Source organism: Phragmites australis, chromosome 4 (assembly GCF_958298935.1).
Source record: "Phragmites australis chromosome 4, lpPhrAust1.1, whole genome shotgun sequence".
NCBI classification, from domain to species: Eukaryota; Viridiplantae; Streptophyta; class Magnoliopsida; order Poales; family Poaceae; genus Phragmites; species Phragmites australis.
In genome coordinates, this window is record NC_084924.1 from 14,877,015 (window position 1) to 14,949,103 (window position 72,089).

General features: G+C 42.4%; 4 protein-coding genes and 1 pseudogene across 4 annotated transcripts; 2 read left to right on the top strand and 3 right to left on the bottom strand.

Moving 5' to 3' along the window:
• The first annotated feature begins 1,581 nt into the window (after positions 1-1,581).
• On the top strand, positions 1,582-12,630 carry LOC133915800 (serine/threonine-protein phosphatase BSL2 homolog). The gene is made up of 21 exons (XM_062359120.1): positions 1,582-2,444; positions 3,348-3,408; positions 3,571-3,649; positions 3,986-4,065; positions 4,148-4,242; positions 4,348-4,447; positions 4,817-4,886; positions 5,559-5,660; positions 5,736-5,817; positions 6,294-6,473; positions 9,079-9,352; positions 9,463-9,703; positions 9,818-9,988; positions 10,259-10,497; positions 10,724-10,808; positions 10,903-11,001; positions 11,087-11,286; positions 11,364-11,439; positions 11,529-11,664; positions 11,744-11,880; positions 11,990-12,630. Exons 1-21 carry the CDS (start codon positions 2,042-2,044, stop codon positions 12,074-12,076), a joined length of 2,997 nt encoding a protein of 998 aa, XP_062215104.1. The 5' UTR covers positions 1,582-2,041; the 3' UTR covers positions 12,077-12,630.
• A 17,734-nt stretch (positions 12,631-30,364) lies between these two features.
• On the bottom strand, positions 30,365-38,925 carry LOC133915801 (DNA-directed RNA polymerase II subunit RPB2-like). The gene is given in 25 exon segments (XM_062359121.1): positions 30,365-31,147; positions 31,259-31,681; positions 31,803-32,102; positions 32,185-32,328; positions 32,409-32,462; positions 32,540-32,609; positions 32,696-32,811; positions 32,920-33,015; positions 33,093-33,170; positions 33,249-33,374; positions 33,556-33,657; positions 33,757-33,912; positions 34,233-34,349; positions 34,477-34,584; positions 34,675-34,751; positions 34,833-34,905; positions 35,009-35,146; positions 35,236-35,280; positions 35,370-35,490; positions 35,585-35,671; positions 35,753-35,817; positions 36,064-36,261; positions 36,404-36,694; positions 36,767-36,988; positions 38,428-38,925. Coding segments are annotated over 25 exon segments (3,687 nt in total). The 5' UTR covers positions 38,794-38,925; the 3' UTR covers positions 30,365-31,033.
• Positions 38,926-63,412: 24,487 nt separating this feature from the next.
• Positions 63,413-63,979, bottom strand: LOC133914627 (secreted RxLR effector protein 161-like). Its single transcript, XM_062357693.1, has one exon. The coding sequence runs from the start codon at positions 63,977-63,979 to the stop codon at positions 63,413-63,415; it is 567 nt and encodes a 188-aa protein (XP_062213677.1).
• A 2,304-nt stretch (positions 63,980-66,283) lies between these two features.
• LOC133914629 (uncharacterized) lies at positions 66,284-67,342 on the bottom strand. The gene is made up of 2 exons (XM_062357694.1): positions 66,932-67,342; positions 66,284-66,736 (listed from the first exon to the last, which is right to left on the bottom strand). The coding sequence occupies exons 1-2, from the start codon at positions 67,340-67,342 to the stop codon at positions 66,284-66,286; spliced, it is 864 nt and encodes a 287-aa protein (XP_062213678.1).
• A 939-nt stretch (positions 67,343-68,281) lies between these two features.
• On the top strand, positions 68,282-69,476 carry LOC133914630 (protein WHAT'S THIS FACTOR 9, mitochondrial-like; annotated as a pseudogene).
• The last annotated feature ends 2,613 nt before the right edge of the window (positions 69,477-72,089 follow it).

Sequence of the window (72,089 nt, forward strand, 5' to 3'; positions counted from 1 at the left end):
ACCTTGGCGTATCCCCGCGGTATTAGAAGATCGTTGAAGAGAGCTCCTTCCACGCATTGGTCGCCTGCCCCATAGCCACTGTGGTGGTAATATTCAAGGTGGGCACGACAAGTTTGCACACTTTATGTTGATTAATGAATAGAGAAAATTCATTGGATTATTATTTAAATTCAAGACTTTAAAAATATACGCAAACCACATACTAGAAAATTGGAGTTAGATTTTAGGAGCATTTGCAAATACCTCTCTGATATTTTTTATTCTTTACAAGGATGCCACTCAAATGACAATTCTAGTGGTATTTTTGCAATTTTTTAATAGCAATAACGGTTCAAGTAGTGGCAAATTTGCAATTGTCCATAGATTTTAATGTACGCACCCATATATATTTACACGTGACTATAAATCCACTCCTTAAATCATCTACAATGATAAAATATCGATCTTTCTCTAATTTATATCATATTGAAACTCTTACTCATTCCAAAATCAACACCAAGGAATAACCACATAAATTCAAATCTAGAGAAATATAGTAACTAAATCCAACTAAAAATTAAATGTAGACCATCTCTATACATCTAACATTGATAAAGTTACAAACTTTTCCTAAATTAGATCTCAATTGTATCTCTAAATTCAGAACCATAGAATAAGCACAAACCATCAACCCTAGAGCAATCTACTGAGTAAATCTATGTAAAAAGAAATATAGATCATCTTATTAACCTTAGAGCACTTGACTCCTCCAACTCTTGAATCATCCAACCATAGAGATGGTAGATATGACAAAAATAACGATTGACACTGTTTTGGTGGGCTTACAGCATCTTGGTCGCGCTTGGGGGAGAAAGTGAGCTTTATATTTGTATGACCCATCAATGCCGGTTGGTATATGAAACCGGTACTAATCGATACTATCAGTGCTGGTTCGTGGTTGAAACTGGTATTAATAGATACTATCAGTACCGGTTCTTAATTCCTCAGTGGTTGGTCGTGCGCGGGAGTTTAAGAATCAGCACTGATACGTCAACAACATCGTTACTGTTGAACTCACACTGATGGATCGGTACATATGTGTATTTTGCAGTAGCGAGATACTTAGGATGCACAAAACTATTTTTTGAAAACAAGAACTCAAATTCGTGTCTAACATGATTTAAATTTAAATGATCTAGATATACAACAACACATTCAACCAATTAAGCTAGACTCATAAGTGATTAGATATGGTGTTTATATAAAAAATCGATTTATTTTGCCACGTCAAATGAGTCGGTGCTTATAGTGAGAGAAAATTCCTTAAGTTTGCTAACAAGGTGGTTGGAGTGAACAAGCTCGGCTAAAGGCTAAACACCTTTACATCGATTGGATGCAACACCGAATCCGCGCAAGAAAAGCAAGCAAGCTCGGCTTCCATGACCACGTACCCACGTTGTCACCGCGTTATCGGCCACGACGGGATCCATTTCAGAAAATGAGCGAAGCGCGAGGGTGGAGCGGTAAAACCGCACCGAGCAAAACTAAAAAAGACGTTGCTAAATTCCCTTTCCCCCTTGCAGTCTTCTCTCTCTTCCACCTCTCGTCCCGTCGTCCGTCCTCCCGTCCACTTCCTCCCGTCGCGGGCCGTCTCCTCCACTCCAACCAAACCAAACCAAGCCAACGCCTGGCCGTCCCCAGATTTGCACGTCGCCCCCCGCGGTTCCCCTGAATTCCCCACTCCTCCCTCCCCTGCGCTACGCCGCGCGCTGCCCGTGGCCTCCGGAGCAGAGCGAGCGCCCCTCTCGCCACCGCAATTCCCGAGCCTCGCCTCCCGGGGGAGGGGAGGGGACGGCAGGCTTTGGCGCTCTCGCCTAGCTCCCTCGCGATCGCGCCGCGCCGAGGCGGAACGCGGACGAATCGCGCTGCCCGGGGGCAATCTAGGGTTCCGGCGATGGAGGCCCCGGCGTAAGGCAGGGTCCCTGCCTGCGTCGCCGGCGCGTGGGAGATCTCGGGGCCTCCGAACCCTAGCGGGGGCGGGGGAGGCTCTAGCTGGTGAGGCATGGACGTGGATTCGCGCATGACGACGGACTCCGACTCCGACTCCGACGCCGTGGCCGCGGCCGCGCACGGGGGCAGTGCCGGAGGCTCGGGGTCGGGGAGCGAGACCTCGTCATCGTCGGGGCCGTCAGCGCCCGGGACGCCCGCGGCGGCTCCGAATCCGGCGGCGGTCGGGGCGGCGGGGCCGAGGCCAGCGCCCGGGTACACAGTGGTGAGCGCGGTGATCGAGAAGAAGGAGGACGGGCCAGGGTGCCGGTGTGGCCACACGCTCACGGCGGTGCCGGCCGTAGGGGACGAGGGCACGCCGGTATACATCGGCCCGCGACTGATCCTGTTCGGCGGTGCTACTGCACTCGAGGGGAACTCTGCCACGCCGCCCTCTTCGGCCGGGAGCGCGGGGATCCGTATGCCTCCTATCTTATGGCTCGTGGTTTCTGATTTTGGAATGTTAATAGGCCTTCTCTCCCCGCTAAGGTTGTTCTGGGTTTGTTTGGGATTCAATTAGGGGCAGGTCTGGGTGGAATTTTGGGTATAATGTTAATTTGGAGCAATTTTGGTTCCGTGATCTATGAAGTTAGAAAATTCATTTTTGAGAAAAAGTTACGGGCTTAAGGTGATTTACTGAGTATTATTGTTGTTTTGTGGGTGCAATCATTCTGAATGCTAATTTCTAGTGGCATTTGGAAGTAGGGAGATGTCTGATTCTCACCCAAGACAGAAATATAAAGGCATCACGTCATTTTAGATCCTAATTCGATTCAACTAGGTGTGAATGAATAAAAGCCTTTATGTGGAATTGAATTGAATTTCATTGGTGAAAATAGTGAATTTAGGTGCTGTTGGGTGGTTTGCGATGCCAAAGATGGTTTGGTGAGCTAGAATGCTCAATGCTGTTTCACATAGAGATTAAATTGATTAGTGCTTCACCTGATAGTTTGCTTATATGACGCTGCTAGCTATAGTTGTTAGATGTTTATAGGTTATTGTAACCGGTTCTCGTGAAGGAACATTTAATTTTCTCGGAGTTGAATTGGTTATTATCCAGGGTACAGTTTATAATTTTATGCCTGTTCTAGCACTTTAGGAGGAGGAATATTTTTTGGGCAAGTTAGGAGGTGAATGGAACTGTTTAAAGACTGACATTTATCTGAAATTTAAAAGTTTTATTCTTTGGGTTGTCAATTAGAAACTTTCTGCAACGTACAGGAGGAATTTAGTTGCTTGGATGTAAACCATACTTTAAAATGAATAAGTAAAGGGGATCTGCTGCAGGTGTGGAATTTAGTTGCTGATGTCTTCCCTTGCAGGTCTTGCTGGTGCGACAGCAGATGTCCATTGTTATGATGTGTTATCAAACAAGTGGAGCAGGTAGAGTATTCCATAAATGGTTTTGACCTTTTTCAGCATTTAGTACTTGGTGCACTACTTCAGTTAACTTTTCAGACTTGTGTCTGTTAGGTTAGCATGACAATTACATCGACAATTTGAAAAAATCTTCAAGTATATCTAACTACAACACTACATTTTTAGGCTCACCCCACTTGGCGAACCTCCTTCACCAAGAGCTGCACATGTGGCAACTGCGGTTGGAACCATGGTGGTCATTCAGGTATTTCTTTCCTTTTTACTACTGGTTGAATTGTTTTGCTGACTAGAATGGTGTTGAATTTGTTTTTTTGGTCACAAACCAGTTCTAAATATTTATCACCTTTTTTTATGGTACAAATATTTCCCATCTTTTTTAAACTCATCGCCACCTTGATACCACACCTATCATATCTCCAAGCAAATTCAATGAAAGTAGCTAGTAGCTGATACACCTAGTAAAATGCAGGTACTAGATTGTCGGAGGCCCTCTTTGTTTTTTATAGTTCACTGAATGTTCACAAGGGTGGAATGGTGGATGCTAAAATCTCATCTCAGTTTTATTCTTCTTACAATCCAGGGTGGAATTGGCCCTGCCGGTTTATCTGCAGAGGACCTTCATGTTCTAGACCTTACACAGCAACGACCACGATGGCACAGGTGATTATTATTATTCTTGACTGACTTGAGTTTAGAATTGCATTTCTTTCTTGTCATTGCTAAGGGTGCTACACATATGTAGAGTGGTGGTTCAAGGACCTGGTCCAGGTCCACGATATGGTCATGTGATGGCCTTGGTTGGGCAGAGATTTTTGTTGACTATTGGTGGAAATGATGGTAATCCATAGCTCCCTTAGACATTTGTAAAGTTTCAAATAATACTTTCCTTCACTCAGACCCACGCTAAATGGTGTCAATACTGGAACCTTTTCCTACATTTAGGGAAGCGGCCCCTGGCAGATGTATGGGCCCTTGATACTGCAGCTAAGCCATATGAATGGCGGAAACTTGAACCAGAAGGTGAAGGACCACCACCATGCATGTAAGTATGCCAACAGGAATAGGAACAGATTTTGTGTTGTAAAGTATATTAAATTAATGAGCTACAAGTAATTTACTAGAGTCACTGACTTGAAACTTTAAAATATTTACATGACAAGACATTATATTGCATTGACAATCTCATCCATGTCATGTTATAAATTTCTGTCAGACTATCTGCAATTCGATCTGCTATTTATTTTGTATGGCACAGAGTAGCATGCTGTGGCAGTGTTAACCCACCATGTTGCCCAATCACTTTCTTGTGATCCGACCTCTTCATTTAGGTCACACTCTTTTAGTGCTTTTACTAGAAATAGTTTGCTTTGATATTCTTAAAATAATTGTCCTGTGCGGTGCTGTTGTTCAGGTATGCCACTGCAAGCGCACGCTCTGATGGTCTTCTCTTACTTTGCGGTGGGAGGGATGCAAATAGTGTGGTAAGTAGTTGCTATTTAATGAACCTTTCTGGAGAAAAAAATGTAAAAGACTAATTAACTCGTATCAAGTAATTAGAGTTCAACAATTGTAAGCTTCTAAAAGTAATACCTCCCAAGTTTTCGTTGTCTTAGCATTTCGAAGTCACACCGTCTCAACAAGGTTTCATACAACCTTTTGTGGGAAAAGGCGGAGTAGTTCTCACAAGAATTGCATTCTGAAGTATAATACATCTAGAATCTGAAATTGAATTTTTTGATGAAGCAGAAGTTACAGAACTAGCAGATACATGAAATGGAAAACGAGAAAGTTATACTTTGGTGACAAATGCATCTCCACCTGAATCAAGAGGAAATGAACACAATTATATGTGGCACTTAGTCCGCGTGCAAATAATCCATTTGACAAATAGCAACCTTTTCAGTCAGTGGAGCATAGTTTTATGTTGTGGGGATGTCTATTTGTGCTTGAATTAAAGAAAAAAGTAGTTCAATAGTTCAATTGCATTTATGCAATAGCGATTTATGTTTATGTTCTCTACTCTAAGCATTACTTCCAGTTCTATAACCTATATATAGCACCCTATTTGGCAAATATCAGTATTAGCACTTGTCATCGATTTCAGATTAAATACTAGTTTTGTTCTTATATGTGTACTTTTGCAAAACTATCAGCCCCTATCAAGTGCGTATGGTCTTGCAAAACATAGAGATGGGCGTTGGGAATGGGCAATTGCCCCTGGTGTATCTCCATCACCCAGATACCAGCATGCAGCTGTAAGTTATTGCCTAATCTCCCAAAAATGTCCCCAGTTGGTCCTTGTGTAATGCTTGCTATTTACCGTTTTTTAGGTTTTTGTGAATGCACGTCTTCATGTGTCAGGAGGTGCTCTCGGAGGTGGGCGGATGGTAGAAGACTCCTCGAGTGTTGCAGGTTGTGGTTTTAAGACCTTGAAGTAACTCACATATTTTATGTATCAAGTTGTGAAGTGCCTTCTGAAAAATATCCTGTACGGACATCGATTCATAAAAACAATCATTGAATGATTTAGTTCTTGCTGGTGCAGGGTGCCTAGTTGAATTGTGTCAGGGAAATTAAACACATCTAAAAAAGTGTTTATCTCCTGTTGTGAATTTAATATATCTATTTCTTTCGAAATAACTGCAGTGTAGATGTACTTGAATACTCTAGTTACTATCATAAGTGATACCAATATGATGTCTTGTGTTCTTTTGTTACCTATGATGGTGAGCTGATACCACCCAGTTCTTACTTTTGCTAGCATTTGAATTATCTTGGCTTGTTTGGTATTTGTATCCACATTGCAGTTAGAGCAGGTTAACTTGTGGCTACCTATTGATGACAAGTAATCTTTCTTTCTTATGAGATGCTCTATTAAACTGTTTCAGTACTTGACACTGCTGCTGGCGTCTGGTGTGACACAAAGTCAGTTGTCACAACTCCCAGGACAGGAAGATATAGTGCGGATGCAGCAGGAGGTGATGCTGCTGTTGAGCTTACACGGCGATGCAGGCATGCAGCTGCTGCTGTTAACGATCTAATATTCATTTATGGAGGTTTACGGGGAGGTAAGATAACTGGGTTAGTGTCCATGTCTAATATCTGACATCGAGTGTCATTGGTGTCACACATGCATATTTTTCACTGCCCAATACGTCCAATTTCCCCACTTTTTGCTAGGTGACCAGTGTTGCTGTCTCTTGTCACTTATATAGTTAACACAAATTAGACTGTTGTGAATTGACCACCACTTATTCACTTAGCATTATACTGTGTAATACAACTCCATGAGGATGTTGACTTTACAAGGGTCATCAACTCATCGTTTTAGACATTGAGAGCCTAGTTGTTTGTGCTTTCATTTATGATTCAATACATGCCATCCTTGTATTTACACTCTGTTCCATGAGATGCCATTTATCACTTCCAATTCACAAGATAATAAATAAATAAAAAAATGTGTGATCTTGACATAAATGATTGTCTAAATGTCCACGGTAACATTTACTTTGTTTTTTGAGCTTAACATATATGAAATAGAATTGGATGCTTTTTATGATTTTGGGTGTCTGCGTGCTATTATATATTTGACCTCGTGTAGATTTCTGCTTCTAAGGGTGCATAGATCAATTTTGCAGAATTGTAAATTTCAATGATAATTTTTTTGAGAGGCAACTGGTAATAAATGTATAATCAGCTCAAATATTACTCCATTATGGACACACACTGAACTTTTATATGTAGTCTGCACCATGTTTGATCGTGTTTACACGATCTATGTGTGATGTTTTAGCCTACCTTCTGTGGCATCTCCCAATGTCTTGAACTGCTAATGAGATATACATTAGTAGTCCTCCAATCATTTGTTGAGAGTATACTGTGTATTAAGTGGCTACTACACCTTCTGCATTTTGGCTAACAAAAATAATTATCTATTTTTCTTGCTGTGTGGGCTGATTCCTTTCGAGTTTGATTTTGCACTCATAATCCTATATTTGAAGCATTTCAACAATTATGGCATAATTTCTATGCTTTGCACCTGATGGCTGATGTACAATTGGATAAAACTATTGTTCAATTCCTCCTGTTGAGTAGTAATGATCAGAACAACAACAACAAAGCCTTTGTCCAAGCAAGTTGAGGTAGGCTAGAGATGAAACCCATAAGATCCAACTAAAAGACGATGATAAAACAATAATAATAAATGTACTAGTAATAATAAAAAATAGCAAAAGTAACAAATGGTACAGGTGTCTGATGTATAAGTTATGGTTTTGGCACGTGGATTGCTAACTTTCACGTGTTTCTATTCATGGACAGTTCTTTGGGGATATACCATTCCTTCAATTCTTTCTTTACAAACTCCTCTTATATTAGGTTTGGTCGATCTTTGACTCTCTTCACATTATTAGTGTGTCTTAGTATCCCGCTATATATAGGTGACTCTGGAGGCCTCTGTTGGATATGTCCAAACCATCTCAACCGATGTTGGACAAGCTTTTCTTCAATTGGCGCTATCCCCACCCTATCACGTATATCATCATTTTGGATCCGATACTTTCTTGTATGGCCAGAAATACATCGCAACATACACATCTCTACTACACTTAACTGATGAACATGTCGCCTTTTTAGTTGGCCAACATTTGGCACCATACAAAATCATGGGTTGAATCGGTGTCCTATAGAACTTACATTTCAGCTTTGATGACACCCTCGTCACAGAGGATGCCAAAAGCTTAGCGTCATTTAATCCATCCGACTTTGATTTTATGACTAACATCTTCATCGATATCACCACCCCTCTGTAGCATCGACCATATCGAAAGGTATCCTTCTTAAGAACCACCTCTCCAACGAGACTAACTTCTTCTCCCCATGCTTAGTAGCACTGAAATCACACCTTATATACTCGGTTTTGGTCCTACTAAGGCTGTGTTTGGTTGGGTTGAGGTTTTTGGCTTTTGAGCTGAAAAGCTGGTTTCTGGCTGATGGCTTTTTGTTATTGGCTTTTGCAATAAATTTTTAACTTCTCAGCACGCCAAAAGCCAGAAAAGCTCATTTCAACCAGCTTCTCAGCTTTTAGTTCATTTCCTCAGAAGTCGGTTTTTCAGCTTTTCAAAAGCTAGCTTCTTGGCAGCTTGTTTGGTTGGGCTTTTGGCTTCTGCAGAAGTCAGGAAAAGCCCAACCAAACAGGGTCTAAGTCTAAAACCTTTTGATTCTAAAGTATATCTCTACAACTCTAATTTCCTATTAACCATTATCCTACTCTCAACTAGCACCATGTCGTCAGCAAATAGCAGGGTCTAAGTCTAAAACCTTTTGATTCTAAAGTATATCTCTACAACTCTAATTTCCTATTAACCATTATCCTACTCTCGTCAACTACCACCATGTCGTCAGCAAATAGCATACACCAAGGGATATCTCCTTGTATGTCCTTTGTGGCCTTATCCATCACCAAAGCAAATAAATAAGGGCTCAAAGCTGACCCTTGATGTAGTCCTATTTTATATGAAAAGTCATCTGTGTCACCGTAACACTTGTCAAATGTTATTGTACATACCATTGATGAGTAGTAATTATCACGTGTACAATATTTCTAGCATTGCATGATATAGTTTAATGCACTATTGCTTATTTGTTGCTAACTTCATAGAGTTATTATTGTAGGGGTACTTCTGGATGATCTTCTTGTAGCTGAAGATCTTGCTGCTGCTGAAACAACAACTGCTGCTAATCATGCAGCAGCAAGTGCAGCAGCCACTAACTTGCAAGCTGGAAGAGCACTTGGAAAGTATGCCTACAATGATGAACGGTCAAGACAAACAGCTACAGAATCTGGTCCTGATGGAGCTGTAGTTCTTGGGACTCCAGTTGCACCTCCTGTAAATGGAGACATGTATACTGATATTAGTCCCGAGAATGCCGTGCTGCAGGGACAGAGGTACATAGCATAACTTTTTATGAATGTGTTCTTTTTTTATGCTTTCTCACCAAGTTAATATTATTTTTGTACTAGCTATTTCATTTTGATGTGTTTAAAATCTTTCATAGGAGATTAAGCAAAGGTGTGGATTACTTAGTTGAAGCATCAGCAGCAGAGGCAGAGGCAATCAGTGCTACATTAGCTGCTGTGAAGGCCAGGCAGGTTAATGGTGAGATGGAGCAGTCGCCTGACAAGGAGCAGTCTCCAGACTCTACATCAAGCAACAAACATTCAAGTCTCATCAAACCAGACAGTGCTCTTTCTAACAACACGACAGCTCAACCTGGGGTTCGGTTGCACCATAGAGCTGTGAGTACAATTCATGTTGCATTACATTTTTCTCTTTATAGTTATATTTCGTTGGCAATTTAATTTTGTGGAAGTCAATGTACTTGCTATTATACACCTTTTTTTTCCTTGCAGGTTGTGGTGGCTGCCGAAACTGGAGGTGTCTTAGGTGGCATGGTCAGACAACTATCAATTGACCAGTTTGAAAATGAAGGAAGAAGGGTCAGCTATGGTACCCCTGAGAATGCAACTGCAGCAAGGAAGTTACTAGATAGACAAATGTCTATTAATAGTGTTCCTAAAAAGGTACTGTCACTTTGTCATTAGGATAATATGTTCACAATTAAAATAAACTTCTAGTGCTCTTTCAGGTAAACAAGAAATGTTTTTGGCTTTCTGCATGATAAATGATTAGAAACTCAGCAGGGCAACTGCTCTGATACTCCTCATAGAAGCATTTAATGATGTAGAAATTCCAATGCTCATTAGGTGTTGAGTTAGATGAAATGCCTACCTTCTTCTCAACTACTTAATTATTTGTCACATTTTGATGTGTCTGCTGCCATATTTATCTAGGTAATTGCATCTCTGTTGAAGCCTCGTGGTTGGAAGCCCCCAGTCCGAAGGCAGTTCTTCTTGGACTGCAATGAGATTGCAGATCTGTGTGACAGTGCTGAGAGAATATTTTCCAGCGAACCAAGTGTTTTACAACTTAAAGCTCCTGTTAAGATATTTGGTGATTTACATGGACAATTTGGAGACCTCATGAGGTTGTTTGATGAATACGGTGCTCCTTCGACAGCAGGAGACATTGCGTGAGTGTTTCTTTCTTTCGAGAGAATGAAAATGATGAACTTATGCATCTTTGATAATTAATTCTTGTGTTTTTTATATGCCACAATGATTTTTTATCATTCAGCGTGCCAAAAACGACTAAATTCTTGATCCACTTTATCCCTGGTCTTGATAATCTTGACTCTAGATGGATGTATTTCTTTGTTAATGGTCTTCAGCTCATGTTTTATTTTTCTTCACCTGCAGTTACATTGATTATCTCTTCTTGGGAGATTATGTAGATCGTGGCCAGCATAGTTTGGAAACTATCACTCTTCTTCTTGCATTAAAGGTATCATGTTGTGCACTTACCTTCAAGCTATGAAGACTTGTTATGATGCAGTAATCTATTTAAAGTATAATATTCAAACTACTGTATATTACAGGTTGAATATCCTCAAAATGTACATTTGATACGTGGAAATCATGAAGCTGCGGATATCAATGCTTTGTTTGGTTTCCGCATAGAGTGTATAGAGCGAATGGTAACTAACTTTTTTGTAAACTGCACTTCTTTACAAAACCGCCTAGAATCTTTTGCTTAGGTTGTTATTGTTTGCTCAAAAATAGGGTGAGAGAGATGGTATCTGGACATGGCATCGTATGAATAGGTTATTCAATTGGCTTCCTTTGGCTGCACTTATAGAAAAGAAAATCATTTGTATGCATGGTGGCATTGGTCGGTCAATCAACCATGTTGAACAAATCGAGAATCTTCAGAGACCAATTACGATGGAAGCTGGCTCAGTTGTCCTTATGGATCTTCTATGGTTAGCATTTTCAGCCACTCCAGCTCACGCTTACATGACTGCTATTTATTTAATTTCATCTGTTCTGATTCTCACAGGTCCGATCCGACAGAGAATGACAGTGTTGAAGGACTGAGGCCCAATGCCCGTGGACCTGGTCTTGTTACATTTGGGGTTGGTACTTTTTAATCCAGATGTTGTTTTAGCTCTTTTGTCCTTTCTGCCCCTTTGATTTTCCTAAGTTGACATTTTTTTTACCACAGCCTGATCGTGTTATGGAGTTTTGCAACAACAATGACCTTCAGTTAATTGTACGCGCACATGAGTGTGTGATGGATGGCTTTGAGCGCTTTGCTCAAGGTCACCTGATCACTCTTTTCTCGGCAACAAATTATTGCGGTAAGAATGTGTTTTGTGATGATCTGCTTTCAATTTTTAGTCTTGATTATATGATTTCTTGACATAGTTGCACACACAGGTACTGCAAATAATGCCGGTGCAATCTTGGTTTTGGGTAGAGATCTTGTGGTTGTGCCAAAACTAATTCATCCTTTGCCCCCTGCAATTACATCACCCGAGGCATCACCGGATCATAGTGAGGACACATGGATGCAGGTAACACTAATATTATTTCAAATGTAGCTCTGTTCTTGTATCTCTGTTCTTGAACTCTTTGGTGCTTCTGTCCACCTCTTAACACCATGACCTGTTAAATGAAATTCAGGAGCTGAATGCTAACAGACCAGCGACACCCACCAGGGGCCGTCCCCAAGCAGTAGCTAATGATCGAGGCTCTCTTGCCTGGATATAGTAGATTCACCACTCATTTGGTTGGTATGATCCATCTGAAGCCTTACTCAGCAGGATCTTGCTATTTTCATTTGTGTTCGACAGAGAGGCTAGTCCATAGCCATACCAAACGAAAATGTACAGGGAGCAAAGTGGACTAAAGCTGGAAGGGAGCTTCATTCAGGACAGTGCTCTCCATTCCATTTCTCCAAACACAAATAGCAGATCAAATCAATTCACAGGGTTTATCTGAAGATCCATGGAGGCTTCGCTTGTGTATATACTTAGCTGCCGGTGGATAAGGCGAGTTTATGATGTCTTTTTGCATCTTATTGGAATAGCAAAGGAAATAGCGTTATTGTACTAGGTATTCTTTCCCTTCTTTTTTGCGGGGCCTAGAATTTTCCTCATGTTGCTAAGTGTTTCTGAGTTGCCACAGGGATGTCTGGTCGAGTCGTGGTCTAGTCGTGTATAATAGCCCTCCCAACCTGCCTACTTTGTTGCAGCATCCCCCCTTGTAATTTCAATCTGATGCTGATGTGTACAATTTTGTGTTTAAGGGCCTATTTGGAAGCCTGGTTTTAGGTCCAAAACTTCTATAAATTGTGGGCCCTAAAATTTTTCTAGGTTGGTCTGGAAATTGGTGTTTGGAAGCTTAGGCAGTACATTTCTTTTACCACTGGTTTTGGCACAACCCATCGGATGAAAGAATCGCGTGGCAAGGTTTGAAAAAAAAACACGACAACTATTGGACTCGCTCAACCTAGTCCTGTGCTCGGTGCCCATGACGGCGATCCAATCTTTGTGGTGATGGCGGCTAACCTCATCAGAAGCGGCGGTAAGCCCTCCTCTACAGTAACCTCTCTCATTCTCTACCACATGACAACTTCCTCCCGCTCTCTCACGATAACCTCTCCCTTCTCTCTCCGTCTATCTAGAGGATTTGGTGGATGCTGGTGTCGATATGCTAATTGTGATTTGGTTTTGTTGGTTAATCCCTTTGACTTCAATGTTGCAGTCTAGCGATCACATCGCTAGGTGAGCACATTGGAGGCTACCACATCGACACGACAACAAGCACACGACGAGATCTCCATTGATTTACACACCCGCAAGCCGCAACTGCCTTGCCTCCCACAACTCTACTCTGCTCTATGGCGGTGGCGATCCCATCGGTGTCTCCTGATGAGCATGAAGCGGATCAGGGTTTGGGGCGAGTACATCAACAGGTGGGAGCGCATCGATCTGCGCATTCCTCTTCACTAGCCTCCATCTGCGTGGGTGCCTTTGATGGTCAGTTTCTATCCTTGCTCCGCCTTCGTTCCTCTCCCAGTTCTAGATATATCGCTCGTGCTCAAATCCGTGCGTAATTATTGTTATTGCTCAAGCTAGGTGGTTCTTGATCCATCTTTATACGTAGATTCCTGTTGGTGCTCGATTTCTATGGTTCTTGATCCACTTCATGCCATTTCAGATGTGATTAGCAGAGTGGCTAACTTAGGAGCTATGTGATTAGCACAATGATGTTATCGCTCAAGAGTTGATAGAGATTTGATGGGATGCTCACCACTCGTACCCAATTGTTTAGTGCAAGCATCATTAGCAGCTCAGAGTTGTTCTACTCTCCCGATGAGCCTCATGTGACTAGAATCATAGAGTTGGAGCTGAAATGAATCTTTGGTGACACCTAATCATGTTAGGGAATTAGATAGATACGACTCGTATTTTATTTCCACTTGTGTAGTTTTAGCAATGCTTCATTTTAAACTTGATCTTCTTGACTGCTGGTAGATACATTAATAAAATGGTTGAGGAAGATCTTACAATTGCTGAATCTGATTCTGAGGGAGAAGATGACGAAATGATGATGCTTGTCTTTCCAACATTTTACTTAGCTTCTACCAAAAACCAAAACTCCTTGTCATACATCAAAGCTTAGTGGTGTAAAATATACCCGTGAACTTCTAGAGGGCCATAGGAGCCGATATTTTACCAATCTTCGAATGGAGACACGTATTTTCCAAGGAATTTCATATTATCTTTGTTCAAAGAATCTTTTGCGAAGTACAAGAGGTGTTATCGTTGCAAAACAGCTTGCAATGTTCATATACATGCTTGCACGAAAAGCTAGTTTTTCAGCTCTATGCGATATGTTTCAGCATAACCGAGAAAACATACACATGCATATTGGTGCAAGCTATGATGCAATCATCTCAATGACATTTGATTTTGTGAAACCTCCATCAGCCGAGACTCACTGCAAAATATTATCCAATCCATATTTCAGACCATATTTTCAGGTAGAAGCCATATAACTTTGTCCTAGTGTAATTCTTGCCATATGCTTGCTGCTTGGAGCTGTCTGTTAAGATTAGTGCATCCTTTCCATATTTCTTCCATAATGACTAAAATTAACTCAATGTAATATTGTATTGCAGGTTAGCAGCTGCTAGCTGTCTGTTAAGATTTTGCATAATTCACTCATTTCTTCACGGGGAGCACTAAAATGGTTGACTTTGCAAACATGCGAATGCATTCTTTAGCTTAGACAATATGGTTCAGTTTAAAATCAACGATGTATTGGCAACAAACTTTACCATGCCTTGTTCTTGCTTTATATTCAATATATTTGCATGCATATGTTCCAAAATGGTACTTTGAATTGGATGCCTTGATCTGAATATTTTGGCTCAAACTTGAGTGCTGTTATGAAATTTGTTCACATTTGAGCTCCAATTCGTTACTCTGTTATGGAATCTTAATGATTATACAATGGAAGTGCTCACTGCGATGCAGTGGTCAAGATAATACCCTCTGTATTCCGGGTGTTTTCTTGTGCACAAAAATTTACAGGTGTAATGTAATTACAAGTGAAAATATTTACAATTCTTCCAAACAGACCCTAAAGTTTTGGGTGGCGAACGGAGTTTGTGGTTTGATCTATTAGGGGTAAAGAGCTGTTACTTACCATCTTTGATACACTATGTTCCTTTACTGAGTCGGTCGTTGGTGCTGCATTCAAATGTGTTCATTTTGTGCTCCGATGGGAACGTTTAACTCGGGTTACTGCAGTCTGGGTGTCTATCGTATCTCCTTTTTCTCTAGATTCTATCATGTTTTTATTTGGTAACATAAGGTAGATATCACACCGTATAAAAAAGTTGGAGTTGACGCCTCAATGTTATTATGTGACGGGATAGGGCTGAACGGAAAGGATGATTAGTAATTGTATTTCATCTCAAAGTTAGAGTCGGCAAGACTGACGAGTGGGCCTAGCCCATTGGATGTGTCGGCTGCACTGACTAATGGGTGCACAACTGCTAAAGAATGAGCCACGGGCCGCCTCAGTCGATTAGTTGCTGAAACCTGCTAAACTTTCACAGTAATCCCTACTAATCGCCAGCACGACAATGTCAACAGAGCTAATAGCGTTTGTTTGCAGCAAGTGATTTGGCTTAGGGCCTATTTGAAGCCTGGTTTTGGATCAAAACAGGTGTAAAACTTATGCCCTATTTCTTTTTCGAAGTGGACTGGAAATTTTATTTGGATGGCTGGTAGCACACTAAATTTACGGCCCGTTTTGGCCCATTTTATCGGATTGGAAAACATAGGTTGGGACATCTGGAGAATAAAACGATATCTATCAGGTCCCTCCTCTTGCTGACTCGACTCGAGCTCAGTCGTGACGTCCTCGTTCTTCCCCGACTCTCAGTCAATCACTCTCCCATCCCTCACTGCTCTCTCCCCTCGAAGCTCCACTGCTGCAGCTGGCCCGAGCACTGCCGCCCCCTCGAAACGGATCCCACTCCTTCCCCTTCACGTCGCAACGCTTGTGAGGCGCTGTAGGGAAAATGACCCTATTAAGCCATATTTGTAATTTTAGTGATTAATGACAATATAGCTAATAGAACTAACAAGTTTGTCAAGACTGATTTGATCAAATGGGATGGATTTCTATATAACCTTGTAGAGCTCCTCACAAGCTTTCTATAGAGCTCAAGATCATCAAAATCGTAGTTCAGAGTGAAAAGTTATCATTAAAATACATAACGCTGTTCTGCTGAAATTAGTCCAGTGCTACATAGGATAATCCGGTGAGAACAACGAAAAATAGTTCGATATTCACAGGAAGTTTGAAGTGAAATCTTTTATCTCACCGGATGATCCAGTATTCACAAAATGATCACACCAGACTATTATTTCAGAGAGCTCCAAAATGAACATATGCATATAGGATAACTAGGTGCAATTGTTTGATGTTCAGTGAGTTATCACAGGATAATCTGGTGTTCACAGATGAGTCTGAGTGGGTTCCAACGGCTAATTTCTTCTGCTATACTCACTAGATGATCCGGTGTTCATAAAATAAACACACCAGACTATTATTTCTAGAGAGCTCTAAAATAAACATATGCACATAGAATAATCCGGTGCATTTGTTCGGTGTTTAGTGAGTCATCACAGGATAATCTAGTGTTCACAGAGGCTTGAGAGGGGGTTTCAACGGCTAGTTTATGAGAGTGTATTCAACGGATGATCCGGTGTTAACAAGTTTTCTGAGCCATTGGATCAACGCCTAGTGCGTGGATTTGAGGCTATAAATACCCCTCCACTCAGTCATTTGAGGTAGCTGGAGTCCAGAGAAGTTCATATATACCTGAGAAGACATCCAAGCCACCAAAGTGCTTAAAGTGATCATCCAAAGTAAATTAAACACAAGATTAAAGAGTGATTAGTGTTTATAGGCCTAAAGAGTGTGTTGCTAGGTGATTGCTGCCAAAAGAGTGGATCAAGGAATGATCCAACCTTGTACCTCTTGGTACGCTGGTGCCTTAGAGTCTTGGTGATTCACCGGCAACTTGAGTCAGAGTTGCTCAAGCTTGTTGACCCTCCGACTTGGTGTGGAGTGGCGACGAGAAGCGTGTACGGGGACGCAAAGACCCTTGCCTTGGTGGCTTAAGCTACGAAGTGATCACGGCGACAAGGAACCGGAAGAGAGGTTAGTGGTGAGGCCTTACCTTGGTGACTTGGTGGATTATCCGGATGGAGGCCTTGTCTTTGTGACTCGGTGGCTCAAGAGCCGTGATCGGGTGCCGACCGGGAGCATATCCTTTATGGAGCTCCAACGTGGACTAGGGGTGAAATTCATGCCATCGATACCACAGATAAAAATTCTTCTGCCGAGTTTGCTCTCTTTAGCTTATTTACGTTTCCGCATTTACTTACTTGCAATTTACCTTTTAGATAGGTTGCAAGTGCTTTGATCAGTAGAGTAGACACACTAAATAAACCTAGAGTAATTTAGATAGAAATTGATATATGTTTATCTTGTGTTGTTTTTAGAGCCAAAATAGTTCTGAATGTCCTAATTCACTCCCCTCTTAGGACGTCACCTATCCCTATAAATGGTATCAGAGCCTCATGCTCTTGATAAGCTTAAAATCTTAGAGTTGTGATGTCCGGGGTTAGGATGGATTCCCATATTGCTCCACTTTTCGATGATACAAATTTCCCGTATTGAAAAATTCTAATGTCTTGTTATTTGCAAGTAAGAGGCTTAGATGTTTGAAGAGTCACTCATGAATAGATGATGCAATGTATCACCAACAAGGAGAGACAATTAGATGTATTGGTAAAGAGTATCCTTTTATCATCTATATGTGTTGATGCATCTAATCGTGTTTATTCTCTCACCAATGTACATGATATTTGGCATAGTCTCATTGAAATACATGAAGATACAAATGATGTGCGTAATGAGAAATATCATGTGCTTGTTACTAAGTTTAATGGAATCAAGCAACTACCCCATGAAAGTGCTAACGACATGTACTCATATTTGAATATTCTTTTCAATGAGATCAATGGGTTAGGTTTGATGCCAATTGAAGATGATCAAGTGGTGAGAAGAATATTTCAAGATCTTCTTCCAAAGTACAAGTTGATCGTCTCCATCATCTATGACAACAATGACATAAAAAAGATGACTCCAAGTCAAGTGCTCGGCAAGATCACCGCCTATGAGATGACAATGAACATGGAGGTGGAAACTTCTTCCTCATCTAACATCAAGAACCTTGCTCTCATAAGCAAGCAAGCTCAATATCAACACATGAAGACAAGGAGTAGGACACAAGAGCAAGAGTCAAGCTCAAGTGAAGATGATAGAGAGATCTATGAAGAAGATGAGCAAAGCACCTTAAACGATGAAGAGATGGATCCCGAAGTCGCCAAGGTCATATCACAAGTGGAGAAGAACATCAAGAAGATCAATGCCAATATTGATCACCCAATCTCCATGAAGGACTTGGTCAAAATAATTGATCATATCAAGAAGGAGACGAAAAAGACCAAGAACAAGAGGGAGACAAGGGGAAGAGCCAAGACATGTGCAAGCATAAGAAGATGGGTGAGCGATGATGAAGAATCAAGCTCAAATGATGAAAGCTTCACCATCCTCCCATCCAAGAAAATCTCTTTCTCAAGATCATCATCACACAAGTCGTCTTGCAAGCCATCTCACAAGTGCCTTATGGTCAAAAGTATGGATAACGATGTAAGTGATGATGAATCCGATAAGGATTATCCTTCCTATGATCAAATCCTTCATTTGATCAATGAGGAACAAAGACCCTTAAAAACAATCTAAAGAGCTTAAGAAATTCAATGCACTTAATGACATTCATGTTTCCTTTGTTTTTAATTATGAACAATTATTGTGCAAATTCATTTGGTTAAATAAGGAGCATGAAGAGCTTAAGGCTAAATTTGAGTGCATTGAATCTCAAACTAAGGTCCCTTTGAAGCAATCTATTTCTCTTTTTAATTACAATCCTAAGCTAGATGCTTCCACTTATTTTGATGATTTATATGTTTTATCTAGCTCACCCTTTTGGAATGAGATTTGTGTTGAGAATGTTATTGTAGAATAATCTAATGAACTCATTGCACAAGAGAATGATGAGCTTAAGCAAGAAGTGGAGAAGATTAAGGAGGACTTGGCAAGATTGAAAGGCAAATGACATGTTCAACCTCCTCAAAATAACAGTGTTTTCATGGTGAAGAAACTTGCAGAGAGATCAACCGTGACATGTTTCAACTGCCATCAAGAAGACCACAAGTCCTTCCAATGCAAGCAAGTGAAGAAGGAGACTAAGAAGAAAAAGAAGATGACGAACTTCTCCAACAAGACTCCAACCTCTATACCAAGCCCAACTACAAGAACAAGATAAATAGCAACCAATACAAACTCAAGAATAAGGAAAATAGTAAGGTGGTTGCACACATGATTGTGAAGAAGGATCGGAGGTGGAACCAACCCATTTGGGTATCCAAGGAAGTTGTCATCAATATAAAGGGGCCCCAATCAGTTTGGGTTCCAAAGAAGACTTGAAACCTTGAAGCGGCTGTAGGGATTTGGAGACTTGGCTTACAAAATAAAGTGAAGATTCAAGCAAAGAAGCCAAGTATATAAAATTGGCGAATTGATGAAGTTTATGATCATCATATACCAAAATCTCTATCCAAAGGTAAAAGAGGTAATGAAGCTAGATGTAAAATCCGTTCATTTGTCGTAGCTCTTTTTACCTCATCTAGGATTGCATGTGCCCATTTTAATTTATTGCAATGCCTGGTGTAAGTCTCATATGGTAGGTTGCTTGTATTTCTCTTTTATCCATGAGCAACTTATATGGTTTATTAGTGGTAGGTCTCTTTTATGGTACTAATTTTATAACTGATATCTTTTATGTGCAATGATCTAATGTATAGGATAAATACTATTGTTATCAATAACAAGTGCATATATCTCACAAGTATTCAACACTTATATGCACACATTTAGGGGGAGTATATCATATAGGTTGTGATTTTGATAATAACATGTGTTGCTAGTGATATCTTTTGTAGTCTCATAGAGCAATCATTATGTCTCCGGAGGTATGCAATGCTTAAACGCTTCAATTGATATCATTGTCAAATCTTTGTTCATTTAAGATACCCCAATGTATAATATAGCTTAAACTTCCTATCTTGACATATTATTTAGTTGTGAATATGTTTTATTTTCATCATATGTATGCACAAATATGAGGGAGTTTAGACTATATTATGCGAGTTTCATAAATTGTGATCAAGTGCTTTCATAGCTTACAATTGGTATTATACCCTACAATTGGTATCATTCATTTATAGTGATATCCATTCAATTGGTATACTTTAAATTGTATCATGATTTATTAAGCTCTCTCTCATATGCTCTAATGTTTTTCTTTTTGAGTTCAACATGTGCATATAGTCCTTTTTGAGGATTGTTGACAAAGGGGGAGAATTTGGACGACCAAAGCAAGAAGCAAATAATAAGGTAAGGGAGATTATAGCAACAAGCAAGATGGTCTAGAATACCGAAGTTCACAAAGGGAGAGAAGAAGAAGATGCTAGAAACAACATAAGGTGCCTAGATCGATAAAACAGAAGCTCTTGCATAGGTCGATCAAGGGAGATAGTGTCAATAGAGAAAGGGAGAGCCACGACAAAGGGGGACTAATTGGTAAGAACATGTATCCAAGCAATATGGTAAGACTTTATGCTCTTTTATGATCTTTACATTTGGCATCATTTGTTATTTGCCATTTACTTTGGTTGTTTTATCATCAATCACAAAAGGGGGAGATTGTAGCGAAAATGGTCATATTAAGCCATGTTTGTGATTTTGATGATTGATGACAATATAGTCAATGGGACTAACATATTTATCAAGAATATATATTAGTAGGTCTCATAAATGCAATACATGAAGAAGTCACCGAAGCCAGAACAAAGACATGAATGAATTAGACTTGTTCTATAAATTTTGATGTGATCAAATGGGATGAATTTGTATATAATCTTGTAGAGCTTTCCATAGAGCCTAAGATCATCAAAATTGGAGTTTGGAGTGAAAAGTTATACCCAAAATACATAACGCTGTTTGCTGAAATTTGCTTGACCGGCTAATCCGGTGCTCACATAAAAATTAGTCCGTTGCTACATAGGATAATCCGGTGAGAACAATGAAAAATAGTCCGATGTTAACAGAAAGTTTGAAGCGAAGTCTTTTGCCTCACCAGATGATCCGGTATTCACAAAATGAACACAACAGACTATTATTTTCAGAGAGCTCCAAAATGAACATATGCACATAGGATAATTCAGTGCATTTGTCCGGTGTTCAGTGAGTTATCACAGGATAATTCGGTGTTCACAGATGAGTCTGAGTGGGTTCTAACGGCTAGTTTCTTCTGCTATACTCACTGGATGATCCGGTATTCACAAAATAAACACACAAGACTATTATTTCTAAAGAGCTCCAAAATGAATATATGCACATAGAATAATCTGGTGCATTTGTTCGGTATTCAGTGAGTCATCACTGGATAATCCAGTGTTTACCGGGGCTTTAGTCGGGGTTTCAATGGCTAGTTTGTGAGAGTGTACTCACTGGTTGATCCGGTGTTAGTATTATTGTTCTTACCGAATCATCCGGTGTTAACAACTTTTTTGAGCCATTGGGTTAACGGCTAGTGCACGGCTTTGAGGCTATAAATACCCCTCCACTCAGTCATTTGAGGTAGCTGGAGTCCAGAGAAGTTCATATACACCTGAGAAGACATCCAAGCCACCAAAGTGCTTAAAGTGATCATCCAAGGCAAATTAAGCACAAGATTAGAGAGTAATTAGTACTTATAGGCCTAAAGAGTATGTTGCTAGGTGATTGCTGCCTAGAGAGTGGATCAATGAGTGATCCAAGCTTGTAACTCTTGGTATGCCAGCGCCTTGGAGTCTTAGTGACTCACCGACAACTTGAGCCGTAGTTGCTCAAGCTTGTTGACCCTCGACTTGGTGTGGAGCGGTGACGAGGAGCGTGTACGGAGACGTGGAGACCTTTGCCTTGGTGCCTCAAGCTCCGAAGTGATCACGACAGTGAAGAACCAGAAGAGAGGCTAGTGGTGAGACCTTGCCTTGGTGACTCGTCTGGGTGGAGGACTTGTCTTTGTGACTCAGTGGCTCAAGAGTCGTGACCAGGTGCCGACCGAGAGCATATCTTTTGTGGAGCTCGAACGTGGACTAGGGGTGAAATTCATGTTATCGATACTACGGGAAAAAAAAAATCCTTGTACCGAGTTTACTCTCTCTACCTTATTTATGTTTCTGCATTTACTTACTTGCAATTTACCTTCTTAGATAGGTTGCAAGCGCTTTGATCGGTAGAGTGGACACACTAGATAAACCTAGAGCACATTTAGATAGAAATTGGTATATGTTTTTTTTGTGTTGTTTTTGGAGCCAAAATAGTTCTAAGTGTCATAATTCACCCCCCTCTTAGGACGTCACCGATCCCCACAGGCTCTTAGATCCGGTGAGCGGAAGTCAGCGTGGGCCGCGTGTAAGCCGTTGTTGAGGAGGTAGTGCTTGACACGGAAGGCGACCTGCACGGGATGACCTTGTTTTCCTTCTTCTTCTTGCTACTCTTGCTGTTGTTGGCAATGCTGTTGGAAGCAGCAGAGGAGGCGAGGGGGAGTGGATGGAGCCATGCTCGTGGCCATGCCTGTCTATGGCTTCCTCTCCTCGAATCCAATACAATTCACTCTCAGATCTATGTTGCCCTTGATGGGAGGGGGCTATGAGAGGGGATTTGGATTTGGCGGGGGCGATTTCTGCTTGGGAGGGAAAATCGGAATGTTGAGGCAGGGACAACGACGAGACCTCATCGAGGCATCGAGCTTGCAGTTGCCGACGTTGCGGCATGCCCTTGTTAGGGCATCGAGCCCTCGTTATGGTGGCCAGGCCACGTCAAACCAACAAGTTCTCGTTAGATGGCGGCAAGCTTGCAACGTGCCAGCGAGCAGTGGTTGTTCTTCATTTTTCTTCTGGTTAAGATGGAAACATTTACCCAAACAGTGAAATGTTTTTTCCTGTGCACTAAAAATTCCAGGCATAAACCATTTCTAAGTCAAAAAAATATACAAAACTTCCAAATAGTCACTTAATGTTTTCAAAGAAGAGTTCGTAGACAAAATCGAACACTACAATTGTGGGAGGAAAACTATAGCACAATTTTAGCCAGAGCAAAGTACTAGTGACCACTCACACCAACATCTTTTCAATCATTCTTTTTTTCTAAACAACCAAATGTACGAGAGCAAGTGTCCTAATTGGCGACCTTTCTACAAAGTGATTTCCTCCTCCTGAGTTTACGTGTATTAAAACTAAGATTGTAATGTAAATTAGACAATGAACAAATGGATTCAATCATATGATTTCTCATTGATAGATGTGTGCTTATATATATAGTGAAAGGGTGCTCGTTCGGGAGACATCTCTCCTGAATGGGTTCCTATTGCTCAACGGGCAAGAATAACTGTCAGACATTGGTCACTTTGATTCGTAACACTCCCCTTGATCAATGTCATTCTATGTATATATATATATATATCATCTTGAGAACTCCTTCAAAAACTCTGTGAGAAAAATGTGAGGAGAGTAATAGTGATATGCTGTTAAAATTTCTTTAAAACCCAGTGAGAAAATAAGGAGAGAATGATACATCATATATCGATTATTGTCTCTTTGTTAACTCATATTAGAAAAACCTTTTAAAAGGAAAAACCCATAGTCAAGTTTAAAGAACAATAGATATATTTTGTATACCTCCTTTAAAAACCCCGGTGGAAAAAATAGGAGATATGACATATGATCTTGTGTAGATATTTTCTCATTAAAAATCTTTTATGAGGAACTTTGTAAGTAAAACTCATAAAGGGAAACAAGTACAATATGATGTATGAACATGTTAAATTCAAGAAGAGACTCCCCTGATCCTTGCAAATCTTGAAGTCGTCATATACTCATATCATGAATATATTTATTGGAATGTCGAAGTTGGTAAAAGGACTTTGTAAATAAATCTGCGAGGTTATCACAAGATTTAGTCTGCAAGATATTTATCTCCCCACATATGAGGATAAAACAATTTAGGGACAATATGTTAGCGATATTGCTATTTATGTAACCTGTTTGTATCTGAGCAACACAAGCAGCATTATCTTCGTAGATAATGGTAGGTGATTCAATGGAACCACTACCACAATTGTATGTGGTTGATCATTCTGCAAAGCCACACATAAGTATGTCGGAATGATAGGCAAAAATAACCATTGGAATCTGTTTTGATGACTCCTATGAGATAACATATAAAATCAGTTTGTGATCTGGTATTATGGGAATCGGTTATATAGCCAGCTGAATATCCCGCTATGATCATATCTTGATTTTTCTGATAAAAAACATAGATCTTTTGTACCATAAAGATATCTATAGATATCCTCTTTGACTCCCACCTAATGGTGTTGTTGGAGCTGCGCCGTTTGATCTAGTAAGTTATTTGCAAATACAATATTAGGCCTGTTACGGTTTGCAAGATACATGAGCGCTTTGATGACACTAAGATATATAACTTTATGTTCAATATCTTTTCATCGTTGACCAATTTATGAATAGATCTTGATTCATATTTAGGGATTGAATGACCATAAGTGTTTTGATGGATATGATTGTCCAATATTATTTAGATATTGGTGGACTGATGGATAAATATTCAAAAAGGAATATGCTCAAGTTGTAGACTTAAGCGAAATTTGGTTTTACCCAAATCATTCATCTCAAATTCCATCTTAAAATGATTACATACTTTATCGTGTATAGTTTGGAGATAATACAAAATCCAATTGGAATTTCATTATGAACACACATATGTAATTATCGTGGTTGGAGTAACCCTTCTATATAAGGAACTCATATAGTCAGTTGTACCACAAACAACTTAACTTTTGAAGTCATGGAGTGACTTAAGTTGTGCACAATATATATTGCGATTTGTATTTAGATTTAGAATATGAAGTCTATTTTGGGACTTATATGTCCATATCTATCCAATTCATTTCATTTGCCAATGATATTGAATATGAGAACGTAATTTTCACACATACCATAGGGTATGTAGCATCGTACTTGATGCTGGGTCTCTGTGTGAACCCTTGTGCTACAAGCCTCACTATTTCACCACCTTATGGTATGAAAATCCATTTTGCTTCCGTAGGGAAGACATTGGAGATGTAGGTATTACTTTTGTGAACACCAATCTTTTTATGAGCAAAGTTATGTCTGCTTGGATTGCATCCTTCTATTGAGATCTGGATCATTTTGGAGGTTGTTTGCAATCGTAGTGGAGAAGGTGTCGACAATTGTAGTCTTTGATATTGATTGATTCTATGGAATCAATATAGTTTGTGGAAATATAATCTTGTTTAACTTCGTGTATTTCCCAACACAATGGAGTTAGGGTGTTCCAATGGCCCAGTGCCTGAATTTGTGTACACATTTGTGCTAGGTATTTGGATGCTGAACATCTATAGGTGTTTGGATAGTGAATATCCATAAGGTGTCTATCAACTTGATTTTGATTTGCATTTACTATCTTGGAGGATGTTCTCCCCCTATTTCGAGAATGCTTGCAGGAAGCTATATCCCTTGTGACCATACTTCTCCCTCTCTTATTTTGATTTGGGAGTTGAGTGGTTTTGTTAGGTACCTCCACTCTTTTTGGCACATTAATAGCGGGAATCAGATTTGATGACACATTTATGATGAGTAAATGCATCTGGCAGATTATTTGCAATATGTTGCAAATACAAGATGTTCTGCATAAGGATTCAGATCTCAGGTACGTGGATATGAGGTCTGAAAATGAATGTGTGTGACATTCTCTTCTGATTTCCGGCATTATTTGTGGTATTAATATCCTCTTAATACTTGGAATTATCCTCAAATGTTATGAGCAGACAGACAATGAATATGTCATTTATGAGGGACTCGAGATATTATAGATTGATAGATAATTATATCTCATATGGATCCCCAATGTCCTTTGATGTATGCTATAGGGTGATGATATCGGTACGTCCAGAACATAATCGATTCGCAGATGGGAAATACTTAGCTGAGGCCAAATTTCCACATACTAATTGCAACAGAGGGAGTCGTATGATTGTAGTTGGATGAATTTAGTTTAATGATGCGGTATGTAAAGCCATATGTCACCAATAAGATGTTGGTAAATTGCAATTCTACGTTTGGTCATGCAAATGATTTGATTCTCTTGATGAGAGATTTAGCTAGATCATTATGGATGTGCACATAGGGTACTTGATGCAGTAGTGCCCAAAGCCAAATAATAATTGAATGCACGTTAATGAATGGCATTATCCATGTGAATGGATTTGATCCTGCGTTCAGGATAATTTGCTCTAATTTAATTATTTTAGCAATGAGTTTGGCATAAGTATGGTGCCTTATGTATAAGGGACATATGTAGGACAATTTTGGAGACACATCAATCTGTATTATAGAGTACCTAGATGATCCATAAAATTGCTGAATATAGCCACATGCATGTTCTTGAATGTGTTCAAGAAAATGGGTGGCACATTATGAATTTTAAGGTAAGAGGGTTTTAAAATTAAATTCCCTATGACACATGCGGTGCACACAAATATGAAGATTTTGGGAATTGATACTGTAACCAATAGAATTGTTTAATTTTTCTCATCACCTCTAATGTAGAGTGACCAAGGCAATTATACCAAGTCTTGATTTGATCAAGATAGACAAATTATTTTGTATGCAATATATGGTATGGGTTTTAATGTATGTATAGTATAATCTAGATGGTATATAGGGAAGCTTGCTATATCCGTTGATTAAGAAGAGAAATTCCTCTTTTGTTGTCATCATGGGTTTTGATATGTAAACCATTCTGACGGATATCTCTATAACTTATAAGGTATGTGTTGAATCGAGATACTATAGAGCATCATCGATTTTGACTTGTGTACCCATATGGAGAGTAATTATGGCACAACCAGAGCCAACAATTACTGCATCGCGTCCAGTGATTGTCAAAATATTTCCTTATCTTTTAGTAAAAGTTTGAAAATATTTTGATTTCCCTAAGTATAGAATTTGTGGTGCATATGTCCACTAGGCACATTTCTTCCTCCATCAGATTGACTCTCGTAAAAATCTATATATATAGAATTGAAGAATTTGATATAAAATTCTTTATCAGATATATCGAATGCATATAAACTTTATGTAGTATCATAGTGTTGATACAATATTGTATTACAATATTTAATGGGACATAGATAACATGGTAGCTACGGAATGGACAGACTAGATAGGGTCTCCAAACATGTCGTGCGAAGCAAATTCGACAATAGGGATCTTCTGGCTGCAGAAGAGTCTGGTTGTTACTTGGTTCATGCAGAACATGTTGTGAATAACTAGTCTCTTTGGTGGTGACAATTTGAAAATTGAAGTGTACTTCAAATCTTTGTCCTTGAGCAGGTTGGTTACGTCCCACGGATTGTAAATACAAATCAACTAAATGTCACGGGTTGCGGCATTTCTAAGTGGAGTACTTGAAGCATCCACACTTGCGACAAACATTAGATTTGTCAAGTTTGGAAATGACTTCACCCTGATTCGGTGCATAGGGCTTCTGCTTCTTGTTACGTTTGTGTTTACCATTGAACTTCTTTGGATGGCGTCTAAAAGAGCCATCAAACTTGTTGTTATTCTGAAAATTAGCATGTACTTCAGGTAAAGGAGCAGCTTCGATTAGACGTTGATGATGATTCCTTAGAAGGAGTTCATCATGCTATTCGGCATGAAGTAATACATGAATTAAGAAAGAATAAACATGGTATTCTCATTGCACGGTATTATTGCTGTAAGATCCTATCAACGGGTAGCATAGAAAATAAAGTTTTTTCTATCTTTTTCACATATGTAGGTTCTTTTTAGCAAAACACAATTTTGAGAAGATATTATGAATAACATGGTTGTAATCTCCGACGAATTTGAAATCCTGGAGTCAGATATGTGTCCATGACTTGCATCGGGCAGAATGACTACCTTCTGCTATTCATATCTGCTTTTGAGAGCTAGCCATAGGTGCTCGGATTCTTTTTCCATCAGATACTCAGATTTTGAGATCTGGATAGATATGGTGTCTTATTATGTATAAAGCTCCATACTGTGGATCTCCCTTTTGGAGAGGTTGATGTGCCGCAACTATTTCACAGGACACAAGACTGACCTTAATATCCATTTTTCATGTTGGATAATTGTGACCATCAAGCGCGAGTTCATCGAACTCTTGGCCGGTCATTGTATCCTATATGGATTTTACCATAGATTTGATTAATTTACTGTAGGTAAATTAAAAAATCATCATGGTAATATTATAATAATGATGCAAAATTTTGTAAAGTCAAGTTGAGACTTGAATTACATAGTGTAGACCTCAAATTATGTACCTAAAATATTGAAGATAATCACCAAATGCGTATAGATCTCATAGTAGTAGGAGGCATAATATGACATTTATTAGTAGAAACCTATGTTCCTATTATCTTGTGTTATGCTAAGTAAAATATTTGGAAGAACACGTTGAAGGTAGTCATTTTGTCAAGATGACAAAATATAGACCTCACAATAATTGTGGACAATCTGTAAATTTGCAGTATATCCATATCTCAATTACCTTGTGTTTCACAAATATTAAATTGAGGTAATCACTTTTTTTGCATTATAATTCTGCTTGAATTAAGTAGATTTGGGTGTAAAAGCTCATTGGACTTAATTAAGGTGAATTACTGTATAATCTTGCAAGAAAATGATTCTCAATTGCAAAATTAAAGTGGTCGTAAACATAATTGCGTTTTATAGGGATTGTATGAAGCAAACACATTGAATATTACATAATTTTCCAGAAAAATAGAGTCTGAAATACAATTTTACATCATTAAATAACACAATGTGCAATTACTGAAAACACTGAGGACCTAAACATGAAAAGTACAATATACACAATACTATTAGTTGGACCATCTTGCAATTTGTGAGAAACCCAGGGAAATATTTGCAAAATGGCCTAAGTCTCTATTGATGCTAGCGCTTGCGCATGGGACAAAGCAACCTGAGCCTCAGCCAAGCAGCCTTGCGGCCCAAGGCCCATGCGGGTGCCCCCCCATCCCCGCGCCGTATAAAGGGAGGTGGGCGACAGTTATGGATAGGGTTTCCACTACCCCGGTCGCCGCACCCAAGCCTCAATGGCATCGGCGCCGCTGCACCGAGTCGGGTAGCCGTGGGGCCACGCCGTTGCGGCACGTGGCCAGATCACCACCGTCACTGGGTAGTGGCCAGCTTGGATGGATCTTGCTGCCAGGTGTGGTGGCGCCAGATGAGGGCTCTTTCGTCGCCGAAGGAGGCGTGGTAGGAGTCCTGAGGGCGGTTGCGCCGGAGTGCGAACAGTGAGGAGGCCGCCGGAGGGCGGAGGGGCGTGTCGGTGCCATGACCCGAAGGGAACCGAGCGGATCTATCGAGGCCAAGAGCCAAAGCGACGTCGGTGGGTGCCACCATCCTCTCCGTGGGCTTCATCTGCGGAGCCGGTGAGATGGAGGTGATGAAGGCCGAGGGGGGACCATGGCTAGCTGCCATGGTGACGCTGTTTGCGCCGAAAGTGAAGAGGATTGGGGCTGCCGTGTCAGTGGCCCTAACCCGATTGGAGTCCGGTGTAGCTGCGGTGAAGAAGGTCGTCGCACCACGGCGGGCTGCCTTGGTGGCGAGGACGAAGGACATGTGCGCTTGGGTGAACCCAGGTGAGCCCGGATAGAGACGCCTATGGGCGCTCCAGCAAGGGGGCTCGTTGGTAGCCGAGGGGATCTGGGTGCGCATGGCCTGGATATGCACGCTAGCCGGTGGTGCTTTGGCCCCGTGCTTCTACGATGTCGTCGATGTTCGTGCTAGACGAGAGCGCGCTGGCCCAAGGCCATGCGCTGCCGCCATCCAGAAGCGTGCCAACAAGGGAGCCGTGTTGGGCTGCTCCACCGTGAGGGGTTCTTCTTGTTTGAGACGACCGGTGAATGTATTTGCTCTGGGTGTCGCCTTCGCGCGATTGCCAAATATGTTTAGCCATCGTGTGGTGGCCAGTTTGTGCTGCCACCGTCGAGTGGAGTGGCTGATTAGCCGTCCTATTGATACCGCAAGAGTGGAAATTCTGGTGAGAGACGTTGCTTTGGTACGTAAATGTACTAGCCAGTTCCTCTCTGTGCTTGTGATGCCCGGTGTGACCTTGCAGTCTCTGTAGAGCGAGGTGGCTGATAACTACTAAAACTAAGGTTGCAATATAAAGTAGACAATGAACAAATAGATTCAATCATCAGATTTCTCATTAATAGATATATATTTATATACATAGTGAAAATGTACCTGTTCGAAAGACATACCTCTCGAACAGATGCTTATTGCTGAACAGGCAAAAATAACTATCAGACATTCGTCACTTTGATTCATAACGTGTTCTCCTTTGTCCGCTATTGTCGCCTTGCGTTGTGGTTTTTGCCCTGTGTTTGGCTTCTTTCTTCCTGCCTCCTTATGTGTCCTTTTTTGACTTTGTACTCCTTTTTCTCGTCTAATATAAAACGGCAGATCTCTTTGCCGACTTAAAAAAAAAACCCTTTGTGTCATAAGGTCCAAACTCAAGCAGAGCAATATTTTCCAGCACACTAGTCCGTTAAAAAACTTTGTAAGATGGTACAGTCCCTTTGTCCAGTGAGTTAATTCCTAATGTACAAAAATAACTAAAATCGATACCCCATTTACCAGCGGTGTAGGTTCGAGACATCCAGAAGTCCAGAATGCCCGGCCCGGTCGATCGCTCACATCCATCAGAACCAAAGTCCAAATCAGGAAAATTAGGGGAAAAAAAGAGGTGCCCGCAAAGAAGTTCCTCAACAGGGTACTAGACCAACATAATGACAAAATTATATATAGCACGGAAGCATAAGGCAACGAGGTCCAGTCAAGCATCCTAAGTTCAGCGTTTCTTCTGATCTTTCCCTGTCTTGATATCTTGGGTGAGCATTCTGGGAGCAATGGCCATCGCCATGAGCTCCTGGAAGAGAAGCTTACAAGCATAGGGTATGTGCACCTGTCAACACGGCAATGTTATATCACATCAGTTAACCGGCAGTTTAAGAGTAGACAGATTCATACCACATTGCTAAACAAGCTATTGTGAGATGCAGAAAATGTAACTTACTTGAACAATATCTGTTTTGTTCTTGCAGCCCCTACATTCAAATGAGTTTTTCTTTAGGTTAGCAATTGCAATGAGGCCACATTTCTCGCATACATGGACTCTGTATGCATCACTCTGGTCAAATAGCCTTTCCTTCAGGAAAAAAGCGGCTCCATGCGCGATCATACAATCCCTTTCCATTTCTCCAAATCGGAGACCACCATCACGTGAACGCCCCTCTGCTGGTTGCCGGGTGAGTATCTGAACAGGACCACGACCTCTCGAATGTATCTTATCATCCACCATGTGCTTGAGTCTTTGGTAATAGGTGGGACCCAGGAAAATCATTGCAGTTAGTTTTCTTCCAGTGTGACCATTGTACATGGTCTCAAATCCACGCATTTGATAACCACATTTATGAAGAGCTTTACTGATGTTATTCACCTGAAATCAAGGCAAAATAAATAAGACTACAGACTTCACATAGCCAATCCAGTTTCATTGCCAGTTTTGCACAGCAATTTATAAGGAATCAAGCATAATGAATCTCCAAAAGAAAACTCACAGTGACATCAGTGAAAGGAGTCGCATCTCCTTCCTTCCCCATGTGAGCTGCAACTTTACCCATAATACACTCAATCAGCTGCCCAATGGTCATACGGGATGGAATAGCATGTGGATTCACAATAATATCAGGTGTGATGCCTTCAATCGTCCATGGCATGTCCTCTTGTGTGTAAGTCATTCCAACAGTTCCTTTCTGACCATGCCTACTGCTAAACTTATCTCCAATTTGTGGTATGCGAACTGATCGCATTCTAACCTTGACAAATCTTAGACCATCAGCATTTGTTGTTAACAGAACCTGTACAGAATACAGCAGACTTAATAGCCTGTTGGTTTCAAATTCATCACACCACCTATGAAAAGGTTGAGAAATAACGAACCTGATCTACCATACCACTTTCACTGTGACGTAGAGAAGTACTATGATCACGCTTCGAGTATCTAGAAGCTTGCCCTTGTGCGTCATCTTGTGGAATAGGAGATGTCTTCCCAATAATGACATCTTCACCCGAGACCCTTGTTCCCTGATACATGAATCATACATCATGTGATCAGTATTGCCCCTGATAAAGATAAGCCTGCAGTAATGAGGTTCTCCACTCACAGGTGGTGCAAGGCCATCATCATCTAGTTTATCGTATGACCCATGGCGCATTCCCTACAAGGACAAGTTATAACAATATTAGCCCATATGAGCAGCAAAGAGAGAATTTATAATACAATTAGAAAACACACCATAGTATTCTCCCTATTTGGGCGACCAAATTCCTCTTTGACAAGTGTCCCCATCTTCTTTTCCTCGTCTCTGCATATGAAGTTTAAATCATCAGATTACAAGCAGTCAAGCACTAGACTACTGCATGGTGGCATAATTTACAGTGCGCACTATACCTGTAAGAGCGGAAAAATAGTGATCGGAAGAACCCACGATCTATGGAAGATTGGTTCATAATAACTGAATCTTCTTGGTTATATCTGGAGTAGCAAGCAATAGCAACTATTGCGTTCTACACGAATCACCAAAATAAGGTATCAAGGATTACATAGAACAGAAACAAAATATGAACATATAGCAAGCGAGGTGCCCTGCAGTTAAGGACAGAATGTTCACTCACAATGCCAGCTGGTAACTGTCTGAAGTGCAAATGTTCCATAGCACGAGTAGTAACTAGAGGCTTTTGCGGGTAGTATAGAACGTAGGCCAATGTGTCCTGAACCAATATGGTGTCTAGATAAGATTCAGAACTATATCAACAAGCCAAGAAAATCAAACAAACAGCATACTCACCATTCTTAACTGGTAGTTGGTGACATAAATTCCCATGGCTTGCTTTCCCATAGCAGACTGATATGTATTACGAGGTGACTGCATTATGAATGGAAAATAATTAGACCTCATCAGAAGGGGTGCAACACTGCAACATTGTGGAAGTGAATGGTTCACCTGGTTGTGATCAGGAAAAGGAATAATCGACGCACAAACGCCAAGTATCAGTGAAGGATGAATCTCACAATGTGTGTAATTCTCAGAGTACGCCTCCTCTGGGTTCTGTCTAGAATTTACAATGTCCTGAAATTTTTTTATTGGTGTCAGTGAGATGAAGCTGAATATAAAGGAAGAAGGCAAAGCTATATAGTGGAATCCTATGGAATGGAGTATACAAGGCTGTTCCACATAGAAGACAAAGCCCTTCAACACATAAGGACCCCACAAAATGTTCAATCAGGTATAGCATGCATATCTCACTTACATTTATGGTCATGGAGATCAATGTAGTCTCCTCTTCTTCCGTGTCTATATACTCTATATATCCTTTTGAGACCAATTCATGCCAGCCTTCATCAGGAGTCTCCTGGATAAGCAGACAACAGGATAACAGAAGCATATGAGAAAACTATACTCTTGTATAGTTAAGTTGGAGCAAGCCAGCACATAGTGGTCAACATCAGACCCTCCGTTGCAATGCTCGGATATGCATCTTCTTAATGAGCAGCCTCTGGTTCTCAACAATAAACAATGGACGGCTGCAGCGCCCATAATCCGTATAGAGTCGAAGTTCTTTAAGACGAATATCACGAACCACGCCAACTTCAGTGTTGACATCAATCTGAAAATGAACACAACCCAAAATTTGAGATCTCAAGGTTCCTCTGAATTGTAGCCTTGACCTGTAATGCATTAACATATCTATGTTTATCCTACTAAAGAAAATGAAATTTGCAGTAAATATTATATGTTATCAAAGGAAGTTTGAATTGCATATGATGAGAACATTGTTAAAAAGAGTGCCCTCAATCAGTCATATATATAGTTTAAGGCTTTAAGCCCATACATGAGAGTGGGTAACACTGGACGATCTTTTAAGATCTATTTCGCCTTTCTGTCTGCACTCTGAAGTGTTAAGCTCAAATAAAGCATGGAACAGACCTGTCTTCTTAAACGCCTAAGTGTTTTCACCAACAGGTCAGGGTTCCTGTGAATTCCAACCCAACAACCATTGACAAAAATTTTAGCAGCTTGTGGGATGACTGCTGGCGATATCTCCTGTAGAAATAATACATAGCAAAATCAATATTGTAATAAATTACATTACACCAAAACCGTAAGGTTGGGAAGGTATAAGCAAATCAAAACGCATGTACACACTGACAAGAGGCAAGCAAAAACAAACCTCAAAATTTTCTGTGCTCCACTCCTCCAAAAATTCTAGAATTGGATTTGCAGCAGAACCAACAGTGATATATACCATCAAGGCAAGATTTTTCACCAAGCCGCAAGCCTGAGTACAAGGCACATAGAATTATAGGACAACTGAACAAACACCCTTCTTTGGCTCAGAAAAGATAACTTAGGACATTAAATCACTCACTTGTCCTTCTGGTGTTTCAGCAGGACACATCATTCCCCAGTGAGAATTGTGCAACTGGCGAGGTTTTGCCAATTTCCCTATTAGTAAGATTTGAACAGATTTTCAGAATCAAGTCTCCATGGAGATGTATTGTATGAAATAAATTCTGTTATATCCACCTTCACGCCCAATGGGAGAGTTCAGCCTCCGGAGATGTGATAGTGTAGAAGCATAGGTCAGGCGATTAAGCACCTTTGAAGAGAAGGATCGTGGAACATAGATTAGCACATTTTTCACTAAATCAAATAAGTAGTGCCTTAGTGGAGCATAGAAGGAATCAAGGAAAAATAGACACCTGAGAAACCCCCGCTCTGGTTCCAGCTTGGTTAGCCTGTCCCCAGTTTCCAGTAGCAAGGGAATACTTCAACCCACTGGTAATAGTTTTTGCTTTGATAGCAAATTGCAAATTAACTTCCTTCCCATTATCTACACACTAGGATCAAGGAAAAAGAGGAATTAATAACTACCAGGATTGAATGTAAGGGTGGAAAAGAGAATTTCACAATTTAGACAGCAAGAAACCTTTTGTACATATGATCTCACGTCACTTGTCAACTTCCTGAAAAGCTGTAGTTGCAGGAGAGAAACAAAATTAGGCCATTAACCCAGAAAAAGGGACCAACACCATCTCAATATTCTGGTATATCTAGACAAACCATTCTAAACAGCCCTCCAAGCAAGGGACCAGCAAGGTCCAGCCTTTTGTTGCCATAATGATCTCGGTCATCCTCAGCTCTTCAACCAAGAGCGCACATCAGTAGGCGGTGAATAATGTATCTGCAGAATAATAGTACAGGAAATCAACCTCTACTTTCAACAGAAATATAATACTTGCAGACGTCTGGCAGAAGGCTTGACAAGGAATACAGACCCAAAGTAGTATGCCTTCTTAGTCTCACAGAATTCCCCTACACCAACATGAGGCAACATTTCCTTTTGAAGTATTTCTTTTGCATACCTGCAATAGAAAAAATAGGTGGGTATTAGCAGAACAATTCAAGCATCTAATGATGTAGTGTGAACTCTTTGCTTGACATACTTAATTCTCTTTTCTCGAGTAACACCAACTGTAGCACCACGCTTTCCAATGTAGTCCAGAGCAACCTATGAACAGTCAAAATAAAGCTTTAAAAAAAGATGAAATAAAAGCCAGATCTCATAAATTCAGTAGCAAGTCATATAACCACTTCTGTTGTAGTTGAGAGATCAGTTCAAAACGTGCACCAGATAACAAATGAACAAAACAGCATGCTCAAAGGAAGGAAAAGAAAGTAGATGATTGACTTATAAGTAACTGAAGTAAACAAAGAAACAGTTTTAGTTCAACCTATCCAGTAGCTGAACAAGTACCTGTTGATTTTGAATGACAAAAGCTTCCTCCAGGGAAGGGCGTAGCAATTCCATCATTTGTGTATCAGAAAAGTCATAACATATGTGCTCCAGTATATCTTTGTCAGCAACAAATCCTAATGCTCGAAATACAATGATAATGGGAATGTCCGCACGAATATAGGGCAGAGTAGCACGGATATATTGACCAGATGAACCCTGCAATATAAGGAACATATCACGTCTTTAACATCTTACAAGACCAGCTTGCCCCAGCACCCCCGACTTGTATAAGACGACAACTATACAAGCACATGCATTTATTGAGAGCTAAATTTAAAAACTTAAAGAAGGCACTAACCCCTTTTGCTCCTGCTCGTGAAAGCATCCGTACAAACATGCTGCTCGCAGGTCTGTTCTGGTTCTCAGCCATAGAACGGACTTCAGCAACATATGCAAATTTGTTAGGCTGCCTCTTCTTAAAAACGTAGACATGGTTGGTGCTCATCTTCTCCTGGGCAATAAGAACCTTTTCACTTCCATTGATAATGAAATAACCTCCTTGATCATAAGGACACTCTCCAAGTTCTGTGAGATCCTTCTCAGATTGTTGATATAGTGTGCAGTAACTAGAACGCAACATGATTGGAACCTGCAGGAGATTAGAAGGTTGAGGAGCGCACAATACAGTTGAGAAAACTGTGTCATATATCAAGTACAGCACCTTTCCAATGAACACTTTTGGATACTCCATAGTCTCTGTAACCTCCTCACAGTCATGTCCTTTCTTCATTACCCTGTATGATACATCGACATACAGTGGTGCTGAGTACGTCAAGTTCCTGAGCCTTGCTGATTTTGGAAATAAAGTAGCTGTCTCTCCATCAGCTTCTGTCATCATTGGCTTGCTGAGATAGATTTGACCAAAGCTGATCTTGTGCAGCGTCTACTAAAGAATATAACAGAACCATAAGTCACATCAAGAAGAATGGGAAAAAACAAATAATACGATAATTCGGTTTCAATTGAAAGAACACCAGAAAGATTTCACGTGGTGGCAGTAGCAGGCCTCCCAAGCCCCAAAAGAAAAGCAACATGTTAAATTTGTGTTGGTCATGCTACAAGCTTTATCATATGTCATTTTCTTCATTTAAGTACCAAGAGTCAATATCCATACCATGGTATTGCTTCTATTTTATTCTGAAGATGTAAATTATTCATTTTTTCCTCCATTTTCTTCTTTTTGGATGTTTTTCACATATACTTGATACAAGCATAGATTATAATGCCATGCTATTGTTTCTAGGAATTATACAAGGATAAATTGATATGATCAAGGCTTCTCTTTTAAAATTACAAGTCTGGTGTTAACTTCATCTGTATGACCATGGCACATTACACCTTTTGGCTTTACTATACCATTTTGAATCTGCATTGTGGCCCCCACATATTAGTGAAGACAAATCTAAAGAAAAATATAATAAAAATATTTCAGCATACAGCTTAAACATTTGAATACAAGTCTTCACTTTACAATCTTGCATACTTATTAAAAAAGGAGGCATGTTTACTTCTCTACAGTTCCACCCCCTAGCATAATTATGTTCTGTATTCACTGGTGATTGTTTCTTCTGTAAAGAAAATATCCATAAATCCATTTCAAACAAGGCATCTTGTTTCACATGAAATCTCTAAGATAATTCAGAAAAACCTTGAAACTTTTTTTTTTGAGTGCTTTGTAATAACAGGATTGATTGATTATGCTGAAAACCACAGAGCTAAGCTGTGAATTGTGTTCTTCCTTTGCAAGCACTTCAGCTGGCATTATCATTATATATAAATCATCTCAGGTAGCTCAAACAAATAAAGTATACAACTGAAATCAACATTGCTTTCTCCAGTTATAACTAGTGAACTGATATCACAGCAAAAACATGTCCCCGTTCAATATACAAAACTCACTCTAAACTCTGCTTGTGCCAACCTTGTGAAACTCAAGCATTCTCCAACTCATCCTACAGAGAGAACTTGAGCAGACGCTCATCTAAACAATACTGCACTAGAATAAAATATTTCTACCCTTCAAAATCCAATCCAACCGCCAGCATGATGGTATCTGGTAGCTGTATATCATTTTCAAAATTCTCGATCCTACCATAGAATTGAACACCACCACTAGCATGCTTTCGCACCGCTTCCAAAACCCTAACTAGCCATCCAATCAAGCAGCTGCCAAGCAAAAGGGTGGCACAGTTTAGAGATCCGTCTTTCACTACCCAAACCCGCCACACCAAGCTCCCCCAACCCCAATCCCAATCGCCCAATCCAGCAGCAGCAAATAGCGAAAAATCAAGCCACGTTTGCTGCGATCGGGGTGGGGTCAACCTCGGCGAACTCGGCCTGGCGGCCGGGATTGTGCTGCGACTCCGGGCGTATCTCGATGTCGGCGGACTCGTCGACGATCTCCTGCATGGTGTTCTGGATAAACTTGTCGAAGGAGTCGAGCTGCTGGCGCACGAGGCCCTTCTCCTCGAAGTAGGCGGAGATAACGGCCCAGGCGTCCTCCTGGGTGATCTCCTCCTCGTCCCGCTGCTCCCCGTCCCCGTCCCCGTCCCCGTCCTCGTCCATCTCGTCCCCGCCGCCGCCGTACCCCACCTCCTCGTCCTCCTCCGCGCCGTAACCCGCGTGGCTGCCGCGGTGGTGCCCGGCGTAGCCCACCTCCATCTTCTCCTCGTACTCGTCGTCCTCCATGGCCGGAACCCTAGAGGCTGGCTGCCGTGCGGGCGTGGGGCGGGGTTCTGTGCCTCGGCGAGCCGCCTCTCGTGAGAGCGAGAGGCGAGGAGGGTGGAACGGAGTGGGGAACTGGAATTGGGGGAGCTTAGCAGATTTGGTACGGTCTTTTAACAAAATCATCATCCTATCTAAGATGTGGTGAATAAGGGTTTATTTAAGATGTGGTGAATAAGGGTTTATTTATTTTTTATTATGATTTCATGATTAGAGTTTAATTTATCTACTGTAACCGGTTGCAATTCACGATTACCAAGTTTACCGCTCTGATTCGGTTTCAAAAATCGAATGATAACCGAATTTGAATTAAAAATTAAAAAAAATAAAAAATTCAAAAAAACTCTTAAAAAACTAGGGACAATTCTAAGATTTTCTGTGAAATTTGTTTTAAAAATAATATTGTTTGCATCATATTCTATAAGAAGGAAGTTTGAAAAAAATGAAAAAAAGTTGAGGCGTACGGCTTAATTATTAACTCATGTTAAGGAAAATCTTAACATAAAAATACATATTTTTTTGACGTATCTTAAGAGGATCTTTAAAATTGATTTCACTGCGTTTAGAGTTTTATTAACTTCTTCATGATTTTTTTCAAAATTCACAATCATAAAGTGAATATATTAAGAAACATCACTTTATTTAACATTTTCATGTCTATCATTATTTTTTCTACGTAAAGCATAGTATGAATAAACTAATAAAAGTAGTTTCACTAATTTTAGAGGTGTGATGGATCAATTATAAATTAATCTAGTCACAATACATTTACGCAGTCCTACATGTTACAATAATTAATTCGTGAGTTCATGTATTTTTAAAAAAGACTAAAAAAAATTAGTTTTATGATTTTTGGATTAGCAAAGAGTAAACTATGCATATAACTTGGTTTAACAAATATATTTGTTTAGAGAAACTTTTTAACTTTTTATGAGTATAAATATTTTATCATGTAGATCATGTTACAAGAAAACCAACAAAATTTGTTTCACTTGATTTGAAGCTCAGATGAATTAGTTATTGATTTTACAAGATTGAGCCAATTTTTGGGGTTTTTTTTAACTTCACTGAAAATTGAGAAAACCGCTCGATAAATCGAGAAAACTGAGCGGTTACCGATAATGCGGAAAATTCAAGAAAATCGCTCGATAAATAGAGAAAATTGCTCGGTAACCGATCCGATTCGACCAGTTACCGAACGAAGAATCTTGCAATTTTTTCCAAATTTCAATTTTTAGCAAATGAAATTTGTGCGAATTTCAACCAAATTTTGAGCGGTTATCGCGATAACCGTGCATTTCTGATTACCGTTGGGGACTGGTTACCGTTTCTCCAATGGTAACTAAAACCCCGTCCATGATCCTGATTTTATAATTAAAATCGAAAATAAACATACCGATTCTATAATTTAGATTTCACAATCTAAAGACAGATCATCATAATCCATAATCTAGGAAAATGCTATTTTTTGGATTATGAATGGTGAATTATGGCACATATTTACCCACCATACCATTACACAATAGTGTTTCGCTTCATTTCTCTTCGTTGCTGAGTACCGCCGTTGAAAGGAGAGCACACCACCAAATCTGATGCCTCTGATATTTGTGCGAATTTCAACCAAATTTTGAGCGGCTATCGCGATAACCGTGCATTTCTGATTACCGTCGGGGACCGGTTATCGTTTCTCCAGCGGTAACTAAAACCCCGTCCATGATCCTGATTTTATAATTAAAATCGAAAATAAACATACCGATTCTATAATTTAGATTTCACAATCTAAAGACAGATCATCATAATCCATAATCTAGGAAAATGCTATTTTTTGGATTATAAATAATGAATTATGGCACATATTTACCTACCATACCATTACACAATAATGTTTCGTTTCTTTTCTCCTTCGTTGCTGAGTACCGCCGTTGAAAGGAGAGCACACCACCAAATCTGATGCCTCTGAGAACAGATCCGTGCCTCCTAATCCCAGGGAAGCGAGCAGAAGGTCGCGTCGAGCACCCCTAAGCATTTCTCTGTCAAAACCTCTTTCAGATTGAGCTTGCAGATGCCGTCTTCCCCTAACTCTAGTTGTCACATCCCAAATTTCGTAATCACGTGATTAAGCTTAATCATGTATCATTAGCGTTATAATTAAATTCATGGTAAATTATTTTGGCACACTAGAGCACTTCGTTCAGTCATTTGGATGACAGAGAGAAATTTGGGAGAAAAAAAAAAGATAGAAATCGTAGTTAAAATGGACTCTTCTCTAGCATGTGAGCCCCACATGTAGGCCAACCACCTTTTAGTAGCACCACCTGCCCCTTCCTCAGCTCACTCTCTCACTCATTGTGCTCCCCACCGGCCACAACAATAGGGAGATCTCCCTCTCACTCTCTCTCAAGCCCCCTCTCTTTCTCCTCCAAAATCCAATCTCAAGACTTGAAATCGAGGTATGCATGTGGGACTTATGCATTCCTTAGCTCTTAAGCTTCTCATCCATCTAATTCATTTTTGTGTTTTCCGGAAGATTCGAACCGGTTTTGATTCGTTTTGGTGTTTAGGGTTGAAACAAGAGGAACACCAGATTTCTTCCCCTCCAGAGCGTTTCACTCAGTTTTGTTCATCACCTGATACTCCTCAACCTCCACAAGCACCGTGGGTGAGTCCCTTAGGCTTCCCTCGGTATGAATTCGTGATTTAGTTGGTCAATTTTGTGATGGAGTGAAGTTTATGAGTTCTTAAAGTTTTGGATCAAATTAAAGGATTTTGGGAGATTTGAGTTAGGAATCGTGTTGCTAGGTTGATGAGTGAATTTTAGACTCTCTAAACTATTTCAAGCATATCTTTCTTTGAATTGGAGAAGTTCACAAATTAAATTGACCATTTTTTCTTGCGAAGAACAGCTGTTCTAAAAAAGTCTGGAGACTCTAAATTTTTTTCCTGAGACTCCACAGTCTAGATACTCCGCAAAAATTCGGGGAGGCTCCGTAGTTACTGTTCAACAGGCGAGTTGAGGCTTGTAAAATTTATAGTAAATTCTATGTAGCTTCAAACATTATGAAATCAATTTTGTTGGTTTTATAATAACCTCCTCTACCTATTCAAAATATCCCCGGAGATTAAATGATTAATTAACTTTTTGAGATGATCTAATTAGGTTAAGACTTCATTAATTCACCATTAATTCTTTGTAAGTCCAAAATTGGTGAATTCAATTTTGCTAGTCTTTTTATGACTTGTTCTAGCTAGGAGAAAGGTTTTCATACATTATAACATATAATTTCATGGTATTTCATCATATGCTTATTGCGGTGTATTCTTTTCTTTAGAGATCATCGTACTGGAGAGTGACGGGTTTCTGCAGGAAGTTTTGTGGTTGATCTTGTTTTGAAGAAGAGCATCAAGGCGAGTATCTAAGCATACTCTACCTACTACTTTGGATCTCGTATGATATAATTTGGTAAATTATATCGCATGTATGTTTGCATAATTAGAGTTCCAGAGTCGGGTGATATGGGTAGAACCTATGTTGATTTGTATTGTCTCTACCTTGAATTATTGTTGATCCTTGTTGTTGTACCCTGGGTTTAATACTATGTTGTCTAACTTAAAAGTGATACGAGATGCGTAGCAATGCATTAGGTTATCGGTAGAAGTCGAGTGGTGAAATGTTTCATTGTTCGCGAGCATAGACTTTAATTACTGTCACAAATTATAATATTATTGGGTTGATGATGTTGGTTGGATGAATTGTAAGTATGAGGCGAGATGTGGGTGGTGTTAGGGGTATCTTTTGCCTAGAAGGAGTTCCTCGGGGTAGTTTGGGAGAGCAGCTTGGATGCCGTATATCGCTTGCATCATTTAAGGCCGTTCGTTGGTGCAGTTGCCTTTAGCACTTTTCCGTACTTATCACATGTCGCATATGAGAATGATAAGCTAAGTACCGTAAGTCGCTACGTTCATTTGACTCATGCACCCAGAATGTGAGCAAGGGCTTGTAGAGGCACCTGAGATCCGCTAGTAAGACGTTGAATGCTTGGGTCTTAGGTGTCCTCCACATACATCGGGCATAGGCATAAAGGTTCGGGGTGGGTACGTGAAAGGTTGATATGTGAATCATCACTTGCAACTGACGGGTTGTGTGGGCGGTGGTCTCATGTCATGTGGGTCCAGGAGTACTCCCCTGCAAGGTGTAAAATCAATTTGAATTGCCGCGCTCTCGGTTATCGAGCAAGCTTCTGTTCATTTGCATCGGTTGTAGAGTCACGAATATGGGATGATATGTGGTTGTTTGGTATGTTGGGGCATGGCGGTTATGGTTCTGTCTTACACTTATGTTTATATTGGTTTCAGTTACATTTAGGTTCTAGATGTTGTCTACAGGATAGTTTCGGTTTAGGCACTCTAGAGTAGATGCTCACATGTTTATGTCAAAATTTTACTTCCGCTTATGAAGTTACTTAACCATGTGGCCGTTTTCTTGCTATTAATCAAATGCACAATCCTTGAAGTCGGTCTATGTATATGTGACCTTTATGGATTAAGTCTTATAAGTACCTTCGTATTCATACCTGCACTTTCAGGTTCTGCTGGTGAGGTAGAGGCGGTGTTTGGCTGCTTCGTGCCTACCGATGCTCGTGGTGGGCAAGAGTAGTACATCCTACTCTTGGAGGTCGAGCTTTCAGGAATGGGGTCTAAGGGCATATGACTCCATTTCCTCTTTTGTTGTATAGGTTTAATCTTCTGCTGCGTAGTTGTCTCTTTTGTTGTAAATTGTTGAAAATGGTTGAATGCTTAAGAACTTGTAATATAATGTTAATTACCTGCTCTCTCTTAAGCTTTGTTGTGATGTGTATGTTGGAAAGGCATATGTTCCGATCTTGGGCACAAAACACGTGCCGGGACTATCGGGATGATGTTCTGGTTAAACGTAGAGGTTGTGATTTTATTTAATGATTATCCTGATGATTAATTAGAATACTATTTGGACATTTCCTAACACCAGTAGCTTGCGCTGCTGCTCCAACCTCACAACACTGCGCTACTACCTCTCGGTCAAGATCAAGCCCGTGGTAAGCATAATTGAGATCCCCTCTCCATTATGTCGGTGCCAAGCATCTTTTGGTCTGGCAACGGCGCAGCCAGCTCTGAGCGCCATGCACCACCACACCACTTAGCTCATTGGCGGCCCTCCTACGGTCGGGCCCATCCATCGTGAGTCCCTCAAACAAGTTCCTCACATCATGCCAATCCTCCTGTGCTATCTGTCGGGCAGAATTGTGGCCGAAACTGGTGGATGACACCAGTGAGTTTCCCGTCCATCGCCGACCATCCTCCCAGCTCAACCCCCTAGCTCTGTCTCTCTCTGTTGGACTTATTCCACATTGGTTCCAGTCCCACTGATCTGTAGCAGGTGTCGAACCAGATGATGAAGTTGAGGAACATCTTCTTGGCCAACCACTGGTGTCGGAGGGACTTAAGATTGTTGCCCAAGCAACAGTCGATGGTGAACTTCAGCCTCTAATTGCGGAAGCAGAGAGAGACTCTAGAGGGAGAGAGCGAGTCTGTAGGGAAGAAGAGAAAGAGGGAAATGATCTAATAGTCTAGTGCTGCTTATTTTAGATTATATGATCTAGATTGTAACCATTTAGATTTTAGATTGTGAGAATCAAAATATATATTGTTAGAATTACAATAAAAAACAAACAGACTCTAAATTGCTCGTCACACTTAAGACACAGTTCAACAAAGAAATTGGTCTATGAAGGTGAAATTAAATGTTGAAAAACTATGACACGCAAAAATTATGATAGTGAATCAAATATGTGTCAGAGAAAGTTTAGTAAAATGTAGCAAAGTACGACAACGAACCAAACAGACCCTGTGTTTGCAGTACATAGACTTTATTTGGTACAGCTGAAACTTATGAGCTTTCGCTGAAAAGCTACTTTTGTTAAAAGTTGCTTATGACTTTTGGATTTTACGGTACATTTTTAGGTCTTAAGCACAGCAAAAATCAGAAAAATCACTCTCAGATAGGTTATCAACTTTAGTTTATTCCATCAGAAACTATTTTTTTAGTTTTTCAAAAACCAACTTTTCAAAACTTTATTTATTTTAACTTATAACTTTTTATAAACAGAAACTATTAATAAAGTGTGCCATACATAATCATAGTGGGAGGACATGCGAAGTCGACCTTTCCGACCGGGTCGGAAGCCTACCCACGCCTACGGGCCTTTCATGTTAGGAGTTCGGGCTCATTCATGCCTACAGCTCTTTCACGTTAGGAGTTTGGGCTCAGATTATGTTTCCTGTGTTATTACAACGAAAACGCACAAGACATCATCACCGCCTTGAAATTTATCTAGTCCGGGCACACGTTTTGCCGTTGAATGATTCTCGGTGTAATTACTTAGAGAAGCTAGGAAGATGGAACGAGAGATTGTCTACATGGGCGTTTATCTAGATGATGCCACCTTTTTCAGGATAAATCGGTCGCACCAACACACAAACACTCATGTGATCCGTGCTAGCACACATCTAAACGAGATGAGAGGTCTGGGCAAACGCTTTACCAGTAAATGCACACTTGCGTGCATGTAATATTTTCTATTTAGAATTTAATTCTAGTGAACAGGTGAGCAGTCGTGTTGAGTATGAGACTCGAACTTGGATGGGCAGAATCCCTCACTAGGATCATACCAACTGAGCTATGGTTTCAATCGCCACACACGTGTAAATATATATGGGGATGCTTTTTTCAGATACCTGAATTTTTTTTTTTAAATTTTTCAAGCAATGGCTGTGAGCTGTTGGATGAGTTGCAACCGTCTTCAACCTCATGCTGCCCGCGCCCAACGTCGGCCGCCCTCCTCCTGCTGTCTCTGCCCTACGTTCGCTGCATCGCCTCCGCCCTCCTTCGGCCATCTCCGGTGGCGACATCACCGCCAGATCCAAGACCACCGTCCCTCCCTCGCTAACCCCTTGTTTCCGCTCGCCCCCGCCCCGTCCTAGTCCTAGCCCTATCCAACGGTCGTCCTCCACCACCTTGCCGCCCCACCCACGCGCCCGCCTCCTTTGCTGGGCTGGCCTACCTCCCCCGAGCTTCCTCTAAACCTGCTGTTGCCGGGAATCCGCCATCAGGAACCCAAATCCTAACCACGCCACCACTAATTTGTCACTTGAAACACAAGAAAATTTCATGCATCTAAAATTTAGGAAGTATTACTATATATACTCTCCAAAGCTAAAACACGAAGTAACGCATTCATCAGTCATCGTGGGCGAAGTCGGGCTCTCGCGGCTTAGGCACAGGCATCAAGAGCTCCCTGATGGCCCGCCTTGATAGCTGTCGGTGCACGCCACACAACACGTTCGCAGTGAATCGCAACACCAGTTTCGTGGTCTTGAAGATGTTGGACCTACCTTCATCCTCCTCTAGCTCCTTGTCCTCCTTGTGCCGCAATTCGACAGCCCTGCACTTGAGGTGCCCACGTCATGCAGCCTAGATGTAGGTGGCCGCCTAGGACCACCACTAATGCCAGTAAAACCAGAACGTGTACTGCACCTGCTTGCTGTGCATGCAGCGGAACTGGCCAGCCACGAACTTGAGCTCCTCGACGTGCAGCGTGAAGGCCTCGACCTCGGAGAGCACCATGACGGTGCACGTGGAGAACGACAGGCAAACCCTCCTCGAGAAGGTTGCGATTGAAGAAGCCAATGCAGCCGTCGTCACTGGTGATGCTTGTGAAGAAACTCACGGTAGATGTTTTGTTTTCCTATGAATTAACCTCAGGGGTTTGATGTCTTTATATAACTCTACATGAAGTATAGTACAAGTCAAGTTACATTAGGATCTCAACTGATCGTGATCTGATCTAAACATGAAAGGCAATCGGCCTATTGCTGGATATACAACAACACGTATATGTTAATGAAGATTCTACCATATGTATACACAATCCTAACCATACTATCTAACACTCCCCTCAATCGAAACTACTCAAGTTAAGATTGTTACAGAGATAGCGAAGTTGAGGTGCATCGAGCGGCATCGTCAAACCATCTGTAACTTGATCTTCAGTTGACACAAAACGAATCTCAAGTGCCTTGCGAGCTACCCGCTCCTTGAAGAAATGAAAATCAACTTCTATGTGCTTTGTTCGCACGTGAAACACTAGATTAGCACACAGGTACATAGCCCCAAGGTTATTGCACCACAGAACAGGTGCCCTTCGGTGCTGAATGCCAAGTTCGCCAAGGATAGGCTAAAACCAGATAATTTATGCTATAGCGTTTGCTAATGCCTTATGCTCAGCTTCCGTGCTCGACCTGTACACAGTGGCTTGCTTGCGATCACTCTAGGAAATAGGATTACTTCCGAAGAAGATAATAAAATCACTCGTAGATCGCCGATCATCTGTACACCTGGCCCAGTCAGTGTCAGAAAAAGATGTAGACTTAGTTATCTTAAGCCCGACCTTTGAGGTTCCTTTGAGATAACGTAGTAAGCGCTTTACTGCCGTCCAGTGCTGATTAGTTGGCATCTGGAGATACTAACATACTTTGTTTACCACAAACACAATGTCTGGTCATGTGAGGGCCAGATATTGAAGTGCTCCGACGACACTTCTGTATCTCGTGGTATCGTCTGGCGATAAAGCTTCTCCTTCTGTGTGTGTCAATTTCTCAGACATGGACACGGGCGTGGATGCTGGTTTATAGTCCTTCATGCCTTCCCAAGCTAGCAGATTTGCCGTATACTTGGTCTGACATAGAAATGCTGCATTCGCTTGCCTCGAGACCTCAATTTCGAGAAAGTAATGAAGATCACCAAGGTCTTTGAGCGCAAACGCACCTTGGAGATCATGTACTAGCTACTCGGCTACAATAGATGATGAGATGGCGATGATGATATCGTCTACATGTATCAGCATGTAGATTGTCACTCCCCCTTGTTGATAGATAAACAACGAGGTATGCTTGAGATGGCAAAAACCTAGTTCTTGCAGCTTGGAATTGAGTCGAGAATATCATGCCCGAGGAGATTGCTTGAGCTCATACATAGACTTATCAATTTTGCAGACAAGGTGAGGAAGCTGCTGGTTGATGTATCCTGAAGGCTGGCACACATATACATCTTCCTCTAACCGTCCATGAAGAAAGGCATTCTGAACGTCAAGTTGATGCAGACACCACCCCTGTGAGATGGCAATGGATAACATAAGCCAAATTGTGGCATGTTTCACCATTGGACTAAAAGTCTCTGTATAGTCGACACCGTACCACTGTTTGAATCCTTTTGCCATGAGCCTAGCTTTGTACCGCGCAATGGTGCTGTCAGCGTGGCATTTCAACTTGAAAACCCACTTCCTGTCAATCAAATTGCAACGATGCAACAGAGGAACCAAATGCCAAGTCTGATTTTGGAGAAGTGCACAATATTCTTCATCCATGGCACGTTTCCAATTTGCATCTACAACAGCATCCAAATGATTAGCTGACTCTATGATGGTCATATTTGCACACCATCAAGTCATGGAATAGGGCACCATGCCATCTGTGAACACCTTGGGCTTCCAGATGTTGTCACATTTGTGTGTGCACATCGGGTGCGTCGTAGAGTTGGCCATAGGAGCATTGGACGCTGGAAGTTCCGGTGCCACAGGAGCATTGGGCGCTAGAGGATCTGGTGTCACAAGAACATTGGGCGTTGGAGGGTCTGGTGCAGCAAGAATGTTGGGCTCCTGAGAGTCTGGTGTGGCCACAAGCTGCAGAGTGGGGGAGCTAGGTCCACTGAGTGAGCCGTGAGCAAGCGAGGGAGATCCTCGTGGCGATGTTGAAGACAACGTAGGCTCAATGCTAGGGACCTGCATAGGAGCAACTGGATCAAACCACACAACATCTGGCATACTAGATATGCTATCACGCATATGGTAATCTTCCTCATTAACCATAGGATTAGACGGAATAGTGCCAGTAGGGAATGATGATGGGGATATGAGTAACTGGTTATGAAGAGAGTCTAGTGTTGTTGCGGGGCAAAATTTGAGAAATGTTCTCATTGAATACAACATCACAAGAGATGTAAACTCTGCCAGAATAAATGTGGAGGCATTTGTAACCTTTGTGAAAGATACTACAGCCCAAAAACACACATTGCTTAGACTGAAACTGAAGTTTTTGGTCACTATAAGGGCATAAACATGGCGAACATGCACAACAATATGTTTTCAAGAAGGAGTAGTCATGCTTTGCATTGAACAAACATTCAAGAGGGGTTGCCATGTTGATTGTTTTACTAGGCATCTGATTTATCAAAAACAGACGGCTTGGAATGCTTCATCCCAAAAACAGATGGGCATGGATGCATGTGCGAGTAGGGTGAGCCCTGTTTCGACGATATGCTATGTTTATGCTCTGCGGAGCCATCTTTCTGATGTGTGTGTGGGCATGACACATGATGTTCTATGCCTATGTTATGAAAGAATGAGTCAAGTTTCTGGTATTCACCGCCACCATCGGACTACACATGAAGGATTTTATGATTCAACAAACATTCAACATGAGCTTGTAAGTGAAGGAATATCTGTTCAACATCAGATTTATTTCGAATGCAGAAGAGCCAAGTAAACTTGCTGAAGTCATCTACAAAGCTAACATAGTATTTAAAACCCCCTGATGAGTTGCACATTGGCCCCCAAACATCAGAGTACATAAGTTCAAGAGGAAAGGACGAGACTCTACTTGACTGGGGAAAGAAGCGCCACACACCGACACATTATTTAACTTGCTACCACCCGAAAGACTAAAGCAACTCACGACATGATCAATGATTGTGAATGAGGGATGACTTAATCTAGAATGCCATTGATCACGACTTGGTTTGACAGAAGACAACACCGCCCTATGTTGACTCGGGTAGTGACTGGTGGGGATTGGATAGAGTCCCCCTTCACTGGGACCTCGGGCAAGCACCCTCTTCGAACCCCAATCCTTAATAAGAAAACAGTCTAGGTGAAACTCAATGAAAACATTGTTATCTTTTGTGAGTCGATGAACTAAAAGGAAATTTTTGTGTGCGTACGGAACATGAAGAACATTGTTTAAAATAAAGGAAGTGTGCGGCGTATGAAGGAAAGATATGCCAATATGAGTAATAGATATACCAACGCCATTTGCCGTGTGAACCTGGTCCTTCCCGGTGTATTGCTCCCTCACATGCAGCTTGTCGAGTTCACCGATAATATGGTTTGTGGCACCTGAGTCCACGTACCACGTAGGGTCGAAGGCGGGGTTGCAGGTGGCGGCATTGTTGGCGTAGCGTGGCTCCTCAAGCTGGAAATTGTGGTCGAACCTGCTGTAGCATTTGAATGCCACATGTCCAACCTTGTTGCATAGTTGGCACATCGGGCGATTCCCAGAGTTCTTCTTCTGGCTAGTGTTGCCTTCATTGTTGCCTTGGCCTCCACGCCCTCTTCTGCCTTGGTAGCCGCTGCCTTGATGGCCTCCGTGACCATTGTTGTCGTGCCCTTCTTAGTAACCACCATGGCCACCGCGACCTCCTCCATCGTTGCCATGTCCAGCCGCATTGGCTGAGATCTGGTAGCTTGAATTGGTGGTGTTATGAAGAAGCTCGTAGTCGAGTATATGAGCATACAACTCATCAAGCGTCATGTCGCCTCCCTTTAAGTTGATGCCGGTGGCAAAAGCGTTGTAGGATGCGTCGATGCCACTCAAGATGTAGATCATCAGCTCTTTGTCAGCGAGAGGATGGCCGACAGATGCCAACTGGTCACCGAGGCCCTTCATAAGAGCATAATAGTCAGTCATGCTCATGTCCTACTTCTGGACGAGGGTGAGCTGCTTGCAGATCTGGGTGACTCTCGTGCGTGAGTGTGACGAGAACATGTGCTCGAGAGCTGCCCAAACAGCAGCCAACGAGGTGAGGCCGAGCACGCGTGCCAGAACTTTTGGTGATAGCGTGGAGTTGATAGCAGCGAGGATGAGCTGGTCTTGGGTATACCAGGTGGTATACACTGTATTGACGACTATCTCGACTCCAGCCTCTATGGACGTCGGAACCATGGATGGTGGGGCGGAGTGAGACCCATCTACGTAGCCGAGGAGCTGGTGGTCATGCAGAATGGGGATGATCCGTGCCTTCCAAAGCAGATGGTTGTTGTGGGTGAGATTGATGGTGACCATCTGACCGATCAACGGGATGGAGATGTGCCCGGATGCCATGGAACCCGCAAAGACCGATGTGCCAGTGTTGGCACCGAGAGTACTAGAGGAAAGCGACCCGAGGGTGGATCTGGAGGCACCCGAGGTGGTCATGAGCTTTGGATCAAAATTCGGGCTCTGGCCCTGATACCATGTGAAGAAACTCATGGTAGATGTTTTGTTTTCCTGTGAATTAACCTCAGGGGTTTGATGCCTTTATATAGCTCTACATGAAGTGGAGTACAAGTCAATTTACATCAGGATCTCAACCGAGCGTGATCTGATCTAAACATGGAAGGCAATCGACCTATTGCCAGATATACAACATCAGGTATATGTTAATGAAGATTCTACCATATGTATACACAATCCTAACCATATTATCTAACAATGCTCTCGAAGCTGCTGCAGATGATGAAGACCATCTGGTCCACGGGGTCACCCTCCCGGATGATGTAGGTGCACTCGTGCAGAGGCTGGGCTTAGGGCACTCGCATATGGCATCCAGGAGGCGCTCATCCATGTTGACGAAGAGCGGCACCCGACGGACGAGGCCAAGGCAGTGGTGGCGCTTGATGTCACGGTGGAGGTCCTTGGGCAGATTCTGGATGAGCGCCTCAGGGGCGGAGCCGAGATTTTGGCATAGGGAGCCAAATTGACAACCCTCGTAGAGGAATAGTAAGATACCTCCAACACATAACATAGAAGAAAGAGTAAAGACACCTCCAACAAATATAATATTCATAACAAAGCAAAAAATTATATGTTAATGGCGACTCATCTATTGCTTTCTTTCCCTTGGTCCACTTCACAAAAAATAATCTTTGTGTTGCCTTTTTCAATGCTAAAAAATTAACCATAAACAATTGCTTTTTCAATGCAGTTTGTACCTAGTTGATGCTTGTGTGACATACTGGAATTGTAATGATAAAATACAAATTTTAAAGCTAAAGACAAAGAACCAATCTGTGTGCTAACAAAGTGAGAACTATTAAGAAAATATGACGAATTATCACTAGAAATACCTTCCTAGCTTCAACTTTAGGCCATATTAGAAAAGCTTCATACCACTTTATTAGAAAAGGCTTTCAAACTAACATACTAATTATTAATCAACCGTAAGAATAAATCGATCATGGTGGTCAGACGTTACGTACCTTTGCCCTTCGTCTTTGGTGGCTCCTAGCAGGATGCACATCAGCACTTGCGCAGGCAGATAGTTTTGCGGAGGCTGCCACTTAATCGGCGATCAATCCGTACTCCGGTGGCAAGAACACGCGCATGGCTTGGCGGTAAGATTTGCCCTGAGAGCGAGGGGTGTTGCGGCGCCGTGACAACACAGCCGAGAGAAATTGCCGATTTAACGATTCGTTTGTAAATGATCAGGGTAACTTGTTTGAGAATTTGGCTGTCATTTGGGCTTTTATATGTTAAGCAACAGGGACGGAGCTAGAAAATAATCAAAGGGGGAGCCAATTAGGATGAATTGAGTATTAGGGGTGCCAAATAAAGAAATTGTATTATTATACATAAATTTTTTTGAGTTATATAGAGTAAATCATCAACCATAGGGGGGCCAGGGCTCCTGCTAGCCCCTCCCTGGCTCCGTCCCTGTTAAGCAATATCATTCACATGAGGGACCATATCTAACCTAATCCATGCAGATTAGCCAGTGTCTCATCAAAAAATGAGTACGATAGGGGGAGGGGGAAGGGGGCAGGGAAGGTGGTGCATCCATTGCTCGGAATCGCGCCTCTTGACGCGCATCTCCTTGAGCTGCACGGTGAGGGACTGGAGGTAGGTCTGTATGTTGCCGATGAGCGCATGGCCTTTAGGATGAGGCCGAAGGTGTCGAGCGTGATGGAGAAGAGCGCCTCCCCGGTGTAGATGCTGGTCTTCAGGCCCCGACCGAGCGTGCTCCCCAGCAGAGGCAGAAGAGCAGCTTGGAGGTGCTGTCGTCAGACTTGATCACATCCGGCACGTATGAAAAAGTTATGAATTTCAGAAAATCAATTGTCATCAACTATCCGATTCATGATACGAACTGGTACTAATAGTCTCTTCATTATCAGTGCTAGTTATGGTAGTAACCAGCACTAAAAAATCACTATCAGTATCGGTTCATAGTTAGAATCGGTACTAATGTGTCAGTGCTGATTTTAACCACGAATCGACACTGATAGTGACTTTTCAGTACCGATTTTTAACGTCTCAGCTATTGTTCGTGTGTGAGAGTTTAACAACAGATATTGATATGTCTTTGATGTCGATTTTTTTACAATCAATACTGATAAGATATTATTTATAGCGTGTTCTATAGTAATGGCGAGCCCTAGCAGAGGCAGAACCGCATCATATCCGATACGACAGCCGGCGAGTAGATGCCGTAGTTGAAGGGGCTAGTGCCGTCCTTCTTGGGCACGCAGGTCTAGGTAGCTGGGTGACGGTGCGCCACTCCAGGAAGCCGAGCTACCGGTTGTTTACGCAGTATACGTAGCCGCGGTTGCACCCCGGGAACTCGTTGCACGTGTTCCACTAGTAGTCGCTCACACGCTCGATCGACAGCAGGTACCAGAACGCGCCGACGATCTGTAACGCAGTGACGATCCATGCACACGCACATCACAATCGTCTTGTCATCACGAGCAACAACAGCAAGCAACAGAAACGTTGTGAACCTCACGAAATATTTGTGCTTACGGCCGTCGTCGATGAACTACATCCTGCAACCGAACCTCATGCTCGTGGCAGCGGAAGGAGAACGCTGGGGGTTCATTCGATTCATATTGCGGCTTCATCGCGAAGATCATTATCAGTCCGTGAGTGCCTCGATCTCTCCTGCGTAAAGCGAAAGATACATTTCGATGAATTAATCAACACAACTTGGACTCGACTCAGGACCAATCGGAAGAGAGATTACACTCAGGAGTCAGGACCGGGATTGAACAAACTGTGGTCCAATGCTTTGTTGAAAAAATAACACGTTCAGATTTAATCTAATTCAATTTATGATATAACATTGACAAAAATAGATACAAATAGTCAATATTGATTATATTTTTAGTAGCTCTAATAAATCTCGACTAAATTCGCCTATCACTATAATAAGGCTCGACTAGCTCCGATAAGTCTCGATTAGATTCGACTACCACTCAAGTAGAATTCGACTAAATAGCAATGTGCATATCCGATGTCGATGTGTGATACAGAGGTCACTGTGATGTTGAAGTAGTAGACGATGACAAAGATGATGAAGTAGTCAAAGTAGATCGCGATGATGTAGAAGAAAGCAGATCGTGAGCAGGATCCCAAGAGCTATGGGTTTTGGAGACCTGCTCTCTCATTCGTCGGTGCACGCTGGCGCAGCAGGATGGAGTAGACTACGTGCGATGGCACAATAGAGAGAAATTGGCAAAAACCCTAATTTTGTATATATCTTTACGGCGGCGACTGACATATATATATATATATATATATATATATATATATATATATATATATATATATATATATATATATATAGAGAGAGAGAGAGAGAGAGAGAGAGAGAGAGAGAGAGAGAGAGAGAGAGAGGGGGGGGGGGGGGAGGATTGCGCGGTTGAGGCATGCCATGACCGGACTCTGTTACACGTCACGATCAGACTCTTAACCAACATGATTTTCATGTACTTATCTATTTGCCGGCGCAATAAAAAGAATAAAAGTGCAAAAGGAAGCTGCACCTGCGCAAGCAACTGTACCCAATTTCGGCAGACCATTCACGTAGGTGTCGCGTGCCCGTGTCCTCCACCCTGGCCTGGCTCGGCCCGGAGAGGCGAGGCAAGCGAGCATGTGCATGTGTTATTCTAGTCTTTTTATCCACACATACTAAGTGAGGTGTGAAGATTATCCCTTTTAAGTAGGTCTCCCTTCACATCTACTTAGTAAGATGAGACTAAAAGATATACTCCCACTTCCGCATAGTTAGACCTTTGAGATTTATTTAGAATTACATAAATGTAATGAACCAGGCCCATATATTCTAACAACCCCTACTAGATCTCAAAATTCTACGGAGATTTGCCTTTTTCTCAATATTGTTTGATATACTAGTATTTTGATGGAGACCTGTTAGGGTTGAACATCCACCTAGAATATTAAGTTACACTCATTCACAACTTAGAAAATGGACTAAGCCTTGAATTATAAGTTTTGTGAAACAAGTTTCACTTAAAGTCATAACTAATACTTGGCTGCCAGTAGGGTACCCCTCGGGTGGAGTATATAACTCGTACTTCATGGTCTCTTCATGAGTTTATTAGAGATCACCCAAGTCTCATAGATTATGACCAACAATCAGGCTCATATATGTGTGTTCTTTCAATAATGCCTTGCAGGATAACATCTTCACTAATAAAGTGAGCAGAACACATTAAGGTAATAGCCACCATGTCTTACAGATTTCGAGAGTATTGCATCTTCACTCGAGTGGGTTGTGTGGTGCTCTTCTTCAGTTAATCAATAGCTTGTTCTTCCTAGATCCTAATTCATGGGATCTCCGATCACATAAACTTGGTTATCACTATGGTATAACTCACATGGGTCTCATACCCATCTCATTTGATACATTATCTATCACATTCCGTGATAGTCTCTTTGTAAATTGATCTACAAGATTTTTAGCTATTTGGATATAATCCAACGCTATCACTTTTGGAGTTTCTTAGTTTTCTGACAGATTATAATCTTCTATTTGTATATCTTGAGGATTTCATATTGTCCTTAGAACTATTTACTTTGACAGTAAAGTTTGATTATCACAGTTCATAAGAATAGCTAATATCGGGTTTTCAACTACTGGAAAATCCATTAGGAGTTCACACAGCCATTCTGCCTCAACAGTAGTTGTGTCTAACGCTGCGAGTTTTGTTTCCATGGTTGGCCTTGTCAATATGATCTGTTTGCAAGACTTCCATAAAATAGCAGCACCGCAAAGAGTGAATACATATCTACTTGTGACCTTGATCACATCAATATCGGATATCCAATTTGAATCACTATGACCCTTCAATACTGATGGGTACCTAGTATAGTGAAGTCCATAATTTATAGTACCTAGCAAGTAGGCATGACTCACTCAAACATCTGCCAATGATTATCACCAGGATAGAAGTAAATCGGCTCAATTTGCTCATAGTAAATGAGATATCATGCCTTGTAGCACTAGCTAGGTATATGAGTGATCTGATTATCTAGAAGTATCTCACTTGATCCCTAGCAATCATTTTATTCTTACTAAGTATTAATCTATGATCATAAGGTGTTGGAATGATCTTATTCTCCATGTAGCCAAAGCGGCTTAGGATCTTTTTCACATAATGGGATTGCGAAAGTGTAATCCCATTATCACTTTTGATCAACTTGATGTTTAAAATCACATCGGCCTCTCCCAAATCTTTCATATCAAAATTTCGAGACAAAAATGACTTAACCTCATTAATCACATCAAGATTTATTCCAAAAATCAATATTTCATCAACATACAAGAACATAATAACTCCCTCACCCCACCATGACGATAATATACACATCTATCAGCTTCATTAACTGCAAAACTCACAGATGTTAAAGTTCTATCGAGCTTCTCATATCATTATTTAGGAGCTTGTTTGAAACCATACAAAAATTTCAGCAACTTATATACCTTGTCCTCCTGGTATTCTAATACAAATCCATCAAGCTAATCTATATAGATTTTCTCATTCAATTCTCTATTAAGGAATGTTGTCTTAACATCCATCTGAACGAGAAGACCATGTGAGGCAGCCAAGAGAAATAATACTCTTATCATGGTCAGTCTTGCGACAGGTGAATAAGTATCAAAGAAATCTTTGCTTTCTTTTTGGGTATAACCTTTAGTCACAAGCCGAGCCTTATACTTTTCGATAGTACCATCAGGTTTAAGCTTCTTTTTGAACACACACTTGTAACCTAAGTTTACAACCATAAGGTCTATCTGTGACTTCTCAAGTCTCAGCAAGAATAGAATCCATCTCGCTATGAATTACTTCCTTATAGTAGTTTGTATTTGGAGATGCATATGCTTTTAAAATAGACTTAGGAGTATCATCTACAAGGTACACAGTAAAAATCACCGCCAAAGAATATTATTATCTTTTGTTTCTTACTCCTTCTTAGAGCTTCACTGTCATCCTCATTAGGAACTAGCTCATGTGGTTGTTCACAATACTCAATTGGTATGACAAGTTCAGGAATTATCTCAGAAATTTAACCAGAAGTGTTATGTATATTCTTCATGGGAAAAATATTCTAAAAAAAAGTAGAATCTCTAGACTCCATAATTGTATTGACAAGCATGTCAGGTACCTCAGATTTAACTACTAAAAACCTATAGGCAATGCTGTGAGGAGCATATCCTAGAAAGAGACAATCCACTATTTTAGGTACACTGACTTTCACCAAGCATCTCCAAGTGCGTAAATAAGAAAGTGATGATTATCTCCCTTCTCATTCGTCATATGAGATTTTCTCCTTATTCTTAGTAGGAACTCTATTTAGAATATGACACGAAGTCAACAAGACTTCTTCCACCAGGCCTTAGATAAACTCACAGTGTCTAACCTGACATTAACCAAGTCAATCAGGGTGCGGTTCTTTCTCTCAGCTATCCCATTTGATTGAGGTGAATAGGGAGGTGTTCTCTCATGAATAATTCCATGTTCCCTACAGAATAAGTCAAAATCACTAGAGAAATACTCTCTACTGATGAGTACATCACTCCCTCAGATACATACAATGATCCTCCATTGAACTTTCAAGGTCCAATCACAAGAGCTCGCGCACGATAATTAAATTTAGAGGTGAGCTCGTTCATAAGCAACTCTTTATATAATTTTGAGAATAGATTACTACCTAATGATTATGTGTTGCTTAGCAATCATAGAGAGGACAAGGAGACACATAGAGGAAGGCTTGGAGGCATGGAGGAGCAGCTAGGACGTCTAACAACAGCAGGAGGTCCAGTCCAACTCGAGTCCGAATCAGCCTCGACCTCCAGGACCAGCGAGCAGTAAAACGGACGCCCAGGACGCATCCGGACTCCGTTTTTGACGATTCACATATGGTTGAAAAGATAATTTCATAAGGAAACCAATGGCATTGGTTTGAGGTCCAAATTCCTTCTGAGTCAACGGGAAACGTCAAAACAAGTTAGCGTCCAGAATCTGTCCCGGTGCTGCGTCACCGTTTTTGGTCCGTTGGGCCGTGTATCGTCGTTGAGTCCATTAGGGGGGCGTGACCAGGGGGTGTGACGACCCTAGACCTTTATTATCAGCCGCCGCCATTCTCGTTAGGGCGGGTTTTGCTTAGATTATTCTGTCAAGAACAGTTTCGCCGTTTCGTCGGTTTGTGAGACCCCAACTCGTGAGATTAATCATTCATCTGCAATTTGGTTGCATTCTTCCTTGTTCTTGTTTGTGTTCTTCGATTCGCAGGCAAGGATTTTAGCCTTCTTGGCGAGGTCAACCGTGCAACGCCGGTTGATAACCAGAGGAGACGTAGTGCTGCGATTGCGGGGTTTCGGATCGTGTAGTTCGGAAGCCGGATCGACTTGTGTCTCGTTTCCACCAAATCGAGAGTTACCAGAACCTTTCGGAAGATCAGGAACCCTTGTTCATATTAAGTGGTATTAGAGCTGCTGGTCCACAACAACAGCAGGAGGTCCAGTCTAACTCGAGTCCGAATCAGCCTCGACCTCCAGGACTAGCGAGCAGTAAAACGGACGCCCAGGACGCATCCGGACTCCGTTTTTGACGATTCACATATGGTTGGAAAGATAATTTCATAAGGAAACCAATGGCGTTGGTTTGAGGTCCAAATTCCTTCTGAGTCAACGGAAAACGTTGAAACAAGTCAGCATCCAGAATCTGTCCCGGTGCTGCGTCACCATTTTTGGTCCGTTGGGCCGTGTATCGTCGTTGAGTCCATTAGGGGGGCATGACCAGGGGGTGTGATGACCCTAGACCTTTATTATCAGCCGCCGCCATTCTTGTTAGGGCGGGTTTTGCTTAGATTATTCTGTCAAGAATAGTTTCGCCGTTTCGTCGGTTTGTGAGACCCCAACTCGTGAGATTAATCATTCATCTGCAATTTGGTTACATTCTTCCTTGTTCTTGCTTGTGTTCTTCGATTCGCAGGCAAGGATTTTAGCCTTCTTGGCGAGGTCAACCGTGCAACGCCGGTTGATAACCAGAGGAGACGTGGTGCTGCGATTGCGGGGTTTCAGATCGTGTTGTTCGGAAGCCGGATCGACTTGTGTCTCGTTTCCACCAAATCGAGAGTTACCAGAACCTTTCGGAAGATCGGGAACCCTTGTTCATATTATCCACCATGATCCGACCTAAGTCTTTTAATTTTTCTTTCCAATTGATTTTCAACTTCTATCTTATAGATTTTAAAGTAGTCTATAGCCTCATCTTTAGATTTCAATAAATACACATAACAAAATCTAGATGCATCATCAATTAAAGTCATAAAATATCTTTTTCACTATTCGTCAACAGACCATTCATTTCGCATAGGTCTGAATATATGAGTTCTAATGGTGCCAATTTTCTCTCCTTAGTTGCCTTGTGAGGCTTACGAGATTTCTTAGATTGCACACAACTTTGGCACTTAGAGCCTTTAATAATAGAAAAATTCAGAATTAAATTCAAGCTAGAAAGCCGAGTTATACAACTAAAGTTTATGTGACATAACCATAAATGCCAAACACTAGCCTCATCTCCATTAATATTGCCACAAATATGGTTGATATATTTATTGCAGAAATTAGTGAGGGAAAAGCATAACAAGCCTCCGCACTCATAGCCTTTACCAATACAAAGTCCATATTTTGACACAACTACTTTATTGGACTCTAATACCACCTTAAACCCGTCTTTACAGAGAAGGGAACAACTAACTAGATTTCTTGTTTATTGAAATGACATACTGCATGTTCCTTAGTTGCATGATCTTTCCTGAAGTAAATTTCTTACTGTGCCAACACCATGAATAGAAGCATGAGAACCATTCCCCATTAAGAAGGAAGAATCCCGAGCGACCTGATAAGAAGAGAACATTCAAATATTAGCACACACATGTACATTAATCCAGTATCAATCCATCAACTGGTAGACTGATTCTTTGAAAGAACAATAGGTAAATTACCATACCCACTGGCTCCATCTCCAGTATTGCTAATGGTCACATTACCAGACTTGCTGTTCTTTCCTTGATTAACCTTCTTCCCTTTGCGTTGTTGCAATCTTTAGCCCAATGGCTAACCTCGCCGCACACGAACCAAAGTTTATCATCTTTGTTTATCTTATTCTTGAAGCTGGTGGTTTGTTTGGCCTTATTATTTTTTCTCTTTGAACTTACCATTAGAGGACTGTTGCACCATATTTGCTCATCGCCTCCTTTGTTATGCACATCCTTAGCCCGAGCTTTCTCCTCAACATCAAGAGACGCGATCATTCTCTCAATAGAGATCTCTTGTCTCTTGTGTTTTAGAGCAGTGACAAAATTCCTCCATAAGGGAGGCAATTTAACAATGATGCCCCCAACCACAAACTTGTCGGGTAAGGCATACTTTAGGAGTTCAAGTTCCTTTACAATGCACTGAATCTCATGAGCCTACTCGACTACCGACTAATTATTGACCATCTTGTAGTCATGATACTGCTCCATGACATACAATTCACTGCCTGCATCTGTGGCACCAAATTTTGCATTTAGTGCGTCCCACGACTCCTTTATATCCTTTATTTGCATGTACACATCACAGAGGCGATCGACAAGAGCGCTAAGAACACATCCTACAAAGAGCATGTTGGCTTCCTCAAACTTCTTCTCCCCATCAAAGAAAAGAGTTCCTTTAGTCCTGCTACATGCAACTTAGTAGCAGTTCATAGCCGTACGCCACAGAGTGGCTTTAACCTGCCATATCTTAAAGTGGACACCGGTAAACTTATCCGGCCTCAGTGCATTGGCAAAACTAGCCATCGTTAGATCAAAATGCCTACAATAAGGTTTTTAGATTGTTGGAAAATAATACTTTCAAATTTAATTTAATTCAATTCATGATATAATATGAACAAGAATAGATGCAGATAATAAATATTGACTAGGATTCGACTAGCTCTGACGAGTCTCAATTAGATTTGACTAGCTCCAACGAGTCTCGACTAGATTCGATTATCACTTGAGTAGGGCTTGACTAGCTCCGATGAGTCTTGACTAGATTTGACTATTACTCAAGTAGGGTTCGACTAGATACATATCTGATGGCGACGTGTGATGTAGATGCCCCGTGATGTCGAAGCAGTAGACTATGACAAAGATGATGAAGTAGTCAAAGTAGATCACGATCACGATGATGTAGAGGAAGCACATTGTGAGCAGTTACGATGAGTGCTTCCTAAAAAATCTTATTCACCCTCTCTCGGTGCAGGATCCCAAGAGCGACGTGTTCGGAGACTTGCTCTCCCGTTCGTCAATGTATGCTGACGCAGCAGGATAGAGTAGACTACGTGCGATGGCACAATAGAGAAAAATTAGTAAAACCCCTAATTGCGTATATATCTTTGTGGCGGCGACTGACAGATATATATAAATGGAGGATTGCACGGTTGAGGCGTGCCACGACTAGACTCTGTTACGTGCCACGATCGGACTCTTAACCGACACGATTTTCATATACTTATCTATTTGTCCACACAGTAAAAAAAGAATAAAACTGCAAAAGGAAGCCGCATATGTGCAAGCAACTATGCCCAATTTCGGCAGACCATTCACGTAGGTGCCACGCGCACGCACTCTCTTCCCCCACCCAGGCCATAGCCCGACCCGGAGAGGCGAGACGAGCGAGCACGCTTGTGTGTTCTCCTAGTTCTCTCACCCACACATGCTAAGTGTGTGGGAGGAGGGAATCCCTTTTAACTTGGTCTCCTTTTATCTTCACTAGTAAGGTGGGACTAAAGATACACTCCTACATCCACATGGTTGAACCTTTATGATTTTTTAAAACTACATAAATATAATGAGACAAGCCTATATATTCTAACATGCGTCACTTGAACAACTGCACCACCCGCCTGCTGTCGCTGCATTTGCGCTGCATCAATTGAATTAGAGTCTCTCATTCTCTTTACCTATTCACTACCGCAACCAATCTATTAGCGCTGTCAATGAGCTGAGCTCGAGTGAGCTTGCCCTGTTAGGCTCGAGGTCGACAGAAGATAGAGCCAAGCTCAAGTGATCTTATGATGGCGGTTGAATTTGGGGATGAGCTCAAGCTCGGCTCAAGTAAGCTCGAGTTCGGCTCACCTAAGCTTGGTAATAGAAGAAACCTTAAAAAAACTCGAGTAGGTCTTGCCGCCTTGGTTGGCTGTTGTGATGTGGTCACCTAGGTAATCGTAAGGATGATCCCTCGCTATCAGTCCTTGTAACGTCTCTATAGGTCATGGAGATACATAACGAAAGTTAAGGTTATAAGGACTTAGTAGGGTGTCAACTCAAATAAAAATCACAATACTCGTTAACTTGAGCATTATCGAACTCGTGCTCTTGATGCTCGTGAGCCTTGAACCATGCTCAAGTTTGAATCATTTTTGGATTGAACCTAGAATAGTTAAACTCAAGTAGCTCGCAAGCTACACTATGAATATTTGGTCGGAAACTCTCGACCCAACCTACCTCCTAAAAAAGCACGAGATCACCATCGATCCATGCATCTCAATGCCCTCCTCTTCACTCCCTTCCCTGTTGGCCTCTCGGATCTTTTCCGTGCGCTCAAGACCACACGGAAGGAGACGCACAACCACTCCTCACGACCACGTGACCACAAAACGACCACTCCATGAGTGGTCCTCGACCACTCAAGCTAAACTAGTGACCATTCACGAGGATGCATGACTACTCGCATGACCAATCTGATGAACTAGTCAGAGGAACACAGGAAGTACTCAGATACAAGAGAGAAAGATTTTTGTACCACACAACCACCACGATTTTTCGGTTTTCTTCCTATTCTTATTTATAGACTCTTACAGAACTACCCTTACATGTGACCCACGTTGCACAACTTGCGCTACATTGCATGAAAGTCGCCATGACATGACGCAAGTCATGTTCCACGTATCAGTCCTATACCTACTCGCATCCTTGACACAAACAAGGCAACGTGCATTTGACTCAAAACACAAAAGAAAAGATAAGACATTGGCACCTACAAGTTATTATATTCTAACATTCTCCCCTAATCTTGTTGTCGCTTCTTGATCTTGACCATGCCAATCCTTACACGAAGCTCCTAGAACTGAACATGACCGAGTGGTTTGGTGAGGATGTCCGTGAGCTGCCATTCAGATTCAACGAATTCGGGGTCGATCTGTCCTCTAGCGACACAATCACGTATGAAGTGATATCGGGTGTCAATGTGCTTGCTCCTGTCGTGGAGGGCTGGGTTCTTGATGAGTGAGATGGCAGACTTGTTGTCCACCATCAATGTCAGTGCTTGGAGCTCTTCATTGGTGAGCTTGCGCAGCAATCGAGCGAGCCAAACTCCCTGGCAAGCTACTGTAGCCACAACTATATACTCTGCTTTGCATGTGGAGAGTGCAACCACTCTCTGCTTCTGCGATTGCCAGGAGATGGGACTGTGGCCGAGGAGGAAGAGAACGCTGGTTGTGCTCTTGCAGCCATCAAGGTCGTCAGCCATGTCACTGTTGCTGTACCCTGTCAACGTGAGTGCGACCCCTCCTTCCTTCTTGTAGACAACACCATACCCGTGAGTACCAACCACGTGGCGGAGGAGATGCTTGACTGCCGTGTAGTGATCTTCGCATGGATCCTCCATGTACCGACTGACATACCCCATGGCGAACGCAATGTCCGACCGTGTGTGCACCAGATAGCTACAATGCTCCTACAATGCTCCGGTAGCGTGTCGCATCAACTGGTGGTGCCATGCTTTCCTTGGAGAGTTTCAACCGCTCCTCCAATGGCGCATGACATGGGTTGCACCCCTCCATGCTGCTCCTCTCTAGGAGCTTGCTAGCATAAGCGCTTTGGCAGAGCGCGATTCCGTCTTCACCTTGACTCACCTCAATGCCAAGGTAATAGGTGAGCAGACCAATGTCACTCATGTGGAACATTGACATCATCTCTTGCTTGAACTTGTCAATGTCGATATGGCTTGGCCCGATGATGATTAAATCATCAACATACACGCCCATGACCAGCAGACCAGGTCTGATGTGGCACGTGTATAGAGCGTGCTCGCTGGCACACTTGATGAAGCCCAGCGAGATGAGGCTCGCGTCCAGCTTGGTGTTCCAGGCACGGGGCACTTGGCGTAGCCCGTACAGAGCCTTGCTCAACCTCATCACCTTGTGCTCTTGATGCTCCATGACGAACCCCGTTGGCTGCTGCACGAAGACCTCCTCGATGAGCTCCCTGTTCAGGAATGTAGACTTCACATCCATGTGGTGGACGGACTAGTCCTTGTGCAAAGACTTCCTCGAAATCAATGCCCTCGCGCTGAATGTAGCCTTTCTCCACAAGTCGCGCCTTGTGCTTCACCAGCTCACCCTTCTCATCGCACTTGACCTTGAACACCCATTTCAACTCGATCGGCCGACGTCCAATCAGTGGATCGACGAGCTCTCATGTCTCATTGTCTTTGATCGACCGCATCTCCTCCAGCATTGCGCGATGCCAGCACGACTTACGCTTCGCCCCGAAGAAGGTGGTCAGCTTCTCTGCACTCACCAAGTGCAGCTTGTGCTCATCGAGTTCTCGGGTTGCCTGCCCATGTGGCGTGGCATCGCCCAGGGTGTCCTCGATGGTGCGGAAACAGAGCGTCCCGTCATCGTGCTCGGCATTGAGGTACTGGTAACCATCGGTTGGTGGCATGACGAAGAGAGTCGATGCTGGTCGCCCTGGTGTCCTAGCAGGCGGACTGGTCACTGTTCCCGGACACGTGGTCACACCTGGTGGACATGTGGTCGCAGTAGGTCGACTCGTGGTCACCACGCTAGCTAGAGCCTCCTTCACTGCCTCAGAGCTTTGGCACTCTTCATACTCAACGATGAAGTTGCTGTCGAGTCCTGTTGTTGTTGACTCATCTGTCGTTGATCAATCCCAACACCTCTTCTCGTCTAAGATCACATCACGAGAGACGTGAATGCGACGTGCTTGGGGGTCAAATAGTCTATATGCCTTGGTCCCTGGCTCGTACCCGAGGAACACCGTTGGAACACTACGATCATCAAGCTTCTGCAGGTTCAGCTTGGTCACCTTGACACATGCCACACAGCCAAACGTGCGCAAGAATGAGACATCAGGCTTCCGCCCATGCCAAGCCTCGAACGGGGTCATGCCGCTCAGACTCTTGGTTGGCGACCGGTTGAGAAGGAAGAGCGTTGTGGTCACTGCCTATCCCCAAAACATCGCTGGCATCTGCTTCACCATGAGCAGATAGCGTGCCATCCCGGTGATGGTCTGGTTGAGCCATTCCACAACACCATTCTGCTGTGGGGAGTAGGACGCTGTGAGGTGGTGCTCGACTCCTTGCTCAGTTCAGTACTGCCTGAACTCAACCGAGGTGAATTCACCACCCTGATAAGTTTGCAGTACTCGCAGTCACCGCTTGGTCTCCGTCTCAACGCGCAATTGGAACTCTTTGATCGCCGTGGCTGCCTCGTCCTTGCTGGTTAGTAGATAGCCACATGTAGCGGCTGTGGTCGTCCACCAGCAACAGGAAGTAGCACCACCCGCCGTTCGTTGGTGGAGTGATGGGCCTGCACAGATCATCGTGCACAAGGTCTAGAAGACCCCCAGTGCGGTAGTTGGCTTTCTGCGAGAACGCAACATATCGTTGCTTGCCAGCAAGATAGTTGTCGTAGACTTCTCCAACGTGGTCAATCGCCGGTAAACCACGCATCATCTCGTGGTGCACCAGCTTCTTCAGCGCATCGAAGTACAGATGACCAAAATGGGCATGCCAGAGCCATGCCTTATCATCGTGCTGTGTGGCCAGGCACACCGGCTGTGTGATATTCAGCCTCATTGTGTACAACCGGTTCTTGGAGCACGTTACCTTGGCGAGAAGACTGCGCTTCTGATCATGGATCTGTAACACTCCCCCATTGATCAGCACTTGGTAGCCTCGCTCGTCGAGCTAACCAATGCTGATGATGTTGCTCTTCAGCTTGGGGATGAAGTAGACGTCCGTGACGGCGCGGTGATCACTGTTCTTGCACTTGAACAGCACCGTGGTGCGACCTCGGATGTCAACAATGGAGCCGTCCCCAAACTTGACCGAATCGATGGTACCGGTGTCAAGCTCCGCGAATGTGTCATCGTCGCCAGTCATGTGGTTGCTAGCTCTAGTGTCCAGGTACCACACATCGCTTTGGCTCTTGCCTTCGCAACCAAGGTTCACCTGTGCGCGCATCTCATCGAGCTCAACGCACCCGGGGTACGTCAGTTCCATTGAGTCGGTGAGGGCGCATGCCTGTTCCATCAGCAGGATTGACTCATCGTCGTCACCCTGCACGAGGTGTGCTTGCTCGTCGCGCTTCAGTTGCCGGTAGTCCTTGGTCCAATGGCCAAGTTTGCCGCAGTTTTGGCACTTGTCATTTGTGACATCGCACCCAGACTCTTGCTTGCCATCGCGGCCGTTGGAGTCGCCCTTCTTCTAACTTAGCTTGCTACCGCGGCGTCCGCGGCCACCACCTTTGCCAGAGTAGGAGGAGCCCTCTCCAGGCTATTGATCCTTTTGCCATGCTATCCATTCCGTCTCGGTGAATAGGAGTTGCCCGCTCACATTTGTCATGCAGCAGTCCTCAGCTGCCTTCAACCAACTGGTCACATTCTCGATGGATAGTGTGGATAGATCAAGAGAAGTCTCAATGTACAGGGTGATCTGCGCAAACCTGGGAGGCACCATGCGCAGGTACTTCTCGACAACAGCTGTGTTGTCGATGACCTCACCGACGGTCGCCATCTGGTTCACCAGACCGCTCAGGTGCAGCGCAAAATCCTCCACTGCCTCCCCGTCATGGAACTGGATCACCTCATACTCCTTGCGGAGCTGCTGGGATTTCGCTTTCCGCACGCGATTGGTGCTGATGTGCATGGCCTTGAGGCTCTCCCAAGCCTCCGTGGTGCTGGGCTTGGTTGCCAGTGTAGAAATCATCTCCGGTGGAACTGCCCAGGGAATGGCCTCTAACGCCATCCGATCTTCTTGTTCCTCGGCGCTGCCAATGTTGATGACCTCCCAAAGCCTTGTGAGCTTGGACCATCACCTTCATCATCAGCGACCAATCGTTGTAGTTCGTCCGGGTGAGAGTTGGATACGCCACCGAGCCTCCAACCTCTCGCACCGTTCGCTGCACCACGAGCGTACAGCCACCGTCGTCACGGTTCCGTTCTCAGTGCGGAGTGGGAGAGGGAGACCCATGACGTCCCCATCACAACGGAGTCCGGGAAATCCTCGAGCCTTCCGGAGCCTTTGATTGCGACGTGTCGCAGGGGTAGAAAAAACTAGGGACCTAGGCTCTGATACCAATTGTTGGCCTCTCGGATCTTTTCCGTGCGCTCACGACCACCCGGAAGAAGACGCACGACCACTCCTCACGATCACGCGACCATAGAAAGACCACTCCATGAGTGGTCCTCGACCACTCAAGCTGAACTAGTGACCACTCACAAGGACGCGTGACTACTTGCACGACCACTTTGATGAACTAGTCGGAGGAACACATGAAGCACTCAGATGCGAGAGAAAGATTTTTTGCCGCACAACCACCACGACTTTTTGGTTTTCTTCCTCTTCTTATTTATAGACTCTTACAGACCTACCCTTACATGTGATCCATACTCCGCAACTTGCGCTACATCGCACGTCGCAGCTAATGTTGTGCAATAAAGTCACCATGATGTGACACAAGTCATGTCCCACGTCTCAGTCCTATACCTACTCGCACGTGCCTGACATGAGCAAGGCAACATGCGTTTGACTCAAAACACAAAAGAAAGATAAGACATTGACACCAACAAATTATTATATTCTAACATTCCCTACCTACCCGCTACCGCATTTTTGCTGTAAAACACCTACCAAATTCGCTGCCACATGAAGAAGAGATGCCTCTACTGTTGCCCCTAGGCTGCCATGGCGGGGCCGGCCGCACTTCTCGTGCCGGCGTGGGGCCTCCTGGACGCGATCGTGCCCTCGACCATGCCATGGAGTGGGAGCGCCACCTCGTGCCGTTCCTCCTCGCCATGGACGCGCTCCTCACCTCCACGCTGCCGCCGCATGCCCCATGCCTCTGCACTTGCTGTCGTCCACCATCCTATTCTCGTTCTACCCCTACTGCTTCCTGTGTCTCTACCCCTCTACGTCCGCACTTTCGCCTCACCCCGTTAGGGTCTCCTCAACCCCTAGGAGCAGACTGCGCTCCATGCAACCAAAACGCAAACAATCAATTCCACCCGCCCTGATGCCACAGATCGGCTGTTGAGGCTGCTCATGCTCGCACCCTCCCATGCGCTCCCGCTCTGCCTCGTCGCACGGCTACTCCTTGACCTTGGACTCATGCCGGACTTCACTCGATCGCTGCTTCCACACTACCGAACTACTTCGTGCTCTCCCCCGATAGCACTCTCCTGGAGTTCATTTGCTATTGGAAGGATCTCGTTGTGTCCATGATGTAGGCCTATGCGTAGCGCATTGGCGGGTACAAGGTAGGTGACATGGTTGCCTTTCCGCTGTCGTTCCCCTAGGGGTTCGAGCTCGACAAGAAGGTGCGCAAGTGGTTGGACGAGTGGCAGAGCCTGCCTTACATCTCGCCCTACAAGGATGGGTCGCACCTGGCGCCCAGGAGTGACATCACGGAAAAGAGGACCGTGGCTATGTTGCACGAGGTGCTGAGCCTCATGGTGGGGAAGAAGATGGAGAAGGAGGTGCTTGTGAAGCTTGGGGAGGTGCTACGGTTGCCGCCAGGGCTCAGGAAAGTAGTGGCTAGGCACCCTGGAATTTTCTACATGTTGCACAAGCTAAGGACACAGACGGTGGTGCTCAGATGCTGGTGGACAAGCACCCGATGATGGGGATAATGTATCAGTACCTGCATTTTATGCATATGGGGAAGGAGAAGGTTGGAAAGGGCAAGGAACGTAAGAATAGTCACAGTGAGCAAATGATGGTAGGGGAGTTTGGTGTAGAAGGGGAGGATGATGAAAATGAGGAATATGATGATGAGGAGGATGAGGTAGATGAGGAGGACCTGGAAGCTGGTGTTGCTTCAGAGGATGAGGGGAGTGATGACGAAGTCGACGAGGATATGGAGAAAAAAATTGCTCATTGATACTGGAGTTGTGTTGCAACTATTCTTCAAGATGATGTTGGTGGTCATGTATCACTGTGTTGGATTGCACAAACATGTAGGGAACACTAAGGAGAAGATGTACAATCAACTCCCGTGACAGGAAGAAAACCAATTAGAAGATGGTCAAGTATTCAGTGAAGTTTATGTGCAACCATTCCTTTTGTATCATGGTAATATATCTTAATTTTCCTTCACTAATACGTTGATCTCTTGTTCAAGTGAAAGGATGTTTGTCACAGTTACCTTCTAGCCATATATTCACATGTTTACTCTTCATTATTCTGACAATAATTGTTCTGTATTCATGACAATCAATTAAGGTGCTCTAGGTTCTATGTTTGTGCTTGGTGAATTATTTGATAATACCAACTTAATACACCACACTTGTTTGAAGTACACACATTTTAAATCTAGAGGCATCTTGAAGATTTACTTATGATTCTTGAGAACCTACAAATATGATAAAGAGTGATACTGCATAAATATTAGGGGGTAGGGTTGTCAATGCATATTTATAGTTAAAATTATATGTTTTTGAAGGAAAACCATAACTTAGCTTAGAGAGGATAGACATGTTTGCTTAGATTGTAAGGTGATACTTGGAGAGTGTGTTGTCCCTCAACATAAACTTGTGGTGGCTGACTTTCACTTTCGCATACGTGCTCGATGGGATAAGGGCACCAAAATTGCAAGAACAAAGTAGTGGAAGCTCAAAGGATAGGCGGCACAGAATTTTAAGGAGAAGGTTATTAGTGAGGGTTCTTTGGTGGTGGAACGAGGATGTTCAGAAGGCTATCAAGGAGAAGAAAGAATGTTTCAGATGCTTACACCTTGACAGAAGTTTGGATAACATAGAGAACTACAAAGTGACAAAGAAGACCGCAAAAGCGAGCTATGAGCGAATCAAGAGGTCATGCTTATGATAAGCTTTATCATCGGTTGGGCACAAAGGGAGGATAAAAATACATCTATAAGATGACCAAGATCCATGAAAGGAAGATGAGGGACATCAACTAAGTCAAATGCATCAAGGATGGGACCAGTTGATTTCTGGTGAGAGATGATGAGACCAAGACTAGATGGCAAGAGTACTTCAACAAACTATTCAACGGGAAGAATGAGAGCTCTATCATTGCGCTGGATGAATCTTTTAATGATACCAACAAATGATTTGTACAAAGGACAGTGTTACCTGGACTCGCGAGTCTAATTTTTTTTGCCATGTCAACACACACCGGATGCGGTGCGACATGCATTTGACATGGTATAGTTGTGTCCAAGGCTGGGGAGAGGAGGAGGAGATAGCGGTGATGGAGAGGGGAGAGAAGGAGGCGGTGAGAGGGGGGGGGGGGAGAGGCTGAGGCGGTGGTGGGGGTGAGGTGGTGGAGGCGGTTGCAGGGGAGAAGAGGGGGCGACGACTGTCGGGGTGAGGAGGTGGCGGCGGTGGGGGCGAGGCTGAGGCGGTGATGGGGAGGAGAGGTAGCGGCTGGAAGGAGAGGTGTGTGGGTGGACCGATGGAGACGGGAGAGGGCTCAGATGAGGGGGGGGGGGGTTAGTTAGGGCAATGGATGTGCCGATTAGTGGTTGGATGCCTGGATGGGCCGTAAATGATAGCCTAATACATCTATTCCCTTGTTCTTTTTTCTTTTCTATTGTTTTCATTTTCTTATTATAAAGATGTGATGCATTTGCTTATGGATTTATTTGGATCAGTCATGAATGTGAAAAAAAGTAGTTGCTATGCAATATTAGTTGCACAACATATTTTCTCTAATTTGAATTATATATACACATTTTCTTATATATATATATATATATATATATATATATATATATATATATATATATGACAAATCCCCGAAATCCTATTTTCTAGAGTTCATCGGATCAGACACCTGCACTCGTGTCCCGGTAACACTGATGAAGGATTCATGAAGTTGAAGTCAAGAAGGCTTTAAAAAGGATGAAAGGAGGCAAAGCGATAGGCCCTAATAGTATTCCCATTGAGGTGTGGAGATGTCTTGAAGACATAGCGATAGCTTGGCTAACTAAGCTCTTCAACCTAATTTTTCGGTCGAACAAGATGCCCAAAGAATAATAGAGAAGTATATTAGTACCAATATTCAAGAATAAAGGAGATATTCAAAGCTATACTAATTATCGTGGAATTAAGTTGATGGACCATACAATGAGGCTATGAGAGAGAGTTATTGAGAGGAACGATGGGCATTACCAAAAACTAATTTGGTTTCATGCCTAGGAGATCAACCATGGAAGCGATTTTCTTGATAAGACAACTTATGGAGAGATATAGGGAACAAAAGAAGGACCTTCACATGGTATTCATTGACTTGAAGAAGCCTTACGACAAAATACTGATAAATGTCATGTGGTGGGCATTGGAGAAACACAAAGTCCCAACAAAGTACATTATCCTCATCAAGGTTGTCTACAATAATGTTGTGACAAGTGTTCGGACAAGTGAAGGTGTCACCGATGACTTTCCGCTTAAAATAGGACTACATCAAGGGTCAGCTTTGAGTCCTTATTTATTTTCTTTGATGATGAATGAAGCCACAAGGGACATTCAAG

Bases quoted from the DNA above. Each gene is read 5' to 3' on its own strand.
- LOC133915800 (XM_062359120.1), top strand. From the start codon at position 2,042: ATGGACGTGGATTCGCGCATGACGACGGACTCCGACTCCGACTCCGAC. The intron at 4,243-4,347 runs GTAATCCATAGC...TCCTACATTTAG, and splicing joins GACTATTGGTGGAAATGATG to GGAAGCGGCCCCTGGCAGAT. The intron at 11,287-11,363 runs GTTAGCATTTTC...TGATTCTCACAG, and splicing joins GTCCTTATGGATCTTCTATG to GTCCGATCCGACAGAGAATG.
- LOC133914627 (XM_062357693.1), bottom strand. From the start codon at position 63,979: ATGGGGTATGTCAGTCGGTACATGGAGGATCCATGCGAAGATCACTAC.
- LOC133914629 (XM_062357694.1), bottom strand. From the start codon at position 67,342: ATGGCGTTAGAGGCCATTCCCTGGGCAGTTCCACCGGAGATGATTTCT. The intron at 66,737-66,931 runs GTGAGCGGGCAA...ACAAATGACAAG, and splicing joins AGGACTGCTGCATGACAAAT to TGCCAAAACTGCGGCAAACT.